A 64,046-nucleotide genomic window follows, 5' to 3' on the forward strand; every position below is an offset into this window, starting at 1 on the left:
ATTGAGAAAGTGAATTTTGATTCCAAAGATTAAGCCCTAATTTTTATTTTTATTTTAATTTTTTAGTTTAATTTTTATTTTTTTAGTCAAAAAATTCAGAGTCAATTGGTAAAAAAAATAAAAAAGGGTAAAAATAAAAAAAAAGAAAAGAAAATATGAGATTTTGCATGAAAAATCTTTGATTAAATTAAACTATTAGATTCTATCTCAAATTTTAACTTTAATGGTTGAATAATTTTGGAAAGACTTGGAGCTCAATTTATTGAAAAATGAAAGATTACATAAAGAATAAAATTTGGAGAGAAATCCTATATTTAGTTGAATTAATTCTTCCAAATTGAAAAAGGATTCAATTCTTATATAAGGACCTTGAATCTGAGATCAAAAGGAGGCCTCACAGCAAGTCACTTCAAGATCAAATAGAGTCCATTGAAAAGAGAGAAAATTTGGACAAAGTTTTGAATCAACGAGGAAAAATCAATTAAGCAAAAAAATTTTGTAAGAATATTTAGTTGTAGGTTTTAGAAGGAAGACTAAGATTTATAATAAGAAACATCAAATTTTGAAAGTTGAAAAATTGGCTTCAACATTGAGGTGTATGCTACTCATGAGGTAGTTCTTCATGCATGATTACTCTTTTTTATTGTCCAAAGATTTATAATAAGAAGCATCAATTTTTGAAAGGTGAAAAATTGACTTCAACAATGAGGTGTATACTACTCATGAGGTAGTTCTTCATGCACGATTACTCTTTTTTATTGTCCAATTCTTTATTAATTTTTTTGAAACAAGGTATATATCTCCTAGCTATGATGTCTTGAGTTGATTATTTGGAAGATTAAGTGAAACGACATTCTTTCAAATACAAATTATATGATGGATGGATGCATAATTGTTTAGTGAAGATAATCTTCAATGTTTATGTTCTTTAAAGACTTTATAGATAATTCTTCTCCTATGTGTCTTTTTTTTTCTTTCCCAAATAATATTTTAAGATATTTGATTGGATTCAAATATTTGCTTAATGGAATGGTTTGATGAAATGCATGTACAATACACTTTTGTGTACATCACCTGACTGAAATAAAAGAATTCCAAATTTGTAACTAAGCTTGCTCTTAGTTGATAATACCCAAAATTTGTATGGTTGACAATAAATCATGAATGCTTTCTTGATGGTGAATGATGTTGCATGATTGTGGACCCATTTTTAAAGAGGGACTATTGTGATTGAAATTTAATGATAATCTGCTACAATAGGAGAGGTGGGATTAAATGGATAAGTTAAAAAAGGAGAACTTGATTAATTTTATATTGCTATTATTTAGAATTGTTATTATTTAGAAGAAGCTAAAAATTTTGTATACTGGAGATCCAATTGAGCCTTAATTTAATATTTAAGATGAGTGTTGAAAGAAAATTTGTTAATTTGACCTTGATCTTAACAGCAATGGTTTATTAGGGTCGGTGCCACAAGATTTTAGAGGATTAAGAAATTTGCAAAGAAATAATCTTCAAGAACAATGGCATCGGTGGGTCTCTACTGGCCAATTTGATCCTTGCTCCAAGTAAGTTGTAGGTCGTGGTATTTTCATAGTTAAAACAAGCCAACGGTATAGCACGGGCCTGCCAGCTAGTAAAAAATGAAAAAGGTGAGATTTGAACTTCCATTTTACATGGTTTTTTAAAAAATATTTTTGAGTACTCGATCAAGAAGTTAAATACATATTAATTGAAGTTGAACATACAAAAAATCACAAATAATATAACATAGGCATGCATCATTTCGTGTATTTACATGCATTAATACTAAAATTTGACGAGAACTTGTTTTCTACGCATCATTAAAATTTTTAAATTTTTACAAATGATGTTAGAATGTCAAATATATGAAGATACTAAATTTATTTGGAGCAACCCGATCATGCTCAATTACAATTTAGGTTTAGACATATTTGGCCATTTAATTTGGTTTTAGGTTAGTAAGACATATATATATATATATATATATATATAAAGCAGCTGCAGTAAATGACCTTGGCCGTTTGCCTTTTTGGGTTATTTATCCTTTACCCTAAACTAATAGGAATTAATTAATGAGAACAGTATGTAATATTATTAATATTATATGCAACATTATCTGCATAAAAATCCAATGGAATGCAAGGGCTAAGATGAATCATGCATGCATACAGAAACATATGTCAATAACATAATACATAGACACACATAGCAAACACAAGTCATCATGTCAATGGATTCTTCTCTCTTCCCCACAATGGTGTCTCCATATATGACTTCTCAAAAGCCACAAAACTTGGTACAAAAATCCTCCGCCCTCACTCCCTCCCTTTCGGTGTTATATATGATCGACACCAAACTTGTAAATACAAGGAGCTCCTTAATTCTGTTCTTAATTACAACGTTCCTCAAACGAACAAGTACTGCTCCTTCATCCTCGTGCAGCCTATCCGCATCTTTGGATGCCATGACTAATTGATGATTTTCCATTCATCATGGCGTGCCATGCAAATCTAATATTTGTTTAGAAAGCTTGTAGAGTTGGTTGGTTGTTGTATTTATATCCCAAAATATTATAAAAATTGGATTATGTAGTTTATTTGAAGGGAGGTTCTTAGATAAAAAAACCCTGGCGGTGGGAAAAGTGGACAATTACAGGCACCAACCAGTTAGCCAGCTGTACTCTGTGATGCTGTTCCAATCCATCATACCTGATGATAAATATTTACCTACCTTCAAAGCTTAGCTTTGACCCGTCCCAGAAGTTGCCCTCCCTTGATAAGCCTTACGTTTCTACCTCACACTCCCCCATTGCCCATGTTTTAGGTTTTATATTTTCACGTGTGACAGGGCCACTTTTTTTTTCTAATTTCCTAAATTAAACCAACCCAAGCTGCACTCTGAAACCAATCCTATATTATTCCTGCAAATATGGTGGTGCTTTATGTTCACTCAACTAAGGGCTACCAAGTAATACACTAAATGGTATCAATTTTCTTGCCAAACTTCGTATATTTGTTATTTGTAGGATAATACCAAATACATTACCCCATAATTATTTTCGGTTCTATTATCCAATAAATTTATATAAGCTTGGCGAACTTAAATAGTTTTTTTTTTTTTTTGAAAACTTGAATAGTTTAATATATAGTAGTAATTAAATTTAATATATTTTTTTTTGGTACACGAGATTCAATGTCCTAAATATATGATCTTTACCCATAATCTCTCTTCATCCTTTTCGTCTGAGTTAAGTTTATAATATCAACACTTCAAAGTCTTTTGGATTTTCTATCTTAAAATTTTGAAAAGATAATAACAAGAGAAAGAGTTCCTAATTTTATTTCTTTTGTCACACTTCTTGTTTTCAATTATTTATAGTTAAATTAATGACATCGTCAACTTAATTAGTGATATCTTAAACATGAGAAGAAAAAAAATATGCGTGGAGCTGTCAAAGCTGATTCAAATCTGAAAAATTCATATAATACATTTAATTTTGAACTCTACTCAATCAAATTAATTTGATTTAAAAAAGTTAACAATACAACTCAGCTCAATCCAAATTAAAATTAATCTCAACCTGAATTAATATAAATCTAAAATGATTTAGATCTAAATTATTTGAATGGTTAACTCGAAATTATATTGATTTAATTTTACAATTCAATACTTTATATCTAAATTATTATATATTATCCTATCCTATCAATTATTTTATGCACCAAACATAATAAAAATGATTTAAATCTTATAACTCTAATTTGAATAATTCAAGTGTCAAATTCCAAAGACTCAAATTTAAAGACTCAAAATAATTCAAATTTAAAATGACTCTGAACACAAACAAACTCAAATTTTCTTTGAACCAAAATAATCAAACCCAAATTCAATCCTTCCGGTTCATTAACCATCTATATACTTGCATTTTGCAAGGTAATATTAAAGCTAAAATGTCTATGAAAGCCCATCTGTTTTAGATTTGCTCCCCAATTAAAAAATAGTAATAGAACAGAGAAGAAGGCATATTGTTTTGCACCTTGAATATCTCTTGCAGTAGATTGGAATATTATTTTGCACCTTTGAATCTCCCTTACTAAAAGAGGTAAAGCTTAATTTGGGTATACTTAGTGATTAATTTAATCGATCATCACCTAAAGTATATAGCAGCCCACAAATTTATCTACTAAACTTTTGTTTTTTTTTTTTTTTTTTTTCAAATGATAGGATTCAAACTAAACTATGTAAATTTAGAAACATACATTTATTATTAAATAAACTCTTATCAAATTTTTTTAATATATGAAATTGATGAATATGAATTAAATTATTTTGCAAGAATTAAGATATACTAATTATTGAGCTAAGTATTCAATAAGCCCATCAAACTTTTCAAGCTAAAGTTAATATATTTATTTTATTTATATACAAACAATGCAATTTCAGAACTTAAAAGTAATAAATGAAGTCGTGTCAAACAAGCCTGAAGCATAGGAAATTAGGGTAGCATGTGATGCCCAGGACTCTGCTCCTTCCTAATTTTTTTTTTTTTTGGTCGATTTTTCCACAATAACTGATCACTATAAATTCAACCAAAACCTTAATCCTCTCCACTTTCCATCTTTCTTCTCTCCTATTTATACCTTCCGAAAGCGAAACAAGTAACTCACACAATCAACCTTTGGTTTAATTTCTCGAATTCTCTCAAATATTCATTCTCAATATATGGCTTTTAACAATGATCTTTCCGTGATCCTCCCTCGTGTTCTCATCGTCTCTAGACGTAGCGTTCGAAAGAATAAGTTTGTAGATTTTGTTGGTAGGTTTCTATGTATTTTTGAACTGTAATATAATTGTCTTTCTTCTTTTTTTTTTTTTGTTTGATGAAATTTTAGCTGTTGAATTTTTCAGGTGAATATCATCTTGATCTTATAGTCAGCTATGGTGCAGTTCCGGTGATTGTGCCACGAGTGAATGGGGTTCATATGTTATTAGATAGTTTCGAGCCAATCCATGGTGTTCTTCTTTGTGAAGGGGAAGACATCGATCCATCTTTATATGAAGCGGAAACGTCTGGCCTTTCACCAGAAGAATTGGAAGAAATCAGGTGGTTGCATGCAAGTGATACGGCCATTGATATAGAGAAAGATTCAATCGAGTTAAGGCTAGCAAAGCTTTGCCTGGAAAGGAACATTCCTTATCTGGGAATTTGTAGGGGTTCACAGGTTTTGAATGTTGCTTGTGGAGGTACCCTTTATCAAGATATTGGGAAAGAATTGTCAAGGAAGCTGCCAGAGAATCAACGAGTAGTGCACATGGATTATGATAATTATGATGGGCATAGACATTTTGTGGAAGTGATGGAGAATACCCCTTTGCAATGCTGGTTTAAGGATTCTTTGGAGGAAGGGAAAATGGAGATTTTGGTTAATAGTTACCACCATCAAGGTGTTAAGAGATTGGCACAACGATTTGTAGCAATGGCTTTTGCACCTGATGGTTTGATTGAAGGGTTCTATGATCCAGATGCTTATAATCCTGAAGAGGGTAAGTTCATCATGGGACTTCAATTTCATCCAGAGAGAATGAGACGGCCTGATTCTGATGAGTTTGATTATCCAGGATGCCCATCTGCTTATCAGGTTTCCTCTTTTACAAGATTTTATTGATTTGGCAATTTGTTGAACAGGTTTTTGATTCTGGTGAAAAGTTTTGCAGGAATTTGTCAAGGCAGTAATTGCTTACCAGAAGAAACTTAATAGCTCAACATCTTTAGCAAAGCCTTTGAAGCTTAGTCAAGAAATGGAGAAGAAAAGAAAAATTATAGTCCGAAGTTTCTCACTTGCAAAAAATTTGTACACTGCAGGAGGTGGGATGCATCCTTCTAAAGAATCTGAACTTCAAGCTGGAGAAGAATTTCTTGAGGTATGACAGAGAAGTAGGCATTTTAATATTCCATTTCTCCTAGAATATTAAACATAATGTGATGATGCAGTCAATTCATTCATGTGCTTGCAGTCAAACACAGCTCTTAGTGTGCAACAAGAGAATAGGCTGAAGCAGATGGGGGCAACAGTGAGAAATGGGAGCCATTACATTGAAAAACTCAAGTTAAATGAAGAAAGGGAAAAGTTAGCAAGAAATGTGATGGGGAAAATGTCAGTTGAGCAATTGTCTGATCTGATGTCATTCTACCACATGATGGGGCAGATATGTTCAGAAGTTTTGGAAAGAAAACTACATGGCACTGTAAATGACAATAACTATTGACAGTTATGATCCTGGCTAGCATGCTTTTTTTTTTTTTTTTTGTCAATAAAATGACATTTTTGTTAGAGGCTCACTGGATGCCTGGGGTTATATATATGGTTCCCTGTCTTTCCTTTGTTTTATCTTTTTTCTTTTATATATATGGTTCCCTGTCTTTCCTTTGTTTTATCTTTTTTCTTTCTTTTTGGCTTTGTTTGGATCATGGGAAATAACAGGGAAATAAGAATATCAAAGAAAATGATTTTTTTTTAGTTTGCTTGGATAGACAAGAAAAATATCAAAGTAAAATTTTTTATGGATTTTTTGTATGGTGAAATATATAAAGAAAGTAAAACAATAAAGTTCAGTACTACAATGGTTTTTTTTTTTTCTTATATAAAGTATTGCAAATTTTTTTAAAGATAAAGTACGGCAATGTTATAAATGGTAAAAAAAAAGATTTACCTTTATGTTATAAGAAGGTAAAACACCTTATCTGACTTGGTTTCAGCCTTTACCACTTGAATTTTGGCTGGGTTTGACATCTGGAAACTTATCTCTTTTTATATTTTCTGTTTTCTTTAAGTTTCTAATCCATTCATAAATCTCCATGCCCTATTATTTATATGATTGAAAAAAAATCATTCAAAGTATATAAATTTTTTTGAATTCGTAACCTTTAAACATTAATTTTAAAATATATCAATTGATTCAAGAATCAATAAATTATATATTTTTTGTAATTTTTAATTTTTGAATGAGTTTATTGGACCAATGATTGGTGCTTTTTAGTTACTCCAGTATGCATTATGGAGCAAATGATGATGGCAGTGGCAATTGCACCATAATTCAAGTGTTCAATGGGACCTTAATCTTATTGCTAGTTTTAAAAATCTTATCATATCTAATGGTACTTTTCAATTTCATTAAAATTAATTTCACTTTTAATAAATTGATTTGTAAATTTTTCAATGATATAATATATTCCCTCAATTTCCGTTTCTTTGTTTTTTAGAATATTCGATTTTTTTTTTTTCATTTTTAACACTTAATACACTTAGGCTTATTTGGTTGATTGTTTTACTACTTTTATTTTTATGTGTTTATGGTTTTTTTTTTTTTTTTTGAAAGTTTGCTATAAAGCAAAAGAAAAAGGTAAAAGAATGAATTATTGGATCATTACCTATACAATTATAAAACTTCTAGTGAGTTTAGTATCATGATTCAAGTAATATCACTTCAGTTAAAAAATTATAAAAAAAAAAATCCCACATAAAAGAAAAAAAAGATATGTATGGTTAGGGGCATCTTGATCTTTAATTTTACTTAAAAGTAGGAAGTGGATTTAAATATTTTCTAAATTTATTAAAATGCTTATTTTTTTCCCACTTCTATATAATTGTTGGTATAATAATTTTACCTTTTCTTTGAATATTTAATAACTCTAATCTTTTTAATTTCTTAATAACAAAATATTTTATTTTTTCACTCACATAGTGAGTGTGTATAAATCTAGTGTTTATTTAAAAGATTGACACATATTTATTTAAATAAAATAAGTTTAAAAGTAATTAATATTTAATTATTAAATGATATATGATAAAAGATATTCCTATAATATCTTAGTTGTAAGAATGATAATCAAATTGGTAACCCACGCTACTACTTACTACCTTGTACATCACCCAAAAAAAAAAAAAAAAAAAGCCAACCTGTAATATGTAGTCATCCGTACAATAACTAAAAACCCAAACACATATGTCATGTGTATATCGTTTGTCAGGCCACGCGCCCACGCCCCCTCTCTTTTAAGGACAGATCCCATTGAGCTGAGTTCCCCAACGCTCAAATCATCAAAAACACAAGATGAGATTCCTCGTCTAACAACTTTGTTTCGTTACGGCTGCTTCCCACCCCACGCGCCACGTCTTTCCCGTTTAGTTTCTTTTCTCTCTTATTTTCCTGTTGAGGTTTGGAGGCGGCTGTTTTTTTGGGTAATTTTAATGAAAGAGGAACATCTGCTGATGCTAAGAAGAAGATGGGAGGGGTCACGTCGTCGATTGCCGCGAAATTCGCTTTCTTCCCGCCAAATCCGCCGTCGTATACAGTGGTAGACGACGAGTCATGTGGCCGTAGGCTTTACATACCGGAGGTACCGAGGAGGGACGATGTCGACGTCTTGAAGCTACTCACGCGCCGTGGGAACGACATCATCGCAGTCTACATAAAGCATCCGAAAGCTTCCGCCACTCTCTTGTATTCTCATGGAAATGCCGCTGATTTGGGACAAATGTTTAAGCTTTTTGTCGAGTTGCGTAATCGCCTTCGAGTTAACCTTATGGGGTAATTTTTTTCTTTTACTCTTTTTTTTTTCCGCACATATAGAAATTCATTGGACTACTCATAATAGGAAGTATTCTTTGGATTTGAAACATGGTATTTTAAAGTTGGAGCCTTAAGTTTTAGCTTAGAGAAAGTAGTTGGCTGCGATTTTGATTGGTGGGGTTTGTTGTGATGTTCTTGGGATTTTGGGGTTTTATGAGTGTTGGATAATTTAGGTTTTGTTTTTTTTTTTGGGACAAATATTATAGGCAAATGGATAGCTGTTTTATTTGCACTATTAACTGTGAAGTGGAACTGGCTTTGATTCAGATGTCTGATTGAGGATAGTTTCAAGGTGAATATTTGGGGAAGAAGAAAGATTTGGGTTGGCTGTAAGCTAAAGTTATGCTGATTTTGCTATTTGCTACGTTGTATGATTTAGTGGTTTCACTTTAACTGGCTTCGTTTGCACAGTCTTAAAGAGTGAAAGAAAAGAAATGAAGGACAAAGAGAAGGCTTGGGAAGAATTATTGATAAAGACGTTGTTGTTAGGTTACTTAAGGTTGATATTTATTTGTTGTCTGTTCTTTACTACGGCTTCACCAGTGAGGACAGTATTTCAGTGTTCGCTATATATGGTACTGTTGATGCTTAATTGAGATGCTGTGGGACTTTTTGGTGTTTACTGATCTAGGAAGCCTACTTAAGGAATGTAGAAGAAGATCATCTATGAGAGGGTCATATTAGTTATGGTTACGTGCTTGCTGTTGAGGAGGTGGATGTGATGGAATTATACTTTTCTGCAAACACTGTTATGAAGCTTTTAATGCCTAAGGAAAGAACGGATTGCATTAACCTGCAGGGAAATATCAAGAAACAAATAGAATGTGTAGACGCATGATTAGAATGTCCAAAATTTTGATACCTTGATTGTATAGATATGTAGTTCTTTCACTGGATGTTCTGTTTTTATAGAGTATAGGTCACACAATCATAATAGCCCTCTGTTCCACTAGAGGAACTATGCCTAATTTCCCAACTATTGAATTTTCTAGTTTTTTATCTTATACTTTGAATAATATTAGGGAGGTTTGAATTTACTCTATCATATTGCAGACTGTGGAACAATGCAATCATGACTGCCTTTTCACTATAACATTTACGAAAGTTCCTGCATTATTTTCCCATAAATTCCCATGTTTGTGATTTATCCTGCTTTTGTTACTTTCCTCTCTGTCATTACCACTTCCTGAACTATTATGTTATTTTTATTATCATTCCTTGAAGTTGATAGGATCTTGTCATTGTTGCTTGTTCACTTGGAAAAGTTGGATATAGAGTAACTTGGACCGCTGTATGAGTATGTGGAGCATAGTTTTCCTTGTACCAGCTGACAAAGGGCAAAACTTGGGGGGGGGGGGGGGGTTAGGTTTGTTTGGGTTATTATGTGGGCATATGTAGGTATGTATCAGTAGAGAAAGGTATACTACAAAATTCAGTGATGACATATCACAGGAAAAGTGAAAGAAAAGAGAAGGTAACATTCTCCTTTTAAGTCCAAATTGTAGGATCTCATGCATGATGCAATTAGTTCGGGCCATACTTTGTGCACAGTTGATTGGTAAGAGTGCGACTACATGTTGTTTGGTCAGACTGCAAAGTGATAGCTGCTCAATTTCACTAAACAACTGCAAAGTGATAAATAATAAATATCAATTACATCACTATAGTTGCATTTTATGCATTGATAAATTTAAAGCATATTATCTCAAGTAAATGTAAAACGAATGTGAGCAATAACTTGTTAGCTTTTTTCACTGACAGACAATAATGATAATTTCTGTAAGGAAGTTCTTTTAGGCCTTGTTTCTATTTCTATAAAATGATTTCTGAGGAGTTTATCAGTGGTAGTTTAGTTTATTTGGACTGTTATTGCTGTACTTTTTAGTTGGGGCTTATGTATGTTGCCTTATGGTAGCAATCTATTAACAAGCTTAATTTCGTTTGTGGCATATGCTGATATGCATTCTAGTATCGTTGCAAATATCAAGGTTGGCAGCCTCATTTGGAAATGATTATCTCCTGCTGTTTTCTTTGCCAGTATTGCATTTGCTTGATGTCAAACTGTTGAGGTTTCATTCCATTTGCAAGCAGAGTGTGGCTTGAATTTGGTTGCATGATGTGATTCATTTTCCTTTTGATAACTGTGGTACTTAGTAAACCATAATGAAGGTGCTGATGATACGTATATCAGAAAACACCAATAAATGAAAAGGAAGAGAAAAAATAAGCTTGATGCTTCCTTGAAGATACAATATTTCTAAGAAAAAATTAGAAAAGTTTGCCTTAGAATTAGGCACTGAATTAGCATTACCTGTTGAACCCCCAAATAATATGAGCACATTATTCTGCTTTGGGAACTTCGTAGGATAAGGTAAACTAAAGAGTCTTCCTTCCATCCTTATATGTATTGCTTTTTCCAAATTTATGTTAGTTATGATGCAAGATTGAACTGCAATTCAAATAAATGAAGAAACTTTCAGCAGCATCTTGACCTGCCTAAGACTAATGAACAACATTCTCCTGTTTTTATGCATTTAAAATTTTTAGGAAAGTCTTATCCAAATTGAAAAAAACTTTAGAAGTCTTATCCTATAAAAGTCTTCTTGACATTGTTTCTAGAGAAACATCACATGATTGCACAGATAATGAGAATTCCTGAAAGTAGAATATTTAATCATCTGCTTTCTTGACAGGTCTATTTTTAGTCTAGTCTTTTCTTATATTTATTTATTTTTCTAAAATGTTCCTAATTTCACTTATTTTTTTATAGGTATGATTACTCTGGCTATCGACAATCAACTGGAAAGGTTGGTCACTTGGTTTCTCTTTTCTTAGTTGCTAATGCTGGGAGCAAAACTTGCCCTTATTCATATTAGATATGACAATTTAACTATCATAATGGACCTTTTAAATAATTAACAATAATCTCTGGCTAACACTTTCCTTCTATTTTTCAGCTTATGAAACAGAGTGTTAACTTAATATGCAAGATTTGAGTTCTTAGAATGCTGAGTGTAAGCCTGTAGGGCAGCTTATTTTATATAGTATAATATCTCAATTTATTGGTTGATCCCAATGTATGCAGGATTCTATTTTTATCCTATTATTTTGATATTTTATATGGTATAATATCTCAATTTATTGATTGATCCCAATTTATGCAGGATTCTATTTTTATCCTATTATTTTGATATTTTATATGGTATAATATCTCAATTTATTGGTTGATCCCAATGTATGCAGGATTCTATTTTTATCCTATTGTTTTGATATTTTATATGGTATAATATCTCAATTTATTGGTTGATCCCAGTGCATGCAGGATTGTATTTTGATTTCTTGCAAACTATGTGGGACTTCTCATTAATTTGCTGTGTTCAAAGTGTTTCAAAATCTATGAATTTTGTATGCAGCCTTGCCATTTCTGATTCATTGTATGTAATGAATGAATATTTAACTGCTTGCCAAAAACTTGTATTCTGATAGTCACTTTTTTAAAAAAAAAAAAAAAAATTTGAAACAGCCAACTGAGTGTAATACATATGCAGACATAGATGCAGCATGTAAGTGCCTTAAGGAACAATATGGAGTTAAAGATGAACAATTAATATTATATGGTCAATCTGTTGGCAGTGGACCTACTGTCGATCTTGCTTCTCGTTTGCCAAACTTGAGAGGCGTGGTTCTACATGGCGCAATTTTGTCTGGCGTGAGAGTCTTGTACCCTTTCAAAAGGACATACTGGTTTGACATTTATAAGGTAAGTCTTTGTTATTTACTATTTCTATTTTCTTGTTTAATCTTGTAGGTTGTGACCTTCCTTACTGGGTTTTTCCCCATTCTAATTTTCAGAATATTGACAAAATTGGAGCAGTGAACTGTCAAGTTTTGGTAATTCACGTAAGTATTGTTCCCATTGTTTTGATATTTATTCTCCCCATCTCGTTTCATCATCATTATCTCCCTATTCTCTCTCTCTCTCTCTCTCTCTCTCTCTTCAGCCTCTGTTGATTTGACACATTAACAATAGTACTGTATGTTTGTTCTGGTAAGTAGGTGTTTTGGCATTGTTAGGCACATATGTGATATTCCAAACCGTGAACAAACATCTATCATGCAATTTTCACCGAAACAATCATTGAAAGAAAATATTTAAAGATTGGTTTGAAGAAAACTCAACCTTGATAAAAATACCCTTGGTCATCGATTCTCTATAAGAATACTCACTCTAAGGCTTTTATTGGTAGGAAGGATGGAAATGGGTAAGAATAGAAAACTTGTTAATCTAATGGTTAAACTACAAGGTAGGAAAGTGATTATGAATTTTAACCTTCCATTCTCACCTCTTTCTATCCTTCCTATCAAGCAAAGCCTAAATGAATAGATAATGGAAATGCTCATAAGAAACTAAATAAAGTTAACAGCATTAATGCATTTCAGTTCATAGGTCCTGATGACTAGATTTATTTTTAATACTTCATATTGTGCTATAAATTGTGCTGGTTTCACGAATTTAAGACTTTGTTAAGAAAGAGAGAAGTAGAAATATATATATATGTTTTGACGAGAGAGAGAGAGAGAGATATTAATAGATACGGTTCTTTTTGGGTCTTTGAAGAAGCACAAGTGGAGTTTGTTTTTAGCCTTGGTTTTTTTCTCCCAATGTTGAGGGATGGGATGAGCGGGGAACGTGTTTGACTTGTGAGCACATCTGCTCAATTGCTCTTGCTCCCTAAATATGTTGATTTTAAAAGGAGGTCTTATAAATTTCGTTCTTTCATTCCTGGTGTAATGGTAGTGAAGCTCATTTTGTTATGTTGGCAGGGAACAGCAGATGAAGTTGTTGATAGTTCCCATGGTAAACAACTTTGGGAGCTTTGCAAGCAAAAGTACAATCCTTTATGGGTAAATGGAGGAGGACATTGCAATCTTGAGCTGTATCCAGAATTCATTAGACATCTGAAGAAGTTTGTACTGTCCCTAAACAAATCAAAAGCAGCCACAAACGGTTCTGAAAAAATAGCGTCTGAAAATCAGAAGATCAAACCATCTGACAATGGAACTTCAGATAGTTTTGAATTGGGTGCTGACCTTCCACAAGTTTCTAGAAACAGTTTAGATAGTCGACTTGAGAAGTGTAAGAAGTCAATTAAGCCTTACAAATCTCGAATGAGCACTGACCATTTTGATAGGTTTAGGAGAAAAAGGGGCTTAGTTTGGTGATTCTACTTAGACGATGAGCATCCTTACCTTAAATAAAAAAGTATGCGCATCTGTCCACTTGAGGAGGTGGTTTATACTTTTTTACATGTGCTTTTGTAATGTTGCAACACAGTCCAGCATAAGTCATGGGATTAATGAGTGTGATTTTTCTCATAAATGTTAATAATTTTTCTGTATTTATTGTATTGTATATTGAGAAAAATCTTACTACGTTATAAGTTCTTGTGTAAAAACAACAGCCCCAATGCTAAATGAATATAATATTCTAGTGGTTTCTGCTTCTCAAAAACATTCCAACTTACGAATTCTAAGATAGTATGGTAAAGGATATGAAACCAATTTCTGCAGATAAAAGCAGAAACGGGACATACAACTTCGAGTGCTTAAGTTTTGGGTCTTACACACTTCCCTTGATTATATGGTAAATGCTAAGACTCCACATATAAGACAGCGGTGATCATCCATGATGATTGAGAGCCAATAATTGAAAAATGTGTATATATATATATATATATATATATATAGGTAAGCTGATCATATTCAGATTAGAGCTATCAATCATGAAATTCCACAATTCCTAAGAAAATTAAGGGTGTCATAGTTGAAATAGAATAATATATATATATATATATATGTGTGTGTGTGTGTGTGTGTGTGTGTGTATAGTGGTTCTTAACCTTTTTAGCAAAGCTTCATTTTGAACTCAAATCTCTCACTTGTTTTATCTAAATCCCAAACTTTTATAATTAATGGCAACAATTTTGTCCTTCCCTCACATAGTTCGATTCAAATGGATGGAAAGTGTTTGTGGACAACCACGTACATTTTGGCAAATGTATATGTTCATTATGTTACAGAGTTATTTAATGAAAAGATATTTGAAGAAAAATTTAAAAAGTTTTGGATATAAATGGAAAATTTGAAAAATTAGAGATTAAAATGAAATTTCATTGAAATGAAGGGACTTAGGAAACATTTTACTCCGAAGTGAACGGTTTGTAGAATATGAATCAACAAGTTGCTTGATTCTAAGGAAGGTATTGGTTAAGGTAGAGAGAAATAATGAGACTTGAAATGATATGTCTAAAATGACGTGAAACATCTTTCACCATCCAGCAATTACATGAAGTAGGTTAGAACTTAACAATAAATATGATAGATATAAGGTACCTTGAATTCATCCTTGGAAAGCATAAATCATGCATGCTTAAGATGTGCCAATGTGATTACTTATATATATGTATGTATATATTTGATAATTATTAACAAAAAGAAAGAAAAAAAGACAATTACCCTACTATTTATGTCCAAAGTGTGAATCTTGTGTTAAGATGGATACTTAATTTACTTATATATATATATATATATATATATATATATCAACTTTCATCTTGAAATGCAACTTTGTGTGGGCCATTTTTGTTGATTTAAAAAATCTTTAAATGTTGACATCTAATTCAATCAAACTATGCAAGAAAAGGCATGAAAATTTATATGGCTCTTAAATTTTTTAATTAATTAAAGAGTGTTTATATTAGGTGGGCGGCATGCAATTATTACAAGAAAAAGACTTTGTCAAGCAATAGGTGCTGATGAACTAACAGTGTGGAAATATATAGCTTTAAAAGAGACCATATAATTCCATGACTGCAAGAAAAGAAAGAGAGGATGCATGTGGGTTATTCCACTCACATAAGTTTCATCCATGCAATGGAAATATAAGTACATTTCTTTTTAATTATTCAATCGTATATATATGTATATAATTTGTTATTATATTCCCTTTGTTCAAGCAAATCAAAGTTTTTGACTTGGGACCCACATTAGCTTGGATGATGTGCAGAGTTTGAAGATAGAGTAGGACAGGGTTTTATAATTTCTATAGGACACAAAGAAACAACAGATTCGTTCTTCTTAGACTCTTATTTGTTTAAATAAAACATAGATTATATCGATAGGAGCATTTGACTCAATTTTTAATGATATATTTTTTTTTTGGGTTTAAAGATATGGGTTGGAATTCCCTTAATTACTTCATTAATTATCAAATATTTTTGTAGGTTATCTGATAAATTTGAGAGTAAAAGAGACAGTACCAAAATTTAAGGTGAAATTAAAATTGGTTAGGTGTAGCTAATTATATAAATAGTTTATAATTGAGCAAGTCCCGACAATTCTAAAAAGTTTCAAGTCTTCATTTTTATCATTCTAAAAAGTTAACTAACATATATTTGGTTTCAGATTCGGAAAACAACATCACAATTATGCGAAAATGAAAAGAACAACAGAAAATCCAAAAGATTATTAAAGAGAGTCTCTGAGGATTATCTTTGCTTGGACACCTCTAAATCTTACTGATATCACTTCATTTTTCTAATCTCTTATTTCTTCTCACTGACCAGCGAGTGAATTTGGGCAAGTTCAGGGAACCATGCACTAGAAAAGAGCAAAGAAACAGATGCCAAAAGTGTTTGGAGCGAGAGTGAGAGGAAGAGGAAAAAGCTTCCTTTTAAATAAACCGGACGATTTGAAATACGAGATAATTGTACGATATGAAAACGATACAAATAAAATATATAAAAATAATATAATTTAAAATTTTATAAAAATCATAAATATATTTAATAAAATTAAAAAATATATATTTTATATGATATAAACTGTGAAATATGATTTTTATATAAAATATGACATAAATATAATATTTTATATGATATAATAACATAAATTATCATATCTACTTTTAACAGTGTTCATGCATTGAATTGTAGTTTGTGTGGTTGATATTTAAAAAGTTTTAATTTTTTTAAAAATATATTAAAATATTATCAAATTAAAATTTTAATATGTATATTAAAATTAAATAAAAATAATGTTTACTAATAAAATAACATCTCAAACTAAACTAGACTGAAAAAACGTATTCAAAATTCGGTCCTAAATGGGTAGTCCAACGGAGCGGACGGCAATCCGTAACGTGGATAGATATACTTACTTTAAACCTCCACAATTTATGGTGGTTAGTAAGATTCGTAAAGATCTTCCCTTAATAATAAAGCTTAGATTTCAACGTCAATCACGCAAATTAATGTTCAAAATTATAATCTAACACTATACTTCATGGTGGCCCCGCCGGCGGAATACTTGATTTACCTTCAAATCCCCCTTTTCTTTCTCAAGCTAATTTCCTTAATTAATTTCTCTATCCTAACCTGTTAGATTTAGAGCATGTTAAAACAAAAATTAATGGATCTAATCTTTTTTTATACTAAAAATTAATATAAATTGAATCTTGGTTATGGAAATTAAAAACTTAATGCTCTATAAATTTGACTAATGATTGAAATATTAATCTTGATTATAATATTAAACTGCCAATTAAACATGAAGAACATAGTGATTACACGTGCATCATGAAGTTTTGATGTGAGAAATAATAATTATAAATGTATATAATCATATCCAGCTTGAAATTAAAAACTCTAACAGCCGTGATTTAAAAAAAAAAAATACCGACACTCTAATAAGTAATATACAGGTAATTAATTAATAATAGATTTGTTTTGTTTACCCAAAAAAAAAAAAAGATCTGTTTTGAAGTATAAAATCCCAAAGAGACTAATTTAGTTTTCTTGCTCAGTGCATTTTCTTGGGCAAATTTAGCTTTCCTCTTCTTGGGGATTATTTTCACAACCAACACTCTCCTTTTTCTTGCCTGTCTTCACAATCTCAAGTAAATTGCCTTATTTAAATTTAGCTCATGAAACCCAACTAGCAATTTGTTGATTTGTACCAGTAGTTTATAGCGCCAGAAACTGCCTTATAATTCCAAGTTCTAACTCATCTTTTTTTCTCATGGCTGACATTGATTTTCATGCAAAACCCTTGAAGCTCTTTGGCTTCAATATAGTGGAAACCACTGCCAATGATTCAAGCAAATCTCCATCGGGATTACCGGAACTAGAAACCGATGCCCGTAAATTTGAGTGTCAATATTGTTGCAGGGAATTTTCTAACTCTCAAGCCCTAGGGGGCCACCAAAATGCTCACAAGAAGGAAAGGCAACTACTAAAGCGTGCACAAATGCAAGCCAGTCGAAGTTTCTCATCTCCTCACCTCCAAAACTCCATGATGTCGGCTTTTGGACTTCCGCCGCACCTCCTTGTCCCGAAGGCGGTACCAGAAGCTGCGCCACTGCAATATCATTCTCCATTTTACATGTTACATGGAGGAGCAGCTGCAGCCCCATTGAATATGTTGCATGGTGGTACGTACCTTTACGGGCCGGCTGCTGGGCTTGGAAGGCGTCTATATACAGGAGAAGAAGGGGCGGCCGCGATGTCCGGTGATGTCCGAGATCATGCCAGAGTTTTGCCAGCGGTGAGGCGGTTCACCGGAGATGATGGTGGGCCTAAGATTGATAAAGGATTAGCTTTGGATTTGCATCTCAGTCTTGGGCCCGCTGTTCCATGAGATAAAAATATATAGACTTTGTCAAACTTCAATTTATAAAATTGGAGTAGTTGGGAGTTGGGACATGTAATTTTTGCTGATAATGATTTCTATGAACTTAATTTATTGAGTAAAGCAATTATACATCTATGTATTTTTTTCATTTTTAACTCTTAGCCTTGTTAATTCCCCTAATTTAGTTTAATCTCTTAATTAATTAGGAGTAATATTCAGAGGCTGTAGATTATATATGGAACGGGAAGCAAATTCAATTATAGAATAATTTTTCAAACGATGAAGGTTTGCTAAGTTTACTATGTTTGCACTTTATTTATTCCAACTTCACCTATATATATTTGGGGGGGGGGGGGGGGGGGGGAAGGGAAAGGTGGCCGGTGTGATTAATAAGATGAAGAATATTTTAATCCAATCACAATTATATATTCCACCTTTTTTTTTAACAAAGATAAGAGATGAGGATGGTTGGATTGAATTCTCATTTTACATTTTTTTAAAAAGTTTTTTTAATCACTATATCAAGATTATGAAGATTTCAACTGTTTTTTTATATAAAAATGATTCTCTCCACTACTTAAAAATTTATGTTTGTTCAAATTATTTTTTATTTTTAATTAATTTTTATTTATTTTATATTTAATTTAAAATTATTAAATATTCACTATAAATTTAATTAGAAGTGTACTTATCACCCTTAGACAAAAACATAAAAACCTTTCACTGATTTTTAGATAAATGATAGGATCCTTTCTCTTTTTACATATATAGCAAGTAATTTTATAGAGAATGATCCTCTTCACTAATTAAAAAGTAATGAAAGTTTTCACTACTTTATATGAAATTGAATAATGAACTTCTAAATTAATTTATAATTGATATTTATTTAAATACTTTCATCTTTTTAATTAATTTTTATTTATTTAAAAATATAATTTAAAATCTAATTGAAAGTGCAACATTCACTCTTAAATAAGTAGTGAAAATTTTCACTAAATAATAGAAAGAATCTTCTCCAGGGTTTAAGATTGTTTATCTCCGAACCATTTACCAATGTACAAATGTTGCATGGAAATACACTACACAGAATACTACTGAAGCATGCAAGAATATTTGATCTTATTTTTTTTTTATAAATTATTAAGTGAACTAATTTATTACTAATTTACATATGGTATATTTGTATATATACATACACATATATAATTAGATATTTAATTTTTGGTATATAAAAATATTTGAATATATATTCGCACGTACAACTATATATATTATTTTCTTAAAAATGCTCCATAAAAAATAACATGCATTTTAGCAAATCAATCCAACGAAAATGTTTTCAAAACATAAAGAATAATCAAGAGTTGCTTTTTTTTTTTTTAGTCTAAGGCTTTAATTTAGTGGTGAAGAGAACGCCTAAAATCTTAAAGTTTTAGGTTCAAATTTTATTTACGTGAATTTAATTGTTTAATTAAATTATAATTTATTAATTAATTATTTAATAGTGTAATGTTTAACTATGAATTTGATTATGAATGCAACTTAAAAAAAGATGATTTTTTTTTGTTAAAAAAATTATGCGTACAAACTTTTATTTAAAAAAAAAAAAAAGGATTTCAGTTTTATAAAAATGTTTTTAACTACGAAACATAAATGGGTAAAGCCCAAATTCCCTTTAGAAAGCCCATCAATTATTCTTTAGTCACATCCCCCCCCCCCCCCCCATTGTCTCTTTCAGCTTTTATTTTTATTGGTATTTCTGTCAGCTTATCTTTTTATTGAATTGAACTACCCAAAGACAAATAGGTCAGTTCCTTAACTATATTTATTCACTTCTAATTTATATATATCATTTTTTCTTTTCTTTTTTTTTTTTTTTTTTTCATTTTTTAAGATAATTTTTTGAGGTATTCAAGTAGCAGCAAAAAAGCTGTGACTTTATCTTCTTTATTTGAGTTCTACAGTTTTCTTTCTTTCTTTCTTTCCTTTTTTTTTTTTTTTTGGGTATCTCTTGTTCAGATTGATTGCTTCACTGTATCTCCTGTTCTGTGGTAAAAGCTGCTCATTATCAATATTGGGTTCAGGCTGAATTTGGCTATGGAAACAATGTAGAAATTAGAGTGAAATGAAACATAACAATGAATTGTCAATTTCTCATTTTTCTATTGTGCTTTAAACCGAAAATTTATAATCAAAGATTGCATTTTTAGATAAATGAACAAGAAGTAACAGGAAAGCCAAATATTCTTTCTTCATTTCATAATTGATAAATATTTTGTGCTATGCTTTTTTAGATCAATGTTGCATGCAATCTCTGTTCCAAACGCTTAAATTTCGTATCCAAGAAGCCTGTGTTTTGGACAAAGGAATCTAGGGTCAACAAGGCTCTGTTTGCGTGCTTCATTGCCGGCTAATAATGATGGATTTAATGTGGAGTATACACCTTGGTTCATTATTGGGCTGGGTAACCCTGGAAATAGGTACCATGGAACTCGGCACAATGAAATCAATTACAAATTATGAAGCTGAAAGCTTAATTTTTCTTTTGGTTTTTATGGTATTTACTTTGTTATATGTATCAGGTTGGTTTTGAAATAATTGAACAAATTTCTTGAGTGGAAGGGCAATGAACACTCTACTCTACAGTCAAAAGCTCTAATTGGAATAGGTAATTTGTGATGAAATTGTATGGTGATTATTATGACATGGTGGAGTCAGGGTCACAAGGTGGAGCTGAGGTAGCTAAAAAAGCTGAGGTAGGCAAAAGAGTTGAGTTGGTTGGAAACATTGAAATAAAGGAAGAAGTTGGTTATGGAAGAATGATGGAATATTCGAGTCAGTCGTACAAAGAGCAACAAAAATGAGTATGTTAGGAGACGATTATGGGAGCTGACAGAATATAAATAGTTGGTTGATTACTGAATTATTATTACTATGTGCTTAAATTATATTGGACAGATTTTAGAATTATAATGTCAGCACATGTATTGAATATAACCATGTTGCACACGCGATTGAGGAGTATGAATGAAAATTTACAATTTCTTTCTATTTTCTCAAACTCTCTCTTCTTTCTATTTTGGTCTTTCATTTCTTTTATTTCCCTTCCTTCAATCAACCGACTCATTACATAACAAATTGGTATAAGAGTTTCCTAGATCCAATATGGGTAAGCAAAACAAATTCAAATTCATGGCAGAAGGCACTAGGCTTACCAAGTTATAGGAACAAGTCCAGGCTCTTCAAGAAAAAATGGAAGTAGAACCAAATTGGTGGGAGGCTCAGCAAAGTAACATTGAAGTTAAGTTAGCCAAAAATTAGAGGAGTATTCATTTGGTGCTCGAATAGAGGAGTGTTCTTGAATCTCAGCTAGCGGAAAATTAAAGGTATATTACCTAGGTCCTTGAGCTATTATCACCACAGGGAGCAAAAATTGATCAATCTGAGTCAAGAGGTATTGAAAGTTCCATTAGCAATCAACCTACTCCATTGTCTTAGTTCAGAAAAGAAGGTAAGGGTCCTATTCAAATTACTGTGATAGATGATCAAGGTAAATATACTAACAAAAGTGATGAACTTGGAATTTTAGCTAAAACCCAGCTTGAAAACAAGAGCTATTTCTTTCAAAATAGTGCTGGACAATATAGAGAAGGTGATTTCGATGCTAGGAATAACTTTAATACTATAGGAAATGTATATGCCCCAAGACCTAAAATAAAACTTTCTATATTTGATGGTAGCAACCCAAGAGGGTGGCTTAAAAAATGTCAAAAATATTTTGCTATATTTTTCATTAGTGACCATCGGAAGCTTGAAATTGCTACTATGTATTTGACTGGGAGAGCTGAAGTGTGGTTTGATGGCTGTGTTATGCAATGAAACATGGTGACTTGGCTACAATTTACTAGTGATCTGTGTCTAAAGTTTTATGATAGAACTTGTTCTAATGTTGTGGAGGAATTTAATAAGTTGAACAAAAAGGGGTTAGTGGATGAGTATCAAGAGAAATTTGAGAAAATGAAACCCTATATGTTGTAGTTCAATTCCCATTTAACAGAAGAACATTTTGTTTCTAGCTTCATCAGTGGGCTTATAAAAGATTTAAAGCTCAGGGTTAAAGCAAATGAGCCTGGTAACCTTACTGCTGCATATAGACAAGCTAAGCTACATGAATTGTCCATTGAATTTGAAAACAAAAGGTTTAGATACTTTCCCAAAACCACCATTACTTCCAATATTGGATCCTACCTAAAATCAATACATTCAATTACAAACCAAACACTAAAAACCACCAAAAATACCTCACCTATAACCAATAAAAAACTGATAGAGCAAAGGAGGGCACAAAACCTATGTTTCAAATGTAGTGAATGATTTTTTCTTGGACATGTGTGTAAGTTCAAACAACTTAATGCTACTAAAGCTAATAGGATGACTAAAGATGAGGACTGTGGTAATCTTGATGAAGATGTGGAACCAGAAATGATAGAAGAGCTAGATACTATTGACAAACTACAGATATCCATAAATGCTATAATAGAAAATATGAGGCATAATACCATCAAAATTGTAGGAATTATAAGAGGGAACCATTTACCATCCTTATAGACAGTGGTAGTACTTACAGCTTTATTATTCCAAGGTGAGCTAAGGATGGCATTGAAGTTGAACAAACTAAACCACTAACCATTACAGTAACTAATGGTGAAAAACTCTATAGTAATGCCAAGTGCAAGTGTCACAGACCTAAAGAGGAGTCTTGAATCTCACATCGAACATAATAGGAAGGTCACTGGGGTATAAAAGGGTTCACACAATCTTTTCTTTGTGAGGTACCTTTTGTAGGATAAAACCATGAGGCTAAGGGGGACCAGAACGGATAATACCTCACAAAAATGTGAACCATGGCAGACAGACTGATCTGAAACACCGAAAAGGTGAATGCGTGGGTCTCAGAGCCGTGTGAGGTTTGAAGCTTAAGTCTCGACCCGTGATAAGTGGTATCAGAGCCAACCCTATACCGTTTGATCCACACCAAGCACTTTGAGGGAGGTAGACAGGGTGGCCAGCCTCCGTGACGAGAACGTCATGAGGTTGGGTAGGGGAGAATGTCACGGACTTAAGGAGGAGTCTTGAATCCCATATCGAACATAATATGAGGGTCACTGGGGTATAAAAGGGTTCACACCATCTCTTCCTTGTGAGTCACATTTTGTAAGACAAAATTGTGAGGCCAGGAGGGGTCAGAGCGGTTAATACCTCACAAGGGTGTGAACCATGGCAGGTAGGCTGATCCGAAACGTCAGAAAGGTGAATGTGCAGGTTCCAAAGTCGTGCGGGTTCGGAGCTTAAGTCGTGACTCATGACACAAGGAGTTAGCATGGGTGATGCAAGGTTACATGTTTACACATGATTTGAAAGTTTTACCAATGGGGGGTAGTGACATGGTTCTTGGTGTTGACTGGATGAAGAAGTATAGCCCTATGGTATTTGACTTTAATAACTTGTCAATAGCATTTCAAAAGGAAGGGCAATAAGTGGTATTGATAGGAAGTCATAAACAACCAGAATTCAAACTTATTTATGGTCAAAAGTTACTAAAACTAGTGAATAAGGAACATGAGCTAATGAGGAAATTTTATATGTTTAGTATGGAGAGTAGAGAAGATGAAGAATTTCCACCAAATTTAAAAGAACTATTGTTCGCATATTCAGACATTTTTGTTGAGCCAACTAAGCATATACCTAAGAGGTCTCATGATCACAGTATACCTTTTAGGAAAGGAGCTCAGCCTATAAACTTCAGACCTTACAGGTTTTCTTATTACCAAAAAGCTAAAATTGAAAAGCAAATTTTTGAAATGCTCTTCTCATCAATCATCCAAACTAGTAAGAGTCTATTTGCCTCACCTTGCCTATTAGTTAAGACAAAAGATGGTTCATGAAGGCTTTGTGTTGATTGTAGGTAACTTAATGCAGTGACAATCAAGGATAAATTTCTAATTTTAGTAGTAGAAGATTTGCTGGATGAACTCAAATGAGCTAAATTTTTCTCTAAAATTGATTTGCGATTGGGCTATTGGCAAATATAGTCTATTGGCAAATTAGAGTTCTAGATGAAGATATTCTAAAAACAACTTTTAGGATACACCATAGGCATTATGAGTTTAAGAAAATGCCATTTGGGCTTACTAATGCTCCAGCTACTTTTCAGTCCCTGATGAATGCTATTTTTTCTCTTTATTTGAGGAAATTTGTGCTAGTTTTCTTTGATGATATACTTGTTTATAGTACCATCTTGCAAGAACATGTGTTACACTTAATCAGCTGTTTGCAAAGATAAACAAGTATTTTTTTTGGTCAGAAACAGGTTGAATATCTTAGTCACATTATCTCTGTGGATAAAGTGGCAATAGATCATTCTAAGGTGGAATGTATGGAGAATTGGCCATTACTTAGCAATTTGAAGTCCTTGATAGGATTTTTGGGGCTGATTGATTACTATAGAAAATTCATCAAGGGGTATGAAGTTATCAGCAAGCCTTTAACATATATGTTGAAGAAAAATGGGTTTAATTGGATGCCCAAGACAATGGCATCTTTTCAACAACTTAAAGAAGCCATGAGTATAGCCCTAGTACTAGTTTTACAAGATTTTTGAAACCATTTTGCTTAGAGACTGATGCTTGCTTAACTAGCATATGAGTTGTATTATCTCAAGAAGGAAGGCCTGTTGCTTACTTGAGTAAGGCTTTAGGACCAAGACATGTTGATTTATCCATATATGAGAATGAGTATTTGGCCATTTTAATGGTTGTTACTAAATAGAGGCACTAACTGGAAAGAGAGCCGTTCATCATCAAAATAGATCATAGGTCCTTAAAATATCTATTAAAGCAGAAGTTGTCCACAACCATACAAAAGAAAAGATTAATTAAGCTATTAGGCTTGAATTATACCATTAAGTATAGGAATGGTAAGATGAATGTGGTGGCAGATGCCTTGTCAAGGTAACATGAGGAAAGAGGAAGCTTGCACGCTTTAAACTCTACAACCATTATTCCAAAATGGGTTACTGAAGTGGAGAAGAGTTATGAAAATGATGCATTGGCTAAAAAAAAAAATACTCATCTTACAGTTAAACCTAGTGATGATCCTTAATACTCATTCATTAATAGAATGCTCAGGTTCAAAGGTAAGGTGTATCTGGGAAGCCAAGGACCACTACGTGATTAGGTACTACAACTATTGCATGATTCTTCTCAAGGTGGACATTTTGGGGTGAAGCAACTTACTACAAACTGAGGCCTTATTTTTACTAGCCAAGAATGATGAAGCAAGTACAAGATATGTTCAACAATGTGAAGTTTGCTAGAGAAACAAAGATGAACATGTTGCTTATCTAGGTCTGCTACAACCGATACCTTTTCCTAATCAAGTTTGGGAAGTGATTATTATAGATTATAGAAAGTTTACCTCAGTTACAAAGATTCAATTGCATCATGGTTGTTATTGATAAACTCACTAAGTATGCACATTTCTTACCTTTAGCTCATTCTTATTCTGCTGTAGATGTGGCCAGACTATATCTTAACCAAATTCACTAACTTTATGGGACTCCAAAATTGGTGATATCTAATAGGGACAAAGTTTTTGTTGGTTCAGTTTGGCAAGAACTAATGAAGTTGTTAGGAACTTCTGTACATCTGAGTATAGCATATCATATTGAATTTGATGGACAATCTGAAAGGTTGAACTAATGTTTAGAATAGTATTTATGTTTTATGTGTTTCCTTAGACCAAAAACGTGGGCTCAGTGGTTACCTCTAGCAAAGTGGTGGTATAATTCGAGCTACCATTTTGCTTTGAAAATGACACCCTTTCAAGCTTTCTATGGTTATACTTCTCTAGGGTTTCTATGGGATGTTAGCAGCAAAGCTAGGGTATCTACTATTGAGGAGCTATTAAAGAAAAGTGAAAAGTTGAGCAAGCTACTGGTGAATCAATTGAAAAAGGTACAACACAGAATGAAGTTTTATGCTTACAAAAATAGAATTGAAAGAACATTTGAGGTTGGGGATGGGGTGTATTTGAAGCTTTAGCTATACAGCCAGACTTCTCTAGCACTTAGAAAAAACTTAAAGCTTTCAGCAAGACACTATGGTCTATATCCTGTAGTTGCCAAAATTGGTAAAGTAGCTTATAAACTCTAACTTCCTGAGACTTCAAGGATATATCTAGTGTTTCATTTGAGCCTTCTGAAGAAAAAAATTGGAATTAAGGTTGTGCCTAGGATAGCTCCTTCTGAAGTGGGTGAAAATGGGTAGCCGTTAGTTTATCCTGCCAGGATTTTTCATAAAAGGGTGGTTAAAAGAAACAACAAAGCTTCACTCAACTATTGGTAGAATGGAGTAATCTTGGACCAGAGAATGCTACTTAGGAAGATTATTCAGTCTTTAAGTCTAGTTTCCATCATTTGATCCTTAGGGACAAGGATCAATTAGAGAGAAGGGTAATGTGATGAAATTGTATGGTGATCATATTGACATGGTGGAGTCAGGGTCACAAGGTGGAGCTAAGGTGGCTAAAAAAGCTGAGGTAGGCAAAAGAATTGAGTTGGCTGAAAATGCTGATATAAAGGAAGAAGTTAGTTATGGAAGGATGATGGAATATTCGAGTCAATCGCACAAGGAGCAATAGAAATGAGTATGTTGAGAGACGGTTCTAGGAGCTGAAAGAATATAAATAATTAGTTGATTACTTAATTGTTATTATTATGTGCTTAAATTGCATTGAACAGACTTTAGAATTATGATGTCAGCACATGTATTGAATATAACCACGTTGTACATGCGATTAAGGAGTATGAATGAAAATTTACAATTTCTTTCTGTTTTCTCAAACTCTCTCTTCTCTTTATTCTAGTCTTTCATTTCTCTTATTTCCCTTCCTTCAATCAATCAACTCATTACACAACATAATTATTCAGTATTCATGTTGCTTAGGTCTTTATTTTTTCCTTCTTTTTTACATGAGATTTAATGCATTTTAGTCTTTCCAAATTCACATTTATGCTTGATGGTTTACTTGGATTCCTTATGTAATTAGTACATGTGCCATCGGGGCAGTACCAATTCTGTTGGCAAAGCCTCAAGCATACATGAATTTCAGTGGGGTGGTCGGTTAGTCCTCGTACATTTTGCTTGCCCTATTTCTCGTCTCAACTCTATATAGCAGAGTCTGGGTTATGCTTATCAGGTATCAAGTCAGCTTGCATTCATATGTTCTTCTGAAGAATTTCCTCACATTTTGGTTGGCAAAGAAAAGACATTTGCACTTATTTTATAACATGGTTGGAAATGAGATGCCAAAGCTTGTGCTTGGAATTTTTTGCTGTATTTTATTTGATCTAATAGATAGCAATAACCTGGTTCCATATATTTGATGATTCCAATGGTTAGGGTGAACTTGCCAATGCTTTTGATCCTGAAATCAGAAACCAAGTTTATGATGAGGCTTACAGCCATTTGATTCTGAAATTTTAAAATTATAGTAAGAACGATGATGTCTGGTTGCTTTAGTGTTTCCTTGACATTATGAACGTTGAACTGGGAATTGATGTTTTTAGGAAGTTTTGGCTGTTCCGATCTTTTAGTTTGTAGAACTAACTAATCTTTCCCTCTGATAATGTCAACTGTTATTGAATATTTTTCACAGATGGATGCCATGCCGCATTGGATCAAGCACTTGAAGCAATGAGAACCCTAGTGCTCAATGGATTCAACCACAAAATCACAATATTTAATTTAGGACAGAAGTACAAGCATCATAAAGTTTGATCATACAACTTTGACCATATCAATAAAATGTGGTGTTTAATCAAGGAAAAAAAAAGTTCATATTGGGTCCATACCTATTGTTTTACCCCAATATGAAGGTATATATCATCTTACATCTTTATTTATTTATTTATTTATTTATGGGATTGGTGAGGTTTGTAAGACATTCTTAAATTATTATTAGGCAGCAGTTGATTGACAGTTCATTAAATAAAAAAATTTGTGATCAACCCAAACTGAATCCATGGTATAAGAACTCTATCATAATAATCATTCAATGTTTACGTACAAGATGTACGTTTGTATGATTGATTTTACTTTATCAAAAGAAAATAAAATCCAATACTAGTAAATATCCAAAGAAAAAATTATCAAACAAAAAAAAGAAGGGAAAAGAATCATGTGAAATTTTGATGGGACGATGCATAATTTGAATGCAAATGTTAAGCTTTCAAAATGCCGATATGGGAAAAATAGCTTTTGGTCAAAAGCACAGCAAATATTCCTTTTCATAAAGGGAAGTGAAAGACAAAAAAAAAAAAAAAAAAAAAAACACTTGTTGCAATTTGCTTCAGCACAAGGATGAAGGACCTCCCCCAAATCCCCAAAACAAAGATGGCCCAATCAAATGACTGAACGGCTGATACGGTATTCAAGGTGTTCCCCCAACCTTCTTTTTTTTTTTTTTTATGTCATTGGGACCTACTTCAAATGAGAACGTTGGACCAAAAGTAAAAGAAAAAAATTTTCCTCTTTAAGACTCTCTCTCTCTCTCTCCTCTCTTTATTAGACCGTTGCAAACTCGAATCTCTTTTATTATCAAATGTACAATAAATCCCATTTTTTTTTCTCAATCATCTCTCTCTGTGAAAAACAGAGCAAAAAGCGAGAGTAAACTTTCAAATTTCATAAAAAAATGGAAGAGACAAGTGCCTATCAGCGGCAAACCCATCAGCCCAATCTTTCTTCACAATCTATTTTTCATGCCCTTGATCCTATTTCTCTCATTCTTTCTCGGAATTCCAGCATTAGTAAACCCGTTCCTTTAAGGCTTACAACAGAGAGTTATATAATGGAAAGAGGTCCCAGATACAGAGCGTATGCAGAGTTGAGAGAAACAAAGCTGAGAATGAAGAGTGGGAAGCTACAAGAAAGGGAAAAAATTGAACTTAAAAAATCCCCAACAAAGAAACAAGTGAAGTTTAGTTCAAGTTTGGGGATTTCTATGAAGGGGTCCTCTGTTTTGGCTCAATCAGTGCCAGATTTTTCAGCAACTTTGAGGAAAGAGAATCGAAAGCCGGTTACCAGTGGCATTGAATTGACACCACCAGGAAAGAATTGGTCCAAAGGGAATGGAGTGTTGTCGAATTCGAGGGGAAGTAAGTCTGCAAATGCAGGGGAGAAGAAAGGAAGGTTGGTGATGGCGAGGAAGAGTTATGCAAGTGTTGAAGAGTTGAAAGGGATTTCATTGGCTGCAGCCACTGCCATTAATGATGAAAACAGGGGAGGGAAGAATAGTGGCAGAGGAGTTGGTGATAACAGCAAGACTGTTTTAGGGTATAGACAGTTTTAGAGGGAAAAAAGCTTTGAATTTCACTTTGGGTTTTAAACATTGTTTTTTGTTTTTTTTTTTTTTTCTTATTTTGAGTTTCTTGATTTGATTTTTCTTTTTTTACACGGATTTGATTACTTGCTCCCACATGTTAGGAAGATTTGAGGCTATGAATTCTTTTCTTGTGAAGTCTGTTTTCTATTGTAAAGCTCTGCATGATTAGAATTTTAGTTAGAGGTTATAATCAGTTTTTTTCTGCAATTTGAAATTGTTTTGTTTGTAATGGGAGTTGTTGATCTATCTCTGACAAAAATGTAAAGTAATAAGTTGACTAATGGACAGGCCAAAAACATTCAAGAGTTTATGTTCAGTGAAACTTTTCAATTAATTTTCCTTTATTTTTGTTGCTAGAGCCCATTAGGGATAATTTATTTTTTGAACCAGGAAGTAACTGGGGAAATTGCTCGGTACCATCAAAGGCATAATCCTTGCAAAAGAAAATATCAAATGAAAGGATCTTTACCTTTCCAAGAACTTGTACAGTTGCAATGCTCATCTACAAAATATCAAATGATTTGATTAACAAAAGACACTAACAAATCACGGGCCTGTATGTAGTAATTCAAGGGGAAATCAGGTTTACAACAATTTCCTTGACTAGGTTTTAAAGAATATCCCAGTTTATTTCAGCATCAGTCTGGATGTCAAAATCTGTCCATTTACCCATTCAATAGCTCATCTCCCATTCTATTAATTCATCAGGAACCATCCAAGCCAACTTGGTTCACCTTCTAACTTCCTCTGCAATGTCTCAAATCAGCATTCCTGACTTCATGAAAAATGGCAGACTACTCCATGCTCTGTATCCAGATTTACAGTATCGAGTATCGACCATATTTGGAATCTAAACATTCTATTGCATAGTCAACCAGAAATCCTCTAAGCTGATTATTTCTTTGTTCTGACCAACACCAACAAGAGAATGAAAATCTATCCGCATCGCACCAGCAATGGTTTCACAACTTCATCATGTACATAAGGCCCCTAGAGAAAATCATCTGAGCCATCTGAATCACAAGGAGTCACATTCCCAAACAACAGTTCTGCTTTCAAGATAGACTCCTTTACATGGATAAGCTTGGTTCGCGATAATACAAGACCAACATTACTGATTGCATGCAACATGGTAGAAATTCGATTGACAAGATTAGTCATCACCTCATTACCATTTGTCTCTTTGTCCAATGAAGTTGCAAAATCCGGAAGATCTGCATGACGTTCTGTTGGTTGTGCATCATCATGAGTAATCCCAGGCTTCCAGATGCAACCTATGTCCTGGAACAGGAGGGCAATATGCAACAAACTACAATGAATCATCCTTTCTTCTTTTTTTTTTTTTTTGTGATGAAAGAAGGGAATGGAAAGGGCATATTAAATCGTGTTACAGATAATAAATTACTTAGCTGGTCTAATCAGAGTTGTGCATGAGCTCATTTAATCTGCATTTTCTACTACTAAAATACCAAACAAGTTCTTTGAATAACATGAACATATCTGCACACACAGAGGAAAATAAAAGGGGCGCTTGTAGCTTAGGATTTAAGTTCTTTAGCTAAGCTTTCATCCAGGCTGCTGTAAACACAACTATCATTTGAAGCTTCAAGAACAGAACCTGGGCTAAAATGATTGCCATGGCTCGCAAATCCAACTGAAGTCCTTCATCCTTTGCCTCAGTCTAAGAAGTATAAAATATAAAAAATAAAAAAAGTCAAAACTTATAAATGCCAAGAGCAGCTGTTGTCTAGGGCCCGAACCCTCAAGCAAAGCAAAAAAATTCAATGGATTAACTATACAAAAGCTGTTAGCCATACAGGAAAGACATCGAAAAAAATACTAAGAGCCAATAAAATTGCATCCTATGTAATATTTACCAAAGAAAATCTAATCAAAGTAGAATGAGCTAAGTAGCATAAAAGGAAATTTTCATAAAAGAAAAATGTAAAAGCAACTAAAATATACAGATTGGCCAAAAAATTAGGGGCCATCATATTTCTGGAACAATTATTTACCCTTAAAAGCAACCTAGAATATATAGATAACTCTTTGACAGTTCCACAGAAGCTATCAAATATGAACATCCACAAAAACTAGGGGAAGGTTCAAGTTATGAACTTCAATCTAAAACAACTTTAGCTAAGCTACACCAATATTGTCTCTGTTCAGCTGGTTTGAATCTGGGTCAAGTATTTTGTCTTAAATTGCATATTTTTATGAACTCCCGTAAGTATAATTCCTAATGGCAGTATTAATTCTTCAATTAAATTTTAGTAATACAGAAGCAATTAGGCAGTTTATTTATCCAATTGTAATAACGTGGAAAAGGTCCTTCAAAGTTCAAACCTTCCAATGATACAAATAGACTAGGCTTTCAATCTTTTGTTTTGTTTTCTTTTCCATTTTTTTTTTTTTTTTTTGGTTCTCTTATTCCTCAATGGAGAAGGGGAGTTGAACCTTGGACCCTGATCCCACTCAGGGAACAAGAACTGCTAGGCTAAACCAGGTAATGGGGTTGGCTAAAAGGTATTCTTATGATCTTCCAACATGCATTTTATCCCTAACCGTCGGTAATTCAAAATAAACAAGGCAGCTTTCATTGTAAGAGAACTAAAAATGCAATTTGGGACCAAAGACAACAATATCAAATTCTAAAAAGACAAAATATAACAGAATATATGTTGGTAGTTTAGAATGTGCTGTATTCTACATTGAATAGAAAGATTTAATTATTGATGAATAAAATTAATTTTTGTATTAATTTTATTTATATTTTAAATAATTATGTTTGAACACAAATAATTATCACATGACAAATGATCATAATTATTTGAATATAAATAGATTATTATTCATAAAAGTCATAATTATACAAAAGGTCATAATCATCTGAATAGAAGTTTATATCTATTCATTCATTATAAATAAATATTTCAATATAACAATTTTTCCTACTTCTAATTGGAGAGTTTGAGGTTTTGTTGTATCCTAAAGGCATAATTGCTTTTAAGAAAAGTGTTCTTCATGCTTCAAAGCCAAAATTCTTTTTTATTATATCTCTTCTCTTATTTATTTTTTCTAACAATTTAAAGGCAATTATGAAAAAGTTATATTTTGCATAAGAAAGAAACAAGGAAAAGAAATTGGCATGATTTGAAGGTCAGTATTAGAGAAGGCTCAAAGTGTCAAAGGATTAATATTTCTATAGACCAAAATATTAATTTTCATAAAGATCTTCATTAGAGGTATGTATTTTATTTTTTGCATAATTATTAGTAAAAAAATTGACTAAATGAGATAAACACGTTAATAATTTATTTCATTAGTGTGTAAAGTCAAAACACAATATGTAAAATATTGATTATATTGTATAAGTTTATGTATATACTGAAACTGATTCTATAATTTAGTTTAATTAATTGTATTATATATATTTGAAAAATCGATGCTTATATAGACTGGGATGAAAAATAGCTTGAAAACATAAAAGAGAAAGATATGAATTGATCTACAATTGAAAGAATTATCACTTGTTATAAAGTAACGAATTAAATTGGGTTCTAATGGAATGACTGATTATTTAATGTCATGTATTGGTTATATATAGATTAGGCAAATTGTCCTATGGTTTCTATGAAAACAATCGAAAATAGGTAAAAATATTTACCATGAAAAATTAGATATAAGTGAAAAATATATGTAGAAAATAATATTTGATTGCGAGATTAGTTTTATTTTTAAATCATGGCACTAAAATTGAGATAATAAGTTTAGTCAAGCTATTTATATAGTTCTATCTTTGTTGGTCATTTATAAATCAAATGTTGATATATATTTTAAATTTATTATTAGTTTAAATTTTGACTTGTGTTCAATTTTCATGAAAACCAATTAAAATTAAATAATTGTTAAGATATGGTGTTTCATGGATTAATTGGTGGATAATAAACCAAATAATTGTTGAAATAAAATTTTATTATGAACAATCACAAAGTTGAAATAAAAAATAGCCGTTAAAAAGTTAATCAATGATTACAAAAAACATTATTGCTTTTCGCATATGAGATATTGATTAAATGAAAATGCATGTCATTAAAAAATATTGAAGTATTTGTCGGTTATTAGCATTTTGAAGGATGTTTTTCAATGTCTAATTAGGCATGTTTATAAAATAGAAAAGAACATGCAAATTCAATGTTCCAAAGGTACTAATACATGCATGTGTTTAATTCCATTTTGTGATGGCATAGAGAATATTGGTATAGTTTGTCATATATTACGAAAATGAACTGAATGAGATGAAAATTTTTTCTTATACATATAAGAAAGATATGGACTATGGAGATAGAATGCCATCATTCAATTACTACGTTATTGGTTAAAGACAAAGAAGATATTTTTACTACTTGTACTTGAAAAAATGGCTTTTTGCATGCTATTAAAAATGAAAATTGAACAAGTTCTTGAAGTTTTCAATAGTTTCATGACAATGGTAAGGATATGGCTAGTTATACACCATATTAATATATCAGCTTAGATAATAATATTAGATTGTGAAAGCCGTAAGCCTTAGAGTTAGCCAATCAATGATTTAACCAATGCTAATTCATCATGAATTTTTGCATGAAATATGAATAGAACTGATAATAGCACTATTGTTTATTCTATTTTATGAAATGATTCTTTAGGTTCATGTTTCATGACTTGTATTGATATAGTGATCAAGATATGAACATATTGATCACAAAAAGATTGTGAAAGTATTTAAAATTGAAGTTAAATATGCTATAGACTCATATTTTACATAGGCATATTGGTCTTAAGAGTAAAGTTTGAATTTATTATATATCCGAAAATATTATGACCAATTAAAAGTGTTAAATAATATAGATATATAAGTTGCACAATGGTGGAGAAATAAAGTTCTCATAAAAAATTTTTTTTTTGAAATCAAATTTAGAGGTTTCAGTAGTCATGAACTTGGAATTGGCTACTGAGTAATTAATATGCATTGAAAACTTATGATAACATTTGAGATAGTTGATTTTCACAAAAAGCTATCATTATAAATAAGATGACTTCAATAGACAAATCTACTTGATTTGTAGGTATTATGTGGATTATTATGGTTGGCTTAGAATAGCTATAAGCCAAAATTGATGCCATAAAATCTTGATAACATTGTGGTAATTTTTTGTTATGTATATGGTATAATTCATTGATTGTATAAATGATTTATCATTTATGGTTTTATATAGTGAAAATTTCAAAGTATATTTGCTTTGGAAGCCATGAGTGATTCAAAGATCTTATGAATATGAAAGCTTTTATAATAGCAAAAGAATGCTATTTGATCCTTTTGGGTGATGGAAATGGTTTTGTTCATGATAATAAAAAATTATTAATAGTGTCCATGATGAAATAGATTTATAAAAGTATTTATGAATTGACATAAAAATTTTAAAAGGAGATTATAAAAGCATGATTATATTTGAAATCTACTTATTGATATAAACTCTTAATTGAATTAAAATATAAAAGTTTTGGAACCTTTATAAAAATATTAAGATATTTTCTCTTTCACTAAAGGTGGATTTGGTGGCCTCTACTTAAAAAAGAAAAAAAAACTACCAAATCATGAAAAGATAAATGAAATGGCAACTTGATTAAGTATATATAATATCTTCAATAATTGAATGAGACATTCTTTAATAAAAGAATGCATGCTTGCAATGGTGGGGTGATAAAAATCAAAATAAATAAAAATTACCATCATAGTATTGTAAGATTTTAGTATAATTTTATGAGTAAATTATACAGACTAATAAGTTTAGGCACTTATTAAAGTAAAATCATAAAAATGATCTTTAAAAATCTTAAAAGGACTAAAATCATTTGGTTTTGAGTTTATCTAATTGTACTAGAAGTATAATTGTATTAAAAGTATAATATGTAAAAGTATGATGCAATAAAATCTAGAGCATATAAATTATATGCAAAATAAAAAGTTTGGACATATTAGCTTAAAGTGATTATATTAGAAATTCGATTTCAAGTGGGGGTAATTACCATAAAAGAAAATTGAATTCCAAGATATTTGGTTAGTAGTACTATAAGTAGAATGAATTTAAACCCAAACTATTAGATACTAATATTGGGAACCCAACCTTGAATTAGTAACCTATAATTACAAAGTTTAATGGGTAAAAACAAGTTATTGTTATGTGTCTGTTAAGCACTAGTAAAATCTATTCAAATTTTGAAAACTAATATAATCCATTGCGTGGAGAGGATGAGTTTTTATACCTTTAATAGAGTTTTAAATGTCTAAAGCAATAAAGACATAATGGAAACTCTATCTATATAAACATAGAAGTGGTGTTGCTTTAATAAGAATAATCGGGGTCTCTCTTGTAAATATTTATGAATAGGATAAGCACATAGTCATAATAGTGCTAAAAGCAGTTATAAGCCTCTGACAGAAAAATAAATAAGTATTATATGTGTTTTATCTTCGATTTTAACACTAGAAATTGAAGTTTAATCTGCAGACACCATCAACTTTGTTAGAATTCTAAGATATATACACTAATTGAAAGTTTAAATAGAGAGATATCTTTTTGTATTCATAATATTTATTTGTGTGAAAGGTAAAAATTAAACACCAACATTCTAAAATAATGGAAGGATTATTGGTAGTTTAGAATGTAGTGCATCCTACATTGGATAGAAAAATTTAATTATTGATGAATAAAATTAATTTTTGTATTAATTTTATTTATATTTTAAATAATTATGTTTGAACATAAATAATTATCATATGACAAATGGTCATAACTATTTGAATGTAAATAGATTATTATTCATAAAGGTCATGATTATACAAAATGTCATAACCATCTGAATAGAAGTTTATGTTTGTTCATTCGTTATAAATAAATCTTTCAGTATAAAAATTTTCACTGCTTCTGATTGGAGAGTTTAAGGTTTTATTTTATCTTAAAGGCATAGTTGCCTTTAAAAACATATTCTTCACGCCTCAAAGCTAAAATTCTTTTCTATTATTTCTTTTCTCTTATTTATTTTTTTCTAACAATATATATTTGATCAAGAACTACAGAACCAAAGGAAGAAAGAGATTTAAGTGCATCAGAAGACAAACACCAACCTGGAAAGACAGACTTGAATTGAACATGTGACTATTCTGAGAGTTAGGCTACTCTGAATTAGTTAAAGCAAAAATTAACTCCCAGAGAATCATGGTAGTTGATCTCTTTAGTAGATTACTACATGTTTCAAGCTCATGCTCTTCTGAAGAAGTCAACTCATTCAATTTCTATTCCAAAAGAATGGTTAGAGCATCTCCTATCGATGGTAACTTCTTCAGCAAAGATGTTTCTACATAATTGTCTTCCAATATTTCACTTATCTGGAGGGAATTCCTTCTATAATTACTATAATTTTGATATGTTTTTTTATCTTTCACTTCCATGGAAATTCCATGGTTTTACTATAATGGAGAATTTTAAATGTGAAAGAAATAATAACTGTGTCATTTTTGTCATTGGCTCCATTACCAGTTTCTTGGCTTGATGATCTACTTTTAACATATCTCCGATCCATGGAGTAAGCATCATGCGCCATTTCTCTTCTAGTCCCTAGATTGCATTTAACATTTGTTTCTTTTTCAATTGCTGAATTGATGAAACCTGCACTTTTAGCTTGCCCTTTAACACTAATAATTCTTCTCTTTCTTAATAAAGAGTAGAGACCTTAAATGTGACAAGGAATCATCTCGATCGCTACAACATTTTCTCTCAATGTCAATAAAAAAGCTATCCATTTTGGTTGGCACTTTAAATCTAGTGCGACTACTTAAACTTCTGTTTGGAGCAACAAATTTTTTAACTCCACTAACAACATTTGCAATAGAAGTAGCTCTCATACTTTAAAGATTACTTAATTTAGCCCTGGCTAGGATTCTTTCCCTATTTATTGATATATGATTTTGAGTTTGATTTCAAAGCTTGAAAGCAATAGAAGACTTTTCATTTTTTTGAGGTTTGCTCAGTTGGCTTATCGAATGCCACTGAGCTTGAGCCTCTTGAGATAAAGACTTTATGAATGTATTGGATTCACTATTGGACTGTACACAGTTCTCTTCTAGGCCAATAAACACTACAAGAAAATAAAAGATTAGTGACAGTTTTGAAGCGACGTTTTACTTACAAGAAAATGTCGCTAGCTTTTGTTTTTTACAAAACTTAAGGCATTTTTTTTTATCAAAACACCACTAAATATTCAAATAGTGATATTTTTTCTTATAAACGCCACCCTAGACAAAAATTAATGGTGTTTATCGACTAAAACACCTTGAATAATCCTCTCTAAAAAATTAAAGTGATTACTGAAGGCATTTTTAGTAGAAAATACCTTGAATAATTCTGTCATAAAAATAGATAAGGGATTACTGAAGGTATTTTTGACAAACATCGCTTAAATAATCCCTTCATAAAAAAATATAGGTAATTATTGAAGGCATTTTCTACAAGAAACGTCTTTAATAATTTTGTTAAAAAATTAGAAAGGATTATTAAAGGTGTTTTTGGTAAAAAATGCTTTCAATAAATATCCTATCAAATTTTAAGGATTATACAATTGTTAACCATAAAATTATAGGTTCGATCCCTCCCTTTAGTATTTTTTGGGTTTTTGAATGGATTATTTGTAAGAGATTATTCAAGGCATTTTCTGGTAAAAAACGCCTTCAATAATCCATTTAAAAATTTTTGGAGAGAGAATATTAAAGGCATTTTCGAGAAAAAATGCCTTCAATAATCTATAGAAAAAATTTTGGAATAGATTCTTAAAGGCATTTTTGGTTGAAAGTATATCCAATAATCCACTCAATAAATTTTTATGAGGGATTATTGAAGGTAGTTTTGGTGGAAAACGCCTTCAATAATCCATACAAAAAATTTAGAATAGATTCTTAAAGGCATTTTAGGCCAAAAATACCTTAAATAATCAATTTAATAAATTTTTATAAGGGATTATTAAAGGTAGATTTGGTCAAAAATACCTTTAATAACATTTGTTAGGGATTATTCAAGGTTTTTTTTTTGGCTAAAAACGTCTTCAATAATCCGATAAAAAGATATTTGGTTTAATTATATATGTGAAGTCAGTTGTAGGTTTATGCCCAGAAAACATTTGAAGTCAGTTGTAGGTTTATGCCTAGAAAATATTTGGTTTATATATGTGATACTACGAATTATATTTTGGAATTTACATTATGAACATTGTTGTATTTCAATAAATTGACCATACATCCGAATTTAAAACTGATAACTTTACCATATAAATATACTTTTCTCAAATAATCATACTCAATATATGTGTATTCATATAAAACAAATATATCCCAATAATATTAAACCAATACTCCAATCTACAAACCTAAATTATCTATTCAACATAGCATGTTAAAAACATTATAACAAATGATCCTTATATATTTATAGTCAACCAACAATGTCCAACCTTAAGGTTTAGCAATAGATGATAATACATACTCACACCACTCTTTACGGACTTCATCAAGTTCATCTACCGTGAAGCTTTCTTTACTCTCTCACTAAAACAATAAAAGTAAATGTTAATAAACGAAAATATAATTTAGCTTTTTTTTTTGGAAGATATAACAATTTTATGAAATTTATACTAACCTTGAATGGTGTGATCATAAAATCATATAAAATTATCTCCCTTATATAACGAAGGACATATTATCCATATTTAGTATATTTGAGTTAACGAGGTACCTAACAATTAAATTTAATGGGTTTAAGAAAATTTATCTACACAAACTCAGCATAAAAGAATGAATTTTACATTTACCAATAATGACACCCATTTTATCTTTGCTTTCTTATCAAATGCAAATATTACTCTAAATTGAAAAAAAAAATACTTAACACATAAATAAAATTACTTATAAAGAAATAGAAGATATGTAATATAATAACATGTAATACCCTTTTATAAAAATTTTAATTTCAGGGATAAACATTACCATTGGTTAAGCAAAATTAAGTAAGTATGGCGTTAAGAAATTGGTATCAATCACAATATGCTGCCAATGACAATTGCAAAATAATAAGAATGATGTACTTAAATTAGACATCATATCAGATTCGGGTAAGGTTGGAATAATTATTTGTATGAATATAACTTACTACACATTATATGAGAGTAAATAATAAGCAACCCATTTTTTTATACATCCAATCACATGATTAGCATAAAAAGCAACTATGCCACTCTGCTCACTAATAAAATTAGGGTTAACGAATCTAAATCTATGGGTCATTTGTCTTGCCTTGACCTCTCTATGTAGGAAGCTGCACAATAACAATCAACAAAACCAATTAGTAATATATCGTAATATAGATTAATACATATTGAGTTTGCATATTTGTATTTATAAGCTAACCTCATATAAGCAACAATATCAATAGCTGATATTTTATCCTATTCACAAAATTTTTTAACCTCATCCACACAATGTAAAAAAAAAAATGGTTTATCAAATAACACATCCTCAAACTCAATGGTTATGCAGTTTCTTTTGGATAAATGATTAAGTAAATAATTAAATAACTCATCCATGGTAGCCTGAGCAAGGGTCATATTCTGAGTACTAACATCCTGCTACAACATATAATGAAATATAAGTATTAAAATCATATCTATAAATATAATAAATAAATAAATATTAAACTTATAAACAAAATCATAATTCATGGCTGGTAACGAAGGTTGGTTCCCTGCCTGACTTGTAATGGAAGCTTATCCTAGGTAGATGATGCTATCCGATTGGCCTCCAAAGCATTGTTGTTGTTGTTGTTGCTCATTGAGGCATAATGCTATCACCTCCAAAGCAGCAAGTCGTTGTTGTTACTCATTGAGGCATTATTCCTGGTTATCAAGTCATTGCCATTGTTGCTTAATGATTACTTCATATTATGCATTTGTCATTCAAGAGGTTTTAGGTTGATTATAAAAAACTTTGATGGCAACATAAATTTACCAATCCCACAAACTTGACCATGGCTTTCTTTAGCTCTTAATGCTAAAGACAATGGATCTTTGTCATACTAGGTTACCAGTTCATCGGATTTAACTTTAATAGCATAATCATCCTAAAAAATAATAATAATATGGGTTGTAACAACAAATCTATACAAGCTAGTATAGAGTCATGCATACAACCACAATGCCAATCTTTTTAGTCAATTATTTGGTTACTTTATTTGCAAAGAATCCATCATTTCACAAATGTCCTTGTTTTCAGACATTCCATCTGAAAACTTTGATGCCAGAGCTCGTTGATTTCTAATAAATTACCGTAATATAAGAATCAGAATCTGTGAAATGAATGTTCATAAATATTCATTTATGAGTATAAAATAAGTGTACGAATACTTACAAGCTCATACTTGACATTTGCATATCCTTTTTTTGTTGTTTGATGGTGATATATTTATTTGGCCCGAATGTTCTTTTGGTTTTCTTTAATTTTCTACAAAAGAAAGAAATTACTAATCACTATGAAGATATCAAATATATTGTATGAAATCTTATAAAAAAATTTTTTTTGTAATGGGTTTGCGTACTAAGAAATTTTCTGATAGTTGATCTCGAATAAAATTTTTTCAATCTTCAACACTTATAACATTTGCATATGACGTAAGTGAAACAGCTAATATATCACCTTATTAGCGAGTGGTAAAATACATTAGGTTGTTAATATGCTTTTAAAGTCTCTGAATGCTTTCTTAGCAGATTGCAACACAAGCTTTTTACACTCAATTGGGACGTTAAACCATTCCTAAATAATTTAACACAATTAGTATGAACATATTGAATTTCAATTAAATGATCATTTAACAAATTTTATGAAATAGTTGAATAAATATATTACAATCGACTCTTATATACCATCCTCTAGATCATCAAAAACTCATCGCCAATTATGATACGTAATTGAAATGCTACTATGGATGATGGCACCAAAATGAGTAGCCAACTCGATAGCTCCATCAAACACAAGCTGCCCACTTTGATTAAAGTCTACGTGAATTTTTGTGTCACCCACTTTAATTTGTTTATTTTGTCTCCATTTTTTTTTGGCTTATAGGTGTGTCATATGCATGTCCGATAGAAGGAGAAGTATGTTGTTCAGAGTCCATAATACATGCAATTTTGATCATAATTATACGAAATACATCAAACTGCCTCTCTAAATTTCATATTGTATGTAATAAAATACAGCCAATATCATATTACAAAAACACGATTCAACAAACCAATCAGCAATGTGTTCAAAAACACCATTTAGCAAACCATTCAGAAACACCATTCAGGAAACCATTTAGAAACACCGTTCAACAAATTATTTAACAAACCAATATCATACAATACCATTCAGCAAAATAATATCATACAACACCATTTAGTAAACCACAATATTTAAATCAAACTACATAGAAACACTATACATGAAATGAAAAGTGCTCAAACGATTAAGGCTATGGTGAAATGAATAAAAATATATATGTAGATGTAAATAGTAAGAAACTAAAAAAAAATACCTCTATTGAAGAATATAAATAATATAATAAACAAATAAAATAAGGACATATCGATAAACAAAGAGGTGCGTGGCATTGAGTTGTTGAAGGTCAGCGACAATGATAGAGATAAAGCAACTAAAAGTCAAACTAAAAGTGTTTAGAAAGTTTGGTTTGGTTGATTAGTGTAGCTTTTAATCATTCTTTGTGATAGCAGTTTGTGATTTCGAAGTTCAAGACAGGGGAATGAATATAAAAATTATAGTGAAGGTATTTTTCTACCAAAAATACCTTTAATAATCTCTTTAAAATTTGACTACGAGCTTATTGAAGGCGTTTTTACTAAAAGATGCCTTTAATAATCCTAAAATATTTTTTTAAAAAAATATTGAAAGTGTTTTTTTTAAAAAAACGCCTTCAATAATCCGATCCATTTTTTCAATATCTTGTTTATTATAGGCATTTTATACAAAAAATGCCTTTAATAATTCTGTCTAAAAATATTATAAGGATTATTAAAGGAATTTTATAAAAAAAAATGCCTCCAATAATTTCCTTTAAAAATTTTGAAGATGAGATTATTAAAGGCATTTTTACTCAAAACACCTTAAAAAATCTTCTCATTAAAATTTAAGGGATTATTGAAGGCATATTATACAAAAAACACCTTCAATAAATAAGCTATTAAAAGTTTAAGAAAATTAGTGAAGGTGTTTGTAGTAAAAAATGCATATAATATTCTCCTAGTCCAAATTTATGATGATTATCGAAGGCGTTTTGGTAAAAAAAATCATCTTCATTGATTAAAAAATAAGTGAAGACATTTTTCTACCAAAAATGACTTCAATAACGAGATTATTAAAGGCATTTTTACTAAAAGATGCCTTTAATAATCTCAAAAAAATTCTTAAAAGAAAATTATTGAATACATTTTTCTTAAAAAACGCATTCAATAATCTGGTCTATTTTTTCAATAGATTGTTTATTGGAGACGTTTTATGCAAAAAATGTCTTTAGTAATCCTATCCAAAAATATTATGAAGATTATTGAAGGAGTTTGTTTATTGAAAATACTTTTATTTGCCAGATGTATACGTGTATGTCTTACAAAATCCAATAAAATTGTCCCCAAACTTAATGCATCAAATCCCTAACTTCAACCTTCATCTTCATTAATCTACTATTTCTCTTTCTAGATCAACTACAATTTACTTTCCCTTTCCTTTAGCTTTTAGTATTCAAGCTTTGTCTTTTAAAACCCTATTTCAACTATTCTTTAGTTATTTACTTTAGCTTTTAATTCATTCTACTATTCTTTTAGCTTTTGCAATTTGCAATATTCTTTTTGGTTTAAAATTTTTCTCTTAAACCCACCTTCCTCAAATTCCCATTTGGAACCCATCATCCACTTCCTTTTTCCTTTCATTTTTTTTTGGGTTTCCTCTAAACTAGTTTTATCTTATTTCAACCCCAACTACAAATACTCTAAGCTAATGTGCAGGTTAGCAGCAGAGTTTTAAATGTTTTATATTAGGTAGCTAAGAAAATACTTCAAACAAAAAAGTTATGGTATTCTGTAAGTACTAGTTTTTTTATTATTTTTGATTTAAAACATAGTAAAATTAAGTATTTTATATGTTCATTTTCATATAAATTATATATAAATTTGGTTTGATAATGTAGTAAGTGCTAAAAGTTAAGATTAAGTCAAGAGTATAGAGATAGAGTGAAAAATTTTCTTAATTTTGCATTTGAAAATACAAGTAAAAATAATATGATATTATGCCCATTTATAAAGTGTGCTAATATTAATTAGCAAATGCGTGAAGTTATTTTTGAACATTAAATTTTTATTCGATTTGTCTCGGGATATGTTAATTAGTATTTTCATAGAGAGTTTGTACCATTAAGGTCTTCCACTAGAGTTTTTTCAACTTCAAGGGTTCTCTAACACCAACATGATCTCTTTATAGCATATGACATTGAAGGCATATTGCAAGATACTTTTAACATTCATATCCAATATTTTCATAATCTGTCTCCCTAAAATAATGGATTTAATTAGTCTAATATTGAAATAAATGAATTTGGTGAACGTGGGATAGGGTAGGTGACCAACAACCTAGAGGAGAAGCATCAAAATTTTATAGGTTGCTTGAGGATATGAATAAAGAACTTTATGAGAGATTAAAGCATTTAAGGTTATCTTTCTATGTTCATCTTTTTCACTTGAAATGCTTATGTGGATAGACAAGAAACTCTTTGACTTTATTATTGGAGTTTATGAAAAACAATTTTCTTTTGCAAAAATCCCTGAAGCTTGTAAGGAATCAAAGAAGATGGTCAAGGATTTAGGTCTTGGACATGAGAAAATTCATAGTTATCCCAATGATTGCATGCTGTATTAGGGTGCTAGAAAAAATCATGAATCTTGTAATTTGTGTAGTATTGGTCGTTGGGTGGACAAAAATCCTAATGAAACGTTGAATGAGGATGATGATGAGGTCTATGTAAAAAAAAAGCCCGTAAAAGTTTTACGCTATTTTTCATTAATACCAAGATTTCAATGACTCTTCATATCTTCTAAAATTGCACATTCAATGAGGTGGCATCATCATAAATAGATGGATGGTGGATCATTAAAGCATCCTGCAGATTTTTTGGCATGAAAATCATTTTATTCTAGGTTTTTAGACTTTGCATCTGATCCTTAAAATGTTATGCTTGGACTAGCATATGATGGATTTAACTTGTTTAAAATGATGAGTACTTTTTATAGTATTTGACCAGTTATATTTATTTTGTATAATTTACCACCATGGATTGCCATGAAACAACAATCATTTATCTTATCTATGATAATTTTTGGAGAAAAAAGTTTGGGTAATGATATAAACATCTATTTACAACCTCTTATTAAAGAGTTAAAGCAATTATAGGAAGAAGTTGAAACCTATGATGCATAAAAAAAAAACTTCAATATACGTGTTATTTTATTATGGACTATCAATGATTTTGTTGCTTATGCAAATTTATCTAGTTGAATCACAAAATGCCATTATGCTTGTCCATGTTGTGTTGCATAGACATGTTCGAAGTGGTTACCTAATGGTATGAAGTTTTGTTATATGGCACATCATTGATAGTTAAATGATAATCATCAATTTAGAATTCAAAAACATCTCTTAGATGGAACTGAAGAATTAAAGAGATTGCCTTTACCAATTAATAGGTCTAATATCTTATCAAAAGTTAAAATATATCAATTTCACTTATAAAAAATGTCTCAATCAAAGAAAAGAGTGAAAGACATCTTTCAAGTGTCTGGCCTCATATTACTCAAGTTGGTGATATTGATACTCAAGTTAATGATCTTAATGTTCGATGTGATTATGAGGATGATGAAGAAGATGATCCCAATGCGTCTGAGTTGTGAAAAAAAAGAAGTATTTTTTTTAGGTGCTTTATTGAGAATATAATTTATTACGTCATAACCTTGATTTAATGCATATAGAGATGAATATTTACAAAAATTTTATCGAGACAATTCTTAATATGAATAAAATATCAAAAGATGACTTAAAGAGTCGGCTTGACCTAGTTGATATGGGATTCACCCTGACCTTTATCTAAAGTTGCTTTCTAATGGCAAATATCAATTGCCTTCTACCTGTTTGGGAATTTTTAAAGCTGAGAAAGATGTGTTTTGCAAGGTTTTAAAAAATGTGAAAGTTTCAAATGGCTATATGTCAAATATATCGAGATGTGTAAATCAGAATGAGGAAAACTTTTTTTATTGAAGTCACATGATTATCACATTTTGATGCAAGACTTACTTCCCCTTACTTTACGTTCATCAATGTCAAAGCAAGTCACTTCTGTGGTAATTGAATTGAGTAACTTATTTAAAGCTCTATATGGGAAAGTTCTGAATGTGAAAGAGCTTGACAAACTTGAAGATCAAGCCGTGATTACTTTATGCCATTTAAAGAAGATTTTTCCTCCAAACTTCTTCACTATTATGATGCATTTGGTTATCCTCCTTTCATATGAAGCAAAAGTCAGTGAACTAATTTATTATCGATAGATGTATCATATCGAAAGGTATTATTTGTTAATAGCTTGATTAGGTTGTTAGTATTGATCGTATCACTCTAGTTAAAAGGATATATGACAAATGTTTTATGCTATAGGTTTTTAGGGATGTTAAAGTCTTATTGTCATAACAAATACTATTCAAAAGATTTTATTGTAGAAGGATATTTAGTAGAAGAGTGTATGACATTTTATTTTCATTATTTGAAAGATGTTGGAATGAGATTTAATAGACCATCGTGTTAGCTCAAAGATTTGGAATAAACCAAGAGGGGGTGAATTGATTTTAATGAAGTTTTCAAAAACAATATTCAATATGCACAAAATTTGCTAAACAATTAAACATAATAATTGAAAGTAAATAAGAGATAGGGATAGAGAATATAACACTGCGATTTATAGAGGTTTGGTCATTCTTTAGACACTTACATCATTTCCCTCAACCTCTCTTGCCAAGAAGTTCAATCCACTATATGTGTTGAAGATTACAATTAAGCTTCTCAAAGCTTTACAAACTCAACACTACACACTCTTAAGGGTTATCCTCCCCCTTAAGCTAACAAGCACACAATACAAAATTTTTTGAAGTGTTTTGCAAACTCTAAGAATCTCTCAAAGGTTGGCTGTTTGCTAATTGGAAGTACATAATAGTATAGACAAGAAAATGATGAATGAACAACAAAAATAATTTGGATACAATAAATACAAAGATATAGACTTTGAAGCTCTAAAAACTCTTGATTATTTGAGAAAATGAAAATATTGCTTGTTGACTCTTACTCTATTAATTCATCCATCTTCTTAGTGTGTTAGAGTGTCCAATTTATAGAGAAATTGAAGGAGTAGCCATTGGGAGTGTTTGGAAGAAGAAAATAGTAGTTGGAAGCATCAAAAGGTAGCCGTTGGTGTGTTTTCGCCCAGAACCGATCGATCCCTTCCATGAAAGGATCGATCCTATCAGTGGCTAGGTGGTTATATCCTATTTTGCACTCTACTCACTAATTTGATCATAATTTTAGTTATACAAATCCAAATCAAAAACCATTTGAAGATTTAGAAACTAGACTTAAAGGGCTTTCTAGCATATAAATTTCATCATTAATTCACTGTGTACGAATTATAGTGAATTTTCAAAGTTATGCCTTGTGCAGTTTTTCTGACAACTGCAGAGTGTCTAGTAAAAATTCAAAATCTTTTCTTAAAAAATTTGCATTTTGATTTTGTTTAATCCATTAGAAAGTAGACTCAAAGAGCTTTCCAACCATATAAAATTCAAATATTAAGACTTCGTGAATTAATACAGAAAAATAAAACAAGTTCAATGTTGAAAAACTTTGTTATTGTAAAACAACTTTCTTAAGTTAATCTATTTCTCAAAACTAATATTATCAAAATTGTATTGAGTCCAAAATAAATAAATTCACTTTAAAAAAAACAATTGGACTTTCATTTAAGTTTAAATAAATAATCTTTAAAGATAGATTTGGTTTGAGAAATAAAAAAACAAAGAAAGGCATGTTTAAGCTTTGAAAATTATTTTATTTATTTAGTACTAAACTATAAAACTTAAGAACTTGTACTAAATAATTCTTTTTCAAAATCTTGATCAGGTTTATTTAGCTTTAATGTTTTTTCATTTCAAAATAAGGATCAATTTAAGGCTAACACATCGAGAAATATTGGTATGTAGCATACTGACTTTGCCTACAGTTATCTTTTTAAAAGTTTTAGACAACTATTAGGCAAAGCTGAAATAGTGGAGTTAGATGATAAATCTTGAACACAAGTACATCGATACGTTCTTTTTCATCATGACTAAATTGAATCATTTTGTATGTAAGTTTTTTTGCAAGGAAATAATTCATTCCATTAAGCATAATTTATTGTATTTTTTGTTATTGTTAATACTTTAACATGATGCTTTATGGTGAGTATAGAAATAATTTAAGAGCTCGTGCACATTATCGACGATCAAACCCTCAGCAGCTTGATAAGTTGTTCATCGAAAATTTTTATAAATGGTTAGGAGTAACTGTAAGTAATGCCATACTTCCCATTATGAGAAATCTATATAGAATACTTACGGTGTAGCTAACATTAATAACATATATATTTATTCTAACTTTATAGGTTTGGAATGGAAAGCTTATTAGTGAAGAGGTGAAGTGTCTTTCATAAAGTCTAAACAGGATTGTGAAATGATACAAAGGTTTCATCATCAATGGATTTAGATTTCACACTAAATCCTTTGATAGATTTAGAAGTACATAAAATTCAGGAGTTGTTGTTACTTCATCAACTACTAGCTATGCTAGTGCTAGAGACACAAACCCTTTAGAAGGAAATGTTGACTATTATGACATGATTAATGACATCATTGAGTTGGATTATTATGGCAAATGAAAAGTTATCTTATTTCAGTGTGATTAGGCTTATGTGAATAGTACGAGGGGTATTAAGAAAGATATGTTTGGATTTATACTTGCGAATTTTTTTCGATTAATTCACATTGGACAATAGCTCATCGATGAATGTTATGTTTTTTTCATCTCAAGCCAAGTAAGTTTTTTATGCTAAAGACCCAAAAGAATTGGGTTGATTTGTTGTTCTTTGAAACATACCTAAAGATTTATTTGATATGGGGTTAGATACCAAAGATGATGTTGAACATGAAACTAAATGCTATCTTTTTTGCTAAACAAAACTTGGATGAAAATATCTCTAGTACCTCTGCTCAGTGGCTCCGTGAATATGTTAATGAAGACATTTATGAACTATGATGGATCATTTATATTTTGTAATTTGAGTGTTTAAGACATAATATAATAAATGCTTATATGTAATTAATGTCGCATTCGCTATTATATATTTATTGTATTTTAAATCATACATTATCTTTTAATTTAATTAAATTTTCTTAACTTCTCAATGTCTGTATATATGTTCTAAACTAATATCTTTTATAAATTTGCTTTTATGATGTAGCTAAGCTAAATGTGGAGAAGTAGATTGAAAGGAATATATATAAGAGATATTAGTTCATAACCATCTACGGCACCTATTGATATTACCTATGGACTGAATCCATGAACGTACTGTTAGTTCTAACTTAGTCACTTCTAACCCTTTAACTATTATTGGATCTGATAATACAAAAGGTCCAAATTTAGATAGTATCCTATCAATTGATTCTACTTTTAATTTGAATGCAGGTGTCATATACCTTATATTTAGAATTCGATTATAATGATTAATGTATTGGCATTTTATAAATTGATTTTTTTATTTTTTACAATTGATAACAAATGTCAACGGAGGACGAAAGGCTAGACAACTTTGAAGGAATTGTTTACACTACCTTCGAATGAGTATATTGTAATGTCTGTAAACTTTTATAGGCAATCAATTGGTGAAGAGACTCAATTGTTGGCTGGATTTTTATGCATAATTGCCTATGATGGAATGAAATTGCCTATTCATTATGAAACATGGCATAAATTTTCAGCAGAAGTTAAGGTCGATGCTTTAAATTTTATTGAGGTATTAGTATAATTAATTACATATAAAAATATAATTATTCTACATTTGGTTTATTGATTCAAACATTTCTTTTTGTATTATTATAGTCAAGATTTGTACTTGAAATATCAACTTCATTTATGCTTAAGTCATTGGGAAAGAAATGGAAAGACTATAAGCATAATTTGAAGAATAAATATTTCAATTGAAATACTACTATAGAGGCCATAATAGAAAATCTATCCTGTAATGTGATTATGTGGTAATATGAACAATTAGTTAGATTTTGGTTCTCAAGAAAAAGAGAGGTACTAATTTTTAACTTTTAATATTAGTTTTAAATAATAAAAGTGTTTTATGCTTTAAGTTGGTAATATTTGTATTTTTACCATACATGTAATTATATTTTATGACATGAAAGAGAACATATTGGGATTGGTAGTAGAAAGCAACAAAAATATAGCCATACAAATGGATCAAGAAGTTTTGCAAGAAAGCAAAAAAAAAAAATAGTAAGTTTATGATATTAAACTTATTTGAATGATCAAACTTTTTATGCCATTAAAAGGTAAAAATGCAAATTAACAATTATTAGTATTGAACTTAGTTTCCATGGTTGATATGTATGAAAAAGTTATTGTTTATGTATATTTAGGACATTTTGTGCTGTTAATAGGTAAAAATAAAAAATTGTCATTATTTTATTTTAACAATTTGGATAGCTTTAATAAATTATATTAAACTTATATGAATGATTGAACATGATTTCTACGGTTGTATGTGTTGAAAAGTTCTCATTTACATCTATTTGGGACTATTTTTGCCTTTTGAAAGCAAAAATACAAATTGAACTTTTGGATGGCTTTAATCCATGATATTAAACTTGTCCAAATAATTGAATTTGGTTTCCATGATCGATATGTGTAAAAGGCCAAAATGCTTTTATTGTTTACGTTTGTTTAAGACTTTTATGTTGTTAAAGGAAAAAAATATAATTTTACAGTTATATTTCTATTTTAACAATTTAGATAGATTAAATAAATGATATTAAACTTATTCAAAATTTTGAACTTGATTGACATGTTTGATATGCATGAATAAGTTACAGTTGATATGTATTTAACAATAACATATGTTTTTATATAGGAGATTGAGATGGGTGATAAAATTTGACATGTGAAACTTTTTCGCTTGACACACACAAAAAAAGATAGATCTTACCTGAATGTCAAAACATAAGAAATTATAGTAATTGTTACATCTATTTTAACATAAAGTAAATATTTACTATTTTTAACATATTATGAATTAATCATTAAACTTGATAGTTTTATTTGATTAATTTACAAAATAAAGTGAAAGAGAAAATGATTGTTGAGATTAAAGTAGCATCCGATGGTTTTGTCAACATACAAGAATTGAAAAATCAAATTTTCATAGAAGTTCCTAAAAAGAAAGGCATAGATGGGTCCGAGGCCTTGGATTGAGTTCAACACCATCTACCTATTATGGACATAGCTTTTAGCAATTTACATTTTTAGCAAGTCAATTTTGGTGAGATATTTTTATATTGAGAGAGGAGTTGCAAACTATGTAAAAGCTTTCCAGCAAATGGAAGTAGAAAGAGAACAAAAGCATGCCAAAATTGAAGAAGAACGTGCTAGAATGGACTAAGAGTGTGCAAAATTTCAACAGTTATTGATCAATTCGATCATCTTATGAATTTTGTGCAATAACAATTTTCAGGAACTAATCTCAGTGATCCACCAACTTAGGTATTATATTTTGTAAATATTTATTTTTTAATATAAAAATAGCTTATTATTAAGTGTTAAAACTTGTATGATATTAATCAGTAGGTTATTGAACACGCTAGTGACCAAGGTGAAAAATTTTTTTCATCAAATGGCAATCTTCCAAATCTATACAGTTATCAATTTCATATATTTTAAATTTTTTGGTTAATGTACTAAAATAATTTGAATGTTATTATACTAATTATTAAACTTTGTGTTAATTACATGCATATGTGAACGTGAATTAAATATTTATTAATTTCAATTTCTGAATTTAAGTTCATTTTTATTTCTTTTAACATTTTTTGTTAATGAAAATAATAAATATTAAAAGAATTTTTTTTAAAATGTAAATTGCTTAATTTTGTGGCGTGCGTGTTTAAGAATACAGCTAAATTCTAAATTTAGTGATGTTTGTACCATAAACGCCACTAATTTTAGTGGCGTTCTTATAAAAAAAATGCTGCTAAATTAACAACGTTTTTATGATACAAATACCACTAATTTAGCGGCAATTGTCCTGACAAACATCACTAATTTAGCTACGATTGTCCTAACATACGCCGCTTAATAGAGCAGCGTCTTATGATATAAATGTTATCATATTAGTGGTGTTTTTTTTTTTTTTATACAAATGCCCCTAAATTAGCAGCGTTTTTCAGATACAAATGTTGTTAAAATAGTGACATTTTATAAAAAACACCTTTATTTTTTCCGACGCATGTATAGCCAATACTCTTAGTGGTGTTTTTTGCAAACACCACAAACCGTTTAGTGACATTTATAAACGCCACTAAATGTTGAAAAAAAACCACTAAAAACCTAAACCCCTATAGTGAAAAAATAATGGTTAGTCATCGCTTCTTTGAAAAGTTACCTCTTTCCATTGACCAAACGAGGATGGGGAAGGCCTTGGCCAATTCTTTGTTAATCCTTGAGAATAAACATCTATGAAAATCGGAGAAAAGAAAATGACTATTAATAACAGTGGGCTAAAATTTGTAAATAATAAAATTTTAAATTATTTGACTATTTTGAAGTTAATAAATAATTAAAAATTATTAAATTTATTAATAAATAATAAAACATAAATAAAAATTATAGTAATATATAAATAATTTTTTTTAGAAAATAATGATAATATATTTAAATAAATTGAAACTAAACAAAATAATATTGATTTTTTTTCATTTTTTATATTTATTTATTTATATGACAAATTTTTTTTTATCAAAATAATAATTATTTCCTAAAAAATAATAATATATTTACTCATATAAAATAACTAATATTTAGTTTATTTATTATTTATGTAGTTAATATTTTAGTTAATTCATACTAATTACAAGGATATTTATTTTTATTCATTTATTAATAATTTATTTCATTATAGAATTTATTATTTATTTATGTATTTATTCAGTTTCTAGTTATTTATTTATTAATTATTTAACTCTATAATTATAAAAATTATTTGTTATACTTAATTAAAGAATTTATTTGATAATTGTTAAATAAAAAAGAAAAAGAAAACGACAAATGATATGGGCATTTTTGTCTCTACGCTCTAACTCTAAAGCTAAAAAAGAAAAAAATGGAGAAGTATGGGTATAATAGAAATGACTGCGGCAAAGACTCAAAAATTTCATCGAAGCTTCATACTCCAGTCACAATTTGGGGCTGTAGCATGAGTGAAGTAGTTCCACTGTGCCTCAGCTAGAGATCAAACGATATATCAATGTGGTTGCGACGTGGTTGTTGGTGATCAAAATGGCCCCTAAAAGGTGGGCAATTCTTTTTATTGGCTTTTGATTTAGTATGATTTTGACTTTTGATTGAGTCTTTGTAAGATGTATTTGGATAAAAAATTTAAAAATTTTAAAATGAAAGTATTTTAAAACTTTGAATGATTTTAAATTTAATACGAAGATAATTAAAAATTAATTAATAAATATTTGAATAAATATTATGGATAAGAAGTAAGAGAAAATTAGAAACATATAGTCATTGTCTGAATGAATTGAATTCCAATAATCAACAATCTTATCAAATAATTACATTTTCATGTGCATTCCAAATGTTAATTAGTATATATATTCTAATTAATCTAGGCCTTAAATGATACATACTATGACAAATGTACATGGCAAATCAAAGATTTTTATTGTCAGGCTAGGAATGTTGATGTTAGATTTTGTTTATGTGGATGGACGAATTTTAATCTTCAATGGTGTGGGAAGGAAATTAAGAATTGGTACTGAATTTTGTTAGTATATTAACCATAAAAATGTCATTTATTTTGCAGTTTGGCAATTAAGAGAACTTAATTAGAGTTGGTATCAAACTAAAGGAATTATATATGACCTCTTGTTCTTAATATTTAATGTCTAATTACCAAACGAAAACTTCTCTTTTTGTTATTAAAAAAAGAGAATTTATATTTAATATACTGTCAATGTATAAATTTTATACACTATCAATAAATCAGATGATGTTACTTTAATAATAAACAAATATCAACATTTAAAATAAATATATAAAAATTAATATTTTTTTAAAAATTTACTCATTAATGAGGTTATGTTATCAAATTTATTTTATTAATAAAATAATATTATTTAATTTACTAACAATATGTAAAATTTATATACTGATAATGCATCAAATATAAATAAAAAAACCTTATATTTTGCTATTTCAAATTACTTTTTCTTTATTTTAAACATTTGAAGAAGCGTTTCAACTCTATATATTGACGCTTGTGTTAAAGAAACTAATGCTTATGCTGCAACAAGAAGAGGTCGACGCATATAGCTAGAGCCGATAGCTAGATGATTGGATAAGACTATGCATGTTGCTAGCCCAAAGGTTAAAATACTTTAAATGGTGTTTGGTTTACAAAATCATAAATTTTGAAAGAAAGTATGATTCATGAAAAAGTGTGACCTTTGGAATTGTAGAGTTTTTTTTATTTTTTTTTATTTTTAGAGCATCTCATATTCAAATTCATTTGTTTGGCTAAAAAAAACTACATATATTAATTTTTGAATAATTATCATAATCTTCTTGACATAGATGATGATAATTTTTCATTAGCTTTAATTAATAATAACTACATAAACAACAAATGACGTCTTTAGCAGCAAAAGAAGCAAAATATTTTTATGATTACTATTTTTATTTATAAAATATCATCAATAAAAAATATTGGAGATTATTATCCTTAATTTTTTTTTTAAATGATGGAGATTATTAAAGGTGTTTCTGAATTAAAAATGCTTTAAATAATTCTCTTCATTTTTTAAAAGGCATTAGTTAAGACGGTTCTAGAAAAAAAAAAAAAAAGGCTTCAAAATAATGCTTGTTAAAAAAATTTGTAGTATTATTTAATGAGTTTTTTTGTCTAGAAACACCTTAAATAGGCACTCTTAAAAAAATGATATGATTATTTAAGGCATTTTTGGATTAAAAACACTTTAAATAATTCTTGTTAAAAAAATATCAGAGGATTATTTAAGGCATTTTTAATTTTTTTGGATCAAAAATACCTTAAATAATACCTTTTAAAAAAATTTGTGGTATTATATAAAGCCTTTTTTGTCTAAAAATACCTTAAATAATGTTGATATATTTGTTAAAAAGCATTATTTAAAGTATTTTTGGACAAAAAACACCTTAAATAATTCCTTTTAAAAAAATGAAAGAGATTATTTAAGGTGTTTTTAGTTTAAAAATGCCTTAAATAGTCTCATTTAAAAACTTAAAGGGATTATTTAAGGTATTTTTGTACGTCATAAATAATTTATTTGTAAAAATAAAAAAAAATTATTTAAGGTATTTTATGTACATAATAGCCTTAAATTATCCCTTTATAAAAATATTAATCATAAATCCTAAAATATAAAAAAAATTATTTAAAGTATTTTTTGTACAAAAACGTCTTAAATAACCTTAAATAACCCTTTTATATTCTTATAAATAGATTATTTAAGATATTTTTGTATAAAAAATATCTTAAATAATTCTTTTATATTTTTATAAAAAAATTATTTAAAGTATTTTCTGTACAAAATGTATTAAATAATTCATTTATAAAAATATAAATAAATTATTTAAGGTATTTTTTGTATAGAAACACTTAAAAAAAAATCTATTTATAACAATATAAAAAGATTATTTAAAGCATTTTTTGTACAAAAAAGCTTTATATAATCCTTTTATAAAAATATTAACCCTAAAACCTAAAATATAAAAGGATTATTTAAGGCATATTTTGTATAAAAATGCCTTAAATATCCATTTATAAAAATATAAAAAGATTATTTAAGGTATTTTTTTGTAAAAAAAGACCTTAAATAATCTATTTATAAAAATATAAAATGATTATTTAAGGTATTTTTTATACAAAAATGCCTTAAATAATCATTTTATAAAAATAATAATCCAAAACCTTAAAATATAAAAGGATTATTTATGACTTTTTTTATACAGAAAGGCCTTAAATAATTCATTTATAAAAATAAAAAATGATTATTTAAGGTAATTCTTCATGCCAAATGCCTTAATTACAATATAATTTTTTTTCTATACAAAAAATCTAAAACTAAGTTCTAATAATTTTCAGACATACTTTTTAAAAGGATAATGGCTATTTCATAATTTTTTATTTAGGTTAAATTTGGAAATAAGGTAACTTTTTTTTCGACATCCTAGAATACCATAATGAGAGGTGAGTTTTTTATTTTAAGACTTTGGGTATTGTTAGAGATTGTTACTTTCTCCCGTAATTAGATTCCTTAAACTAAATATAGAATCAAATACCTACCATTAAGATTTTGGAGAAAAAGTTATGGATTCCTCTAAACCAAACGCCACGTAATGCTTTGATTTTACATGTTCACATTCCATCAACTTTTGTTCTTTGGGCATACTGTAAATTTGTAATATTTTATCATGGACTTTATGAAGAGGTTAAATGATTATTGAATTATAAATTATAGACATTTTTTTATCCTTTTAGTCATACATATGTAGAGAGAGAAATTAATTTACACTAATGTAACTCTTACATTACTTTTTTACTTTTGAATCAAATCATAACTCATTTGAATCAAAATAATATTTTTAAATGAAGTCATTTTGATCTAAAAGTCCAAAAAATATAAAATTACACTAATCTAAGTGGATTCCTTCCTATATATAACAAGGATCTTTAACCATTGATTTTGATAAATCAAATGGACGAGATTAAACAATTTTATCCTATTTTTACATGTCTTTCTCATCTTTGAATCTATTGAAATAAAGTAGTGTTTCGTATGAGGTGATTATTCTAAAAATCATGGGGATTTGTACATAGTGATTAAATCATTGTGTTTGGTAAACATTTTATGATCCTATGCGACAATGATCTTAGATTACTAAAAATGATTAAATTATTATTTTAGAAGTTGATTTAATTCAAATTCAAAAAGATAAAAAACTTTTACCGTCGAGATAAAATGATATATAAAATTAGTAATAGTAAATATTATCTATTTAATATGTGAATTAAAATTTTGATTCCTCTTAAAATTATAATTATTTTATATTATAAAATTTTATTTTCAAACTAATATTTATTAATAATAGTTCCAAAATATTTTGTATATTTTTTATTTTTTCTAATGTTTTATATATAATATAATATTTTTATTTTTTATTATAATTTTAATAGATTAGCTTTATTTTCTAATTCAAAAATTTTTTACGTAATTTATATTTAAAAATTATTTATTTAATAAATATATTTAATAAGTTGATTATATTTGTTATAAAAAATATTACTTTATTTTATGAATTATTATTTCTAAACAATATTTAAATTACTAACTTGTATAATTATTATAATAAGAATAATTACTTTTGTACTTTTAAATAAAATAATATTTAATTTTTAATAATATTAAACACAATGACTGTTAAATCATATAAATTAATAATTATTAATCAAATAAAGTAATTTGATATAACGAAAGAGAAGATCACCTTGATAATTGGCCTTCATGTTCAATGTCACCAGCACACTGCAATACTTCCTCTAGGAAGGATCAGTTTTGATGCTAAAATTTCAGTGGAAGGCGAACATCAGACTTCAGCCCTGTACATGCAAGACAAACACTTTGAAAGAAGTCGGAACCTGGTTCCGGCTTGACTATCCAGTCAAGTCAGTATGTAGTGAGCAGGTAGTAAAAGAGAGTAAAAGAGAGAACAAATGGGAGTTCCTTTCATGGAAAGTCACTTTCATAGTAAAAATATACAATTTAAAACCTTCTAAAAAAATGCCATAACAACCAGACCTCGGCATTAGATAACCCACCGTCTCTGTACGAAAATGGTTCCCTAAGACTTTTGTCATTTGTTAAGTAATTTTTCTATTCCATGTCATTATGATATAATAAATAGATATAATAATTCTTATATTTATATCATATGAAATATTTATGTATTTATATTATATTTTACATAAAAATTATATATTAAAATTTGTGTCAATAAAAAAAATAAAATATATTTTTTATTTTGTAAAATTTATATAAAATTATTATTAAAAATTTAAATTATTTTACTTTTAGATATATTTTTGCTTATCGTGATATTATATCAAATTTTATATTACTAGATACGCGAACAAAACACTTTCTCAATGAGTGGTGTTGGAGGTGTAATTCAAAGTATTCACCAAGACAAGTTTTGTCATTGAGGTTAGACGTTTACGACAAAAATCCTTGAGAAAATTGCATCGAGAAATCTAATCATGATCTAATTATTTTCCTCCTATATACCCAAAACATGGTTCATTACTAGGGATTGCAAAATTTTCCCCTAATACACGATTGATGTACAGTTGAGTTTATATAAGGCTACCATAAATTATAAATGAATGAAAGAATGAACATGAGTGATTGCAGTGGGACTTACCATAATAAAACTAGCTATAATTAAAGGGAGAAATTGTCTATTTGTTCCGTCTGTTCCTTTACTTTTCTTATCAACAAAATTAAGTTGAGCACAGTTTAGTTGGCAAAGATTTTATTTTCTCACCAACCAAAAAAAGGGAGCCATCAATTTATTCAGTTTTGAGATTTAATCAAGCTCCAAATTTTGCAGATCTCTCTCAACATCCAAGCTAGAAATACCTAAATAGTTGCTATGATATTCAATGAAACTGACATAAGCTCATCAATTATTAATATCATAAGGTGACAAAGGCCAATCCAAAGTAATGCCAACTAACGAAAGGCAAGCTTAGGTGTACCTTTCAATATGGTTTTGGTTTCTTAGAACTAGAAAGCTGAAACAAAATGCGAAGAACACAGATTGTGACAAAAGTTTTCCAGAGAACAAAACATTGATCAATGATTTGATTTGCCAAGACCAAAGCCTAATATTGCTGTATTATAATTTTCATGACTGGATAGATGAGACCGATAAATTACAACAGAACTATTCATGTCTGAAAAAGCTAACTTTGCAAGATACCTTTCAAAGAAATCCTGATATATAATATTATCCATTGGACAGTTATAACAAAAACCAGAATTATTCCTTAAGCAAAAAGGAAGCAATATTTTTAAATTATGCTCAAAATTTGCCTGACAAACAGCCATTTCAAAGCCCTTAAACACTAATGAAATCAATAGTGCATGAAACATGAATGAACTAGAATCTAGAAGAATTAGAAAAAAACAACTACTAAAGTACAATTCATGGCATCTTTTTTTTTTTTTTCTTTGCTATAGACCATTCTTCACATCATCTCTGAGGGCAATCAATCTCCATGATAAGTTATAGCACGTGCTCTCTGCTATCTTATTTGCAAGCAAGCATTGTGTCATTACATTAAAATCCCTTTATTCTTGTTATCTTTCTTCAGTCATAGCAACTCTGATATCACTTTGAAGAGGGGGAACAAAATTGGGGCTAAAGGGAATTCAAGTCCAGTTCTGTTCAGCTTGATGTTAAAATCATCTTTTGCAATTTATATCAAAGTTTGTGATACTTAATTATGGAATTTGTTCTGGATAACTAGCTCCCCTTCTCATTTAGGGTGGAACATAAATTGAATTTGCCAATGGAAAGCAAGTAGTAAAATGAGAGTGGGAAGCTTTCATTTCTTTAGATTATTCTTGATGAATTTCACTAATTACAGCAACTAATTTGTCACAATCTCTTAATCCAAACAAGAACAATCAGAAACCAACCAAATAATTTTCTCCTAGAAACAGAAAATCAAGAAACATTCCAGGATACCTGTCACCAACAACCTTACACTTCCTATAAAGAGAAAGAAAATGACATCTGAAAATCTATGCCAGAGAAAATAACACTAAGAAGTGAATAAGAAAAATATAAAACAACATGTGACAACCGTAAAAACAACGGTTACCTGTCATTTTGTTTTTCTAAAACATGTGCCTTGAATTGTATCATTCGTTCCCTGCCCCTCCATCCATTGACATTTCTATCTTCTTTTGTCTTCCTAAGGCCAATGGCTTTGCTTTTTTTCCCTTATCCATACTACATTCGATTCTCCTACTCACATGGAAATTAACAAACAGAAATTTGAATAGGAAAAAAAAGGACCAAACTTATGATTAGAGAGTGAATTATCAATCATTTCTTCTTGTGGTTCTTATCTTTGCCATTGAAGAAGATTGAACCTAAACCAAACAGATTCCCGGAAGGAACATTCAGAACAGGATTAACTTGAGCACCATTACCAGAGGGCTTATAACTCTTCCTCAATGGAGGCTTCAGATAACTTGTTGAAGAATTATAGGAGGAAGTGAAACTAGTAGCATGTTTCTGTGCATTCTGCTTATGGTTATGGGAAACTTTCGAAACCGAAGCTTGTTTAACGTTTGGCGTAGAGCCAGTTGAAATGCTTCTTGACAAAAGCGGCAAAGGACACAAGCTTCTCCCATATCTACTTCCACAATTCAAGCTGCTACTCCTCTTGAAACCCCAAAATGACTTGGAACTTTGCTTCTCATCTGCTTCATCCCGCATAATCTTGTTCTCTTTCGAGCTTTCTTTCTTCGAATTTTCATTAATATTAGCATCGTCAGGAACAGAATTTGATCGTGGCAATGGCAGTGGAGGTGAAGATTGATCAGTTTGTTTAGCGGAGACATTCTTTTTCTTGATCTCCTTAGGAAGCATCTTCCCATCAGAGAAAAGCTCATCAGCAGATGATGATTCTTGGTGAAAGCATTCACGAACACAGAAATCGAAATCAATGCTTGAATTTAAGCCTGAAGATTTTGATCTAAGAGGGCGTGGCTCAACAGGCACAACATCAAAATGGCAAAGATCATGAGAAAATGAAATCCTTGGACTCGTACTAGAGTTCTCTGAGCAAAGTTCTACAGCCATTTCCTTGGAAACTTTTTCAAAGCAAAAATGAAAATGATGCAAAACGGGAAGATTGTGAATTTATTATTATCAGAAAATATGCATTAAAACATTGGAAACTACATTCAAGTAATGACATGGAAAAGGAAAAGAATGCAGAAATTTAAGGGGTCAAAAAAAGAGAGAGACAAAAGGGGCAAGAAAAGAAGCACCCAAAATGCAAAAATCAAGCGTGTCTGGAAAGGGTTGTCAGGGAAGGATTTGGTTTGGAATAAAAATGAAATAAAAATTAATAAGTGAGAATTGAAGGAATCAGTCAGCGGCAAAGATAAAGACCAAAAGACCAAAACACGTGAAGAGAGTTTTATGCAGAAAAAGCCGGCCCTCTCTCTCTTTCTCAGTGCAGTTAGTTAAAACATCAAAAAGGAACAATAATCTGCTCCGCTACTACTCTGAGACAGGTGGACTTTGTTTTTTCCTTTTTCTGTTTTTTTTTTCCTAAGTGAATTGGAAGGGGTTGCCAAATACCAACAAATCAAATTCTAGATTTTCTTTATTCCTTTTTTTTTTTCTAATTTCTAATAGATAATTAAATAGCTAGCCCCGGCTGTTGTGACGGTGAGTTTTGTAAGAAAATATAAAGAATTGAAAATTAATATTAGTACCACCAATAAAACAAAAATTTTTAAATTTATGATTTTTATATACATTATCATTCTTTTTAGTTTTTCACTACAAATTTCGAACAATTTAACACAACTCATTGTAAAATAAATAAATAAATTTAGTTCTCCCTCTCTTGAATTTTGCTTTCCCATAAATTTAATAAATAAATAGTAAAGGAGTGTGACTTTTTAAAAGTCATAATTTTAAGAAAATATATTGGGATTTGAGGACAAGATATATAGTTTTGAAATTTTATAAAATATTGTTAAATACTAAATAATAAAAGGGCACATATCATTTATAATTATTGTATTATAATTAATTAATTATTTATAATTTAAAATTATGAAAGATTTAGTATGGAGTCTATATTTTTTATTAGTAGTGTGGAGATTTACACTCAACTTGTAAAATATTATCTATTTTAATTTAAAAATTTAATGATTTTATCCCGTAAAATATATCTTACAAGTTTAGATTTAAACTTTTATTTATATGTTATAGTAGATTCTCATAATCTTTAATATGTAATTGGTATGTCACAAACTTCTAGTTTAACATAAAATACAGAATTGCACATATAAAATCATAAAACTAGATGATTCTTAATGTGTAACACTTAACTCTTGCAGGATTTTGTTAACATCAAATTTAACATAAAACACAAAACTGCATATATAGAATCACAGAATTAGATGATTCTTGCTATGTAGTACTTAGTTTTTGTAAGATTTTAATGATAATTCTCACGGTGTAACACTTATCTTTCGTCTAATTGGTGATCACTTTGATATTATTTGTGGAGTTTCGTACTGAACTTGTAAGGTATTGTTCGTTTTAACTTGAATGTCTTATGATTTTATCCTATAAAAAATACTTAACAAGTTTAGGTTTAAGTCTTGACCTCCACTTATATATTATAATAGATTTTCAAAATTTTTATTTGTGAGATTGAGATTTCATGGGTGAATTTCTAAATAATTTTTTATTATGATTGGATAGTTGTAATATTTAGTAAAATAAATTAATCATAGGTGAAATGTCTTCATAATAAAAATATAAGTGAGACTATATATGTGCGAAAAAATTAAAAAAATAAAAATTGACCAATGAAAGAAAAAATGGCTAAATTTTTTTATAAGAGTAACAAAATTTTTTTTTTTCCAAATTAAAATATTTCTTAATCTTATTTCTCTAACTAAAGTATTTTTAAATTTATTAATTTCAAAACAAAATTGATGTAGATATAATAGAACTTAAGAGTAAAATAGTCATTTTAAGGAATTCCTCAAGTATCCAGGGGTATTATCTTTCCTTAGATCAATTTAGTGCAATTTTGTTTTTACATCGACATGACGTGTCCAAATTGTCAAAGAAGGGATGTGCAGTTGATATTCTTGGATGCATGCCCATCATGTTGATGAGGTGGATTACTATGTTGATAACTCACGTGCTTCATGTGAACATGCTAACATGCGATTTTGTTGCCGGTCCACGTCAGCAGGATATATTCCGGGTCAGACGCCATCAGCCACGTCATTCCAAGTATAAAAGCCTTAGAATAGGTAAGATCAAGCAACTCATTTTTTTTCTCCTTTTTCTTTTTTCTTTTATAGAGTAAAGATTAATGTGAGTGTCGATGTACAAATACCGAAATAACCTCCAGCTTTTGTTCTTAACCCATGCTATCTTCTCTGACAAGTGACTACCCCAAACCATTTTCGGCTCAAACAAAAAGTATTTTGATTCATATACATTCCATGAGTGCAAGACATACAAAAGATTAAAAAAAAAGTACTTATCGCTCTAAAGGACACAACTTCTTTTAAGTTGACTTTTTCAAACTATCTAGCTAGGTCTCTCTCTCTCTCTCTATATATATATATATACACCTTTTTCCCCAATAAAAAGCTATTGCATGTGGATAATTAGATTTATTTTTTATTTTTTGCACACACTGAATTGATAGCCCAACAATCCAAAATGAGAATGACAGCTGAGCTGATCATCCAAAGGATTGTAGCTTAGGCTCCAACCTTTTTCTAAATTTTTCTTTTGCTTTATCATTATATACATCTCTTTTTCCATCTTTTGCCACTTGCCATGTGAGAAAACACCAAGAGAAGGAACTATAAGAATCTGAAACTCG

At 29.9% G+C, this 64,046-nt stretch overlaps 4 protein-coding genes, 1 long non-coding RNA gene and 2 pseudogenes across 8 annotated transcripts; 5 read left to right on the plus strand and 2 right to left on the minus strand.

Moving 5' to 3' along the window:
• The first annotated feature begins 4,414 nt into the window (after positions 1–4,414).
• On the plus strand, positions 4,415–6,635 carry LOC111283687 (putative glutamine amidotransferase GAT1_2.1). Of its 2 annotated transcripts, none has more exons than XM_089758842.1 (4): positions 4,415–4,840; positions 4,933–5,663; positions 5,888–5,946; positions 6,040–6,212. In XM_089758842.1, exons 1-4 carry the CDS (start codon positions 4,747–4,749, stop codon positions 6,077–6,079), a joined length of 924 nt encoding a protein of 307 aa, XP_089614968.1. In that variant the 5' UTR covers positions 4,415–4,746; the 3' UTR covers positions 6,080–6,212. The 2 variants fall into 2 exon arrangements, with proteins under 2 accessions (XP_089614968.1, XP_022727999.1); XM_022872264.2 differs by having other exon boundaries at positions 4,422–4,840; positions 5,740–5,946; positions 6,040–6,635.
• A 1,489-nt stretch (positions 6,636–8,124) lies between these two features.
• LOC111283624 (uncharacterized) lies at positions 8,125–14,097 on the plus strand. Its single transcript, XM_089758843.1, has 5 exons — positions 8,125–8,613; positions 11,426–11,462; positions 12,179–12,415; positions 12,508–12,555; positions 13,480–14,097. Exons 1-5 carry the CDS (start codon positions 8,309–8,311, stop codon positions 13,876–13,878), a joined length of 1,026 nt encoding a protein of 341 aa, XP_089614969.1. The 5' UTR covers positions 8,125–8,308; the 3' UTR covers positions 13,879–14,097.
• Positions 14,098–17,386: 3,289 nt separating this feature from the next.
• Positions 17,387–18,610, plus strand: LOC111283919 (zinc finger protein 6 pseudogene; annotated as a pseudogene). Its single transcript, XR_016340568.1, has one exon. The product of XR_016340568.1 is annotated as a zinc finger protein 6 pseudogene (transcript).
• A 1,473-nt stretch (positions 18,611–20,083) lies between these two features.
• LOC149519840 (uncharacterized) lies at positions 20,084–22,320 on the plus strand. 2 transcript variants are annotated; one of them, XR_016341130.1, is made up of 3 exons: positions 20,084–20,151; positions 20,640–20,825; positions 20,928–22,320. It is a non-coding gene; the product is annotated as an uncharacterized LOC149519840 (long non-coding RNA). The 2 variants fall into 2 exon arrangements; XR_016341131.1 differs by lacking the exon at positions 20,084–20,151 and adding an exon at positions 20,379–20,396.
• Positions 22,321–28,996: 6,676 nt separating this feature from the next.
• LOC111283948 (uncharacterized) lies at positions 28,997–30,997 on the plus strand. Its single transcript, XM_022872645.2, has one exon. The coding sequence runs from the start codon at positions 29,101–29,103 to the stop codon at positions 29,755–29,757; it is 657 nt and encodes a 218-aa protein (XP_022728380.2). The 5' UTR covers positions 28,997–29,100; the 3' UTR covers positions 29,758–30,997.
• A 57-nt stretch (positions 30,998–31,054) lies between these two features.
• LOC149519841 (uncharacterized) lies at positions 31,055–37,434 on the minus strand (annotated as a pseudogene).
• Positions 37,435–59,950: 22,516 nt separating this feature from the next.
• Positions 59,951–61,526, minus strand: LOC111283867 (uncharacterized). Its single transcript, XM_022872507.2, has one exon. The coding sequence runs from the start codon at positions 61,250–61,252 to the stop codon at positions 60,491–60,493; it is 762 nt and encodes a 253-aa protein (XP_022728242.2). The 5' UTR covers positions 61,253–61,526; the 3' UTR covers positions 59,951–60,490.
• Between the last annotated feature and the right edge of the window lie 2,520 nt (positions 61,527–64,046).

This window comes from Durio zibethinus, chromosome 3 (genome assembly GCF_047325235.1).
Source record: "Durio zibethinus cultivar Kanyao isolate XHJ-2024 chromosome 3, ASM4732523v1, whole genome shotgun sequence".
Lineage (NCBI taxonomy): Eukaryota > Viridiplantae > Streptophyta > Magnoliopsida > Malvales > Malvaceae > Durio > Durio zibethinus.

Coding starts and splice junctions, on each gene's coding strand:
- LOC111283867 (XM_022872507.2), bottom strand. CDS start 61,252: ATGGCTGTAGAACTTTGCTCAGAGAACTCTAGTACGAGTCCAAGGATT.
- LOC111283687 (XM_022872264.2), top strand. CDS start 4,747: ATGGCTTTTAACAATGATCTTTCCGTGATCCTCCCTCGTGTTCTCATC. Junction 5,664..5,739: donor GATGCCCATCTGCTTATCAG/GTTTCCTCTTTT, acceptor AAAGTTTTGCAG/GAATTTGTCAAGGCAGTAAT. Junction 5,947..6,039: donor CTGGAGAAGAATTTCTTGAG/GTATGACAGAGA, acceptor ATGTGCTTGCAG/TCAAACACAGCTCTTAGTGT.
- LOC111283948 (XM_022872645.2), top strand. CDS start 29,101: ATGGAAGAGACAAGTGCCTATCAGCGGCAAACCCATCAGCCCAATCTT.
- LOC111283624 (XM_089758843.1), top strand. CDS start 8,309: ATGGGAGGGGTCACGTCGTCGATTGCCGCGAAATTCGCTTTCTTCCCG. Junction 8,614..11,425: donor CTTCGAGTTAACCTTATGGG/GTAATTTTTTTC, acceptor ATTTTTTTATAG/GTATGATTACTCTGGCTATC. Junction 12,556..13,479: donor GTCAAGTTTTGGTAATTCAC/GTAAGTATTGTT, acceptor TTATGTTGGCAG/GGAACAGCAGATGAAGTTGT.